Raw genomic sequence first — 70017 nt, 5'->3', positions numbered from 1 at the left:
AATAATTTACTGTAACAATATGTATTTTTTTTCAAGTCGTACCGAAGTGATTGTGGTGGTCTGGAATTTTCTAGAGAGAGAGAGCAAAATCTGTTAAATATAGAATTATAAAAAAAATATAAAAGAAAAATATTTTTTTTATAATTCTATATTTAAAAGATTTTGCTCTCTCTCTCTAGAAAATTCCAGACCACCAGCAGAAGTAAGAAAGTGAATTTTTGAGGTAAAACTTAGATTATACGCTAGTGTGGTCTTTGGCGCGCAAATCTTTTTGTTTTTTGCAGTCGTATTGTTTTTATAGTGTTTTTGTTATTAGTTTGATTGTTAGTAGTAGAGTCATTTTTGATTTTTTACTGCGTTTTATCAACTGGTAACATATTAAAATGTCGATTAATATCTATCGGCAAGAATTGAGGAATATGGTCCGTGCTTTGCATGAGGCTAATTCCTATACATCCGAAATAACGGATGATAATTTGCTTAAGGAAAACCTCAAAGAGGTAGAAGATCTTTCCTTAAGAATTAGGAAGTTAAGAAAAGAGTTGGAGAAGAGTGATGCACCACAGAAGATCGAGTGGTTTAAAAATGCAACAATAACTGAGTTGCGGGACGAAATAAACAGGATGGTTTATTTTAAGGTGATGTCCAAGAGCAGGAGTGCCGAGTGCAGCGAAGAGGGTGAGGCCTTTCTCCCAACCAACGAACCAACCGAAGCAGATGAAAATTTAAGTATCCCAGTTATATTGTATCTAACCTTATATAGTCAAGACTGTCACAGCCAGCAAATTGTATTAGTATAAGTTAGAATATAGGTAGTATTTTAAAAAAAGAACTTGTTTTATTTAATTCCAAAGCATACTTCTAAATTCATAACATCAGAATTTTGTGGGTTATACATTTGGCACCTGAAACGTGGGGCTCTTGGCATTTGTCGAGACTGCACTTTGGAAGTTTGCTTTGGAGTTGAATATTTTGACTGTATTTAGTCTTCTCTCAAATTTTAGTAAGCAAATTTTCTCTTTCAAAGAATTCTATTATCATATTAAATTTTGAAATTTTCTCTTTTGCTATTTTTTTTGGCTATATTAATTTTTTTTATCTGGCTTTGGCAGTTTTTTTAATTTTTAAATATTTCATATTACCACTTCTGATCGTTGATTATCGTAATTTTATCTTAACTTTTATCGTAAATTTTGAACTATGGATCCAAATTGTCTTAAGATGCCGAACTATGCTATGAACTTAGTATTCGTGGTTTAGAAACCACCGGGAACGTTGATGCTAAACGTAAACGTTTACGCGGCGTATTGAATCAACAATCTTCAAATAGAAGTCTTGTTTCCATTAACAACCCTTTTTTCTTTTTTAATGACGATGTTAAACTATTTCTCGATTCTCTTCTTGATTTGTCGAATGTGATAAAGAAATTATGCTGGAGTCAGGAATGACCCTGCTTTTAAACATATAGATACTCGCTTGACTCATTTATCTAACAGCTAAAGCCACTACTAAAGCTGTTACCAATTTATCGAGAATCAAGTATTTCTAATTTTGATGTTCCTCAGATTTTTTGTTGTGATAATGGTTCTCAATTTACTAGTAAAGATTTTAAAAGTTAATGGAAGAATACAAGGTACAGAAAATATTTTTTATAATGCTCGATATCATGCTCAGGTTAATCATACCGAGAGAGTTAATCGAGTTATAGTTACCGCCTTACGTTCGATACATTCATGAAAATCATAAAACTTGGGATACTAATATCTTTGAAATTGCACAAGCTATTCGCTTAGCTAAACACGATGTTACTGAATACTCTCCCGCTTTTTAACTTTTTGGACGAAATATTCCAGTCTCAGGAGATTATTATGGTAATATTTCGGAAAATGACCAGAATATACCAGACATTTCTGAAAAGATTCATTTAGTCAATGATTTGCAGCAGTTACCCAAGGTTTATGAGGAGGTACGAACCAGGTTAAAGTCCCCTCATGTAAAAACACCAAATATTATAATTTAAGGAAAAGAGATTTTCAATTTCATGTTGGTGATTACGTTTGGAAGAAGAATTTCCAACTTTCTAACGCTGTAAATGATTTTCTGCAAAATTAAGTCCTAAATTCGTACCTTGTATTGTCGATAAAGTTTTATCTCCTCTTGTTTATCATTTAAAAGATAAACATGGTAACAGTCTTGGTAATTTTCATATTAAAGATTTAAAACCTAATTTCGTAACTGATGACCATTCTGATTTGGATTCGGACGACCTTTCGGACGATCAGAGTAACAACTAGATTCTCTTTGATTATTTTTTTTTCTCTCTGTTTATTTTTCTTCTCTTTCGTGAACTTTCGTTCTTTCCGCTCTACATGGTGGGCGAGTTGGATATACCTCTGATATGGCGCGATAACGTATCAGTGGTGTATTCAACAGGGAAGACTAATTATGTACGGGTTCCCCGTGACGGTAAAAGTCCGTCAAGAGACAGTTGGAAGTTGCCTTCAGCTCTTCCAACTTTTTGTTTGGCACCGCTTTTGTTCTTAAAGGGCGCCAACCTTAAGTTGACGACCCTCGCGGTGCTTTTTACTGTACGTGTCCCTTAAATGTAATGGCAGTTTTACCGTATCGCTACCTATCGTTGAAAGGATTCACGATCTATGCTACGGGATGTTTATTAAAACTGCCCTGTTTAAATTTTCTATAACTTGCATTTTTCTTAGCTTTTAAATTTTGACTTTTATCTTGGGGGGCGTTGATGGGTACTGTGCTTGTGTTGAGTTCGGGTGGGACGAACTGATCATCAGTACGCTTTATTTCTTTATATATCGTGCCCGTGATTAGTTTGGCGCGAAACGAACTGGTCATGGATACGATAGTCTGATTTTTCCGATTATCCCCTAAGATTTCTTTCTCTCTCTCCGAAATGTTCAATTTTTTATATATTGTGCCCGTGATTAGTTTGGCGCGAAACGAACTGGCCACGGATACAATAGTCGATTTCTCCGATTTTTCCCTAAGCTTTCTTTCTCTTTCTCTCTCTCTCTCTCCGCCAATTTTCAATTATTTATATATCTTCTATCCGTGATTGATTTGGCGCGAAACAGGCCAATCATGGGATTTGTTTAATTTTTTCTCTTTGCAAATTTTTAATTATCTTATATATTTTGTGCCCGTGATTGATTTGGCTTGAACGAGCCAATCATGGATACAATCAGTTCAATTTTACTCTCGTTTACTTTATATATCTACTTCTTGTACTCATTGCGTTTTAGTGCTTGACGATTTCTTGCAGTGCCTTTAAGGTTGAATTTGTTTTATTATCTTTACGTTTATCTTATCATTAACCTGTTAACGTAATTAATAGTTTCCTAGCCTATGCAGATTCGACCTCGCACATTTGTGCTGGCGCCCAATTTTAATATTTTGTCTAATTATCTGATTATCTTCACCTTAGTGACAGTTGCATCTTGGTCTTTCAATTGAGTAGTATTTCTTTGAAAAATATTCAAACTTGAGTTCTCATATTTTTCTCTCCGGGAAGGAGGAGTGTAACGAAAATTTATTTTCGTTGTGCTTGCTATTTTACGTTTAAAGGAGAATTTTACAGTTTGCAATTTTACTCGCATTGACGCTCGGCCTTCCGGTACCATACTTTTTCCCCGTTGGATGTTGTGCGTCGGATACTAGAATTAGATAAACGTTCAATTCGTTAATCAGTTGTTTATAATGATTATCGTGTATATAATTTAATGTTATATTTATTATTATTATATTATATAATTAGTATATATATATATATATATATATATATATATATATATATATATATATATATATATATATATATATATATATATTATTGATTAATTAATTTAAAATATATTTTTTATCGTTCTTTAATAATTCTCAATGGTACTTAGCAAAGTTGAACTTATTATTTGGATTTTAATATGTTTTTGTTCAACGATTATAAATTAAGTTGCTCTTTTCATGGATCGTGCCATCCATCACGAGAATCCATGGAGTATCAAATTACACCAAATTGTACGGTGTACAAAATATTGCAGACTGTAAAACACCGTAGATTGTTTTAGGCAATTCATAATACAATAGTTGCAATTTTTGGTTGCCTACCTACTGTTTGAGATTCATTTGTTTATTTTTAACAGAGGTTAAGTGAATTTTTAAGGTAAAACGTGGTGGTGTAACGAAAATATTTTTGTTACAGCTTTAAACGGCAATAACTTGTTTGATTTAAATGCAACACCCGGTATATTTTATGAGAATCAGATGCACAATTTAATTGTCTATCAAATTATATTATACCGTTTTTTACCAATCTCTTCAAGTTTCCGTAGAAAATGCATTTTCGTATAATTTAGAACTCATTTATCAATATACCCATGGAATACTGACATTTTAGATTATTTTTAAAGATGTACCAAATTTTTAAAGAGTACAGATACTAATATTATCGATATAGTTCTTTTATTTCATTAAAAAAATAAAAAAAAACTGTTTAAATATTTGTTAAAGAGGACCTATTAATATGATTCCAGTATTTAAATTACATTAATTGACTGTTTGCGTTGATTAATAATTGCTCCAAATACTAAAAACTGAATTATGTATGTGTATTAGACAGTGTGGTAAAAAGTAACACCTTAAAAATTATATTTAATTTTTTGACAAATGCTTATCGATAACAACAGAGACATTCATTTTAATAACTTATTATTATATTGATTTCTGATTCAAATCCACATTTATTTAGAATAATTTATTAACGAACACAATTAAGTATGTAGTTAATTAGTATTTGGGCGGAAATACTGGTGGTATATTTAATTGATGATATACTCTTTTATAAAGATTTAAATAGTTTTCTTTTTGCATACAAATGGGCTAGTAATATTATCGTTTTACTAAAAACGATAATATTATAACCTATACATTTTGTATATTTGTTGTTTTAAAAACAATCTAAAATGTCAATATTCCATGGGTATGAGGTCTAAATTATAAGAAAATGCATTTTCTATGAAAACTTGAAAGAATAGGTAAGAAGTGGTATAATACAATTTGATAGACAATTAAATTGTGCATCTGATTCTCATAAAATATACAGGGTGTTCTATTTAAAGTAAATAAGTTATTGCCGTTTTAGAGCTAGTAATTATTTAAAATAAATTTTAGACACTCTGTATAAGGTGAAGTATAATTTTTATTATTGCAACACAATAACTGATCAATAAATAAACTTCAGTAAATATTTAGTATTAAAAACTTTGATATCCTCGGAGAAATGAAGCCTTAAAATTTATACTGCAATTTCGCAAAATTGAAAATATTTCAAAAACGGTAAGGTTTAAGTGTAATAAACCTTAATCAAATTTACCTATATTTTAATCGTAGAAACTAAAAATGCAATAATATACAGGGTGTTCCCTTTAAAAAATACAACTTTGATATTTTTTATTTATTTGGGACACTCTGTATCTTGGTGCTTTGTTTCATGTAATTTGGATTATTTATCATATTTATTTACAGTAAATGTGATAGAAAATAGAGGTTGTCTTTATAGTCAAGGGCCAATTTGTCAAAATACATAGTTCGCTTGCAATTTCGTGAGGCAATGTTGTGCGATACCTTAAAATTTTCAAAGTATCATCTAGAATACGATTTTTTTTGGTACCAGCCCCGCATCCATGTCAGAGCGGAGAAATACCCCCCTCCCCTAGTTAGGCGGGGTCCAATTTTTGAAAAGTTGTTATAGACGTAAAATATTGATATTGGTGTCGTTTTCGTATAACTTCAGGCCGGCAAATTTAAATATGAGATCAATTTTTAAAAAAAACCCTGGATGAAAACATACACTGCGCGTCTTTTGAAGTGGGTATTTCGATTTATTGCACAAAACAAAATACCACTGACATTTTGGTACCAAATAATTATATTCAATATTGCTAGTAATATTTTGTAATTCGTATAACTTCAGGGCGGCAAATTTAAATATGAGATCAATTTAAAAAAAAACTGGATGAGAACATACTGCGCGTCTTTTGAAGTGGGTATTTCGATTTATTGCACAAAACAAAATACCACTGACATTTTGGTACAAAATAATTATATTCAACATTGCTAGTAATATTTTGTAATTCGTATAACTTCAGGGCGGCAAATTTAAATATGAGATCAATTTAAAAAAAACTGGATGAGAACATACACTGCGCGTCTTTTGAAGTGGGTATTTCGATTTATTGCACAAAACAAAATACCACTGACATTTTGGTACAAAATAATTATATTCCAACATTGCTAGTAACATTTTGTAATGTACACATTAAAAATTACATATGACAAATTAAGTTGGAAAATTGTTATTTGGAGTGGTGTTATGTTGTATGCAATAAATCCAAATATCCACTTTAAAAGAGGCGCAGTGTATTTACCTATTTAATTATTTTAGGGTTAAATATGTTTGTTTTTTTTAGACACTTTTAATACTAAAAAGTAAAGTTATTTTTAATTTACTTGTAGGTGTGAGGTTCAAGTTAACGTCTCCGTTCTGCTGCAATGGCTAAACTGGACGGGACCTACTTGTTTACGCGGAATCCGAACCGCGGTCCTCGGCCATATCATGGTCAATGGCCTACCGACTTAGGAAGTGTCTAAATTAACTCTTACTCACGAGATATCCGATCTCATCCGGCCTTGAACCGGCGTGAATGAGCAGTGTGTATCAATAGATTTTACACTTTTTCCTTTTGGACAACAGCACGATGCAAAGTTTCGAACCGGTCACCCGTCCATCCACTAGCATCGCCTTACGTTGCTTAACTTCGGTGTTCTAATGGGAACCGGTGTCTCGACGTAGCTGGGCCGTTGCCCTTTACTTGTAGGTATGATTGTATTGTTGAATATCAACTTGTTTTTGCTTTTTAAGGCTTAGTGTTACGTATATATGTTTTTTTTCAGGATTTTCTTCATATACCAAAAACTAAACAGCAATAATATATCTTTTTTTAAAATCTTGATATGCATGTTTCACGAGTTAACCAAGTTAACACCCGTAGGAAGCGAAACATTTATCAAGATAAAGAATTGTTTGATTTTTGGTAGTAGTAAAACTTTTGATAATCATTATTTTTTATTTCAGATAGTAAAGTTAAATTTATTAGAAGACAAAAAAACCTAGTATAGTGATTGAAAGTGACATTAATAAATTAATAATTTAAATATAGTGCATCCAAGAAAAATGGATCCAGATAGTGAAGGACAGAATGCAGGTGAAACTTCTTATCATCATCGAGTCTGTTGCCTGTGCTCCAATACAGATGTTAGGGATATTGTGAAAAAACCTTCTAAAGCTGCCTATGAGAAAATTGTTAGTGCTTTACTGAAAATTAAAGGCTATAATCCTCAAAAGAATGTGCCAATATTAAAGGACAAACATTTAGTTCTTAGTTCAGAAGGATTAGAAACTAATCATAGAACATGGCATCTTAAATGTTATAAGTCTGTAACAAGAAAAGACTATTCGGAGAGAATAGAAACGAACTTTAAGGACTCATCTGGCGTTTCTACTGAATTAGGACAGGAAAGAGCAAATGAAGACGTTAAAGAAGTTGGACTAGAAGCAGGACCGTCACAATTACATTTCACAAGAAGCAAAAGTAGTTTGTACACAAAAAAAATTCGTGTATTTTTTGTGATAAGGAATCCAATAGACGAAACAAACTTCGTCATGTGTTATATGACGCCACGGGCGCATTGTTACTAAAAACAGCTGAAATTATGAAGAACCAACAACTAATTATAAGACCGGCCGAATGTATCAGCCTCGGTGATGCTCACGCTATTGATGTATATTATCATCAAAAATGTTGGACAAATAATGTTACAAATGTTCTAAGAAAACACAGAGGGGCCAATGCTAACTATGACCAGGAAAATATTACAAAAATCTTAGGTTCTTCCACTGAATTTCTCGTTTCGTTCGTGAATACCTGAGTGAAGGAAATATTTGTTCCATTGGATATTTGCATGAAATATATCTTGACATATGCCAGTCAAATGATATTGATATTGATAATGTAAAAGTGTTTTCGAGAAGAGAACTAAAATTGTTTTTGCTTGAAGAAGTTCCGGAAATTGTTTTCTCGGCCCTAAAAAAGAAAAATGATTTTAAACGTGTTTCACTTGCATCGACAGTAAATTATGCCTTACAGCAAGTCGAAGAGGCTAACGAACTTGAAGCCTTACAGCAAGCTGCTTTGTTTTTGAGAAAAGCTTGTCTTAGGATGTCATTATCAATGGATGGAGTGGTGTCGTGATATATTGGTTCATCCAAACCTTCCATCACCGGATGATTACGGCTGGAAATTCGAAAATGGCAAATATGAACCCATTACATCCGATTTATCATTAGCACCTGATTGTGTTTTAAACAATATAAAGTGTTTCTGTCAAAAATCAAGGTGCAATCTTCGTTGTAAATGTGCATCTAGCGGTTTGTTTTGCACAGAAATCTGCGAATGTTCTGGAAACAGAGCCAGCTGCGATAAAGTCACTGTTAATGACAGTAATAATGACGATGAACTTGAAGATTCTGATTTGGACTTTTAAATATTCCACGCAAACTATTGATAAATTTTTGCAAATTGTAAAATATTCCAATGAAAATTTGAAATTATAAAAGGTTATTTTTTTGAAACCTAAAAACTATGATAGAGGTATGTATATGTTTGTATAAATATAAACAAAAGGGTTAAAGGGCTTTGCAAATAACCTTATAGCGACATAATATATACCATTAATTTAGTCATCCCAAAGATATATGAAATCGACACCCATATTGTATACAAAAAATATATAATAAAAAAGTTAAAAATCAACCCTTTAAAATAAATATGACGTTAAACAACCCCAAAAATCAGGTTTAACATAGTTGAAAACTATTTTGTAAAAATTATGTAAATTATTGTATGTAAAAAAAACAATTCGTTAATGTAAAATGGTGATACTTATTTTCCACTCCTTAATCCCTAATAGGGGTTGTTTCTCCCTTCTGACATGCATGAACGCTTGGTACCAAAAAAAATCAAATCCACTTATTTTTCTAAAAATTTTGATGCATGATTCATACTTGCCTCACTTTTTTGCACAAGCGGATTACACATTGGCCCCTGACTATTAATATGAATGACCACAGAGACTTAAAAATCGGGGCGAAAAAACCTTTACAATGAGGTTTCACTCGACCCCCGTTTTCATTTAAAACTTTGGGGGTAATTATAACCTTCGCTTGGGAATTGACTTTCAGTAGGCGAAACCGCCAAAAGAGTGTTTCCCGTCAATATCAAATTTCGATGGGACACCCTGTATATTTTCTAAATGTATGTTCACAATTTTTACAAAGTTTACTCCTATTAGCAGGGAATTAAACTGTGTTTACAGAATTCCAAATAGTCATTTAGCTTTTGAGATATCGAATTTTGTCCCTAGATCCTATACGACGCCACACTCATAGATAGACGAACCACATGTGCTTCGCGTGTTAAAAATGTCTGAATATCCTGCGAATGTCGTTGAAATAGCTGGAGGACGTAAACGAAAAAGGCAGCGAAAAAAATAACTTCGTTACAAAGAAACAAACGTGGGAGCATTAGATTTTGCATGCTCACATGCTGAGCGGACATCTAAAAAGCGCGATTGTCGGGTAGCCATGCTAACATTTGAAGATATACAAGGTATGTTTGTTTTTATGCAAAATGGTACCTTACTTACTTTAATTTTATTTTATTTCCAGACTTTCGGAAGTTATTGTACTTAAATAAAAGTAAAGTATCACAGGATGCATTTTTGCTAAGTATATAAATATTAGTACACCAAAGCGGCACCGTGCTGATCCAGGAACTCTACGATGTCCCAAAAATGTATGCATCAAGTATCTATGATATTATCTAATCATATTCCTATGATATTAAAACATGTTTTTCAGTAAATATTTTATTTCTAATAAGTGTTCAAAATACTAATAAAATTGTGCACATACAGATTTTTAGTCATCTAAGTGCACTTTACATATATTTTCCTGTTTGATTTAACATGGGTATTATTTTTTTTTTGAGGGAGGGGAGGGGGAAATTTGCGGAGATCGACGCGCAGTTGGTTTAATCATCTAGATAATTAGAGAAAATCTTAGGATGTGTGGAAGACCGCTTTGACTCATGTCTTTCTTAAATATGTCGATTACGCTAGAGTTTTAGAAGAATTAGTGAACCGTAAAAAGAGGTCAAATGAAACAATGACACATTAATACCAAGAGAAGTTATCACTGACTCAACAGTGGAGGTTATATGAAGCCGCTATTTCGTGTATTATTAAAAGTCTACCATAAGAACTTGAGGCAAATGCCAGAGCTTTCAAATGTTCTACGACCTTCCAGCTTTAAGCTGGCTTTATCGCACCATTGGAAAACTACCAAACGTCCAGGGATGAACATTGATTGTCCAAATCACATTTTGAACTAATGTGTTCATAATGAACTGGATTCACTTCGAATAGATATTGAATCGGTGGTTTTAAAAATTTATAACCATTTTGAGAGTTATATGTTGAGAATGGAGACACTCAAATCATCCTGTAAATTTGTAAATAGGAGTATAAAAAATTACCTTTTCATAGTAAAACCCGGTGGCTTTCCTTGTTTACATTTGTAAGCCAGACTTTAGAAATGTATCTACCTCGAATCATTTCCTATATCTGATCTTTCTTCTCAAGTATTTTTAAAACTTTTTTTTAACAAATTAAAAGTGGCCTATTTTTTATGTCATTATATAAGGTTTCTTTTTGGGGACTGTATTATAAAAATATGCAAAAAAAATAATTTATTGTGGGAAATACTAGTGTTTACACATCTCATTAGTTTTAGTTTTAAATGGGTTTGGGAATTTTGCAAATTATGTGCAAAAATAAATAATTCCTTTTTACGAACGAAACGGAAACGAACGGCATCCAATACTGTTTTAACAAGAAAAAAAAATTGCTGGAGAATCCTGGGTCAGCGGCTTTTGTAAGCGACATAATATCAGCCTACGGCGCACAGTGAAGCCATGTCTTAATGTAGGGGGATTTATTTATTTATTTGTTTATGTGAAATTAAAAGAAATAATACCGCACGCTGATAGTCAAATATCTGAAAAATTGTGATTTTACATAAAAAAATTTAAAGATTTTTTTTTTGTCCGAGAAACAGATAAACGAAGTCCGATAAAAATATTTATAGCTTGTTTAGTTGTATACAGACGTACTTTTACTATTTTGCCATTTCATATTAATGCGTCTTTCTGAAAAGTGTGTGGTGCAGTTAAGAAGCATAAATTATTAAGGTAACGTATGCATACTGAAAATTTTTATATAGCGCGTTTTTGTATTCTAAATAGCGCAATTCTTAGAGTAGTAGTAGATGATAAATTTTGTTTTTTCAAATTGAGCTATGTTTATTATATGATCGTATATGGTTGTGAAACAATTCTTAAAAGAATGTTCGCAGTTCTTATTAAAGGACACTAAAAAAACTTCTGCCCGTTTCTGCCGTTTCTTACATTTATATATAGTTTTATTTTCAGAATGCCTAATTACTCAATTACGCGGATGGAAATATTTAACATATGGAATTTTTATAAAAGTAATAAAACTCCAGCCAAACTTTTACAACATTTTGGTAACCCAGATATGCAGAAAAAATTAGAGGCTTCTTTCAATGTGAAAGTTAGATCAGAATGCCAACAAATTAGCTTAAAATGGCAAAAAAGTAATCGGACGCGAGAACATTTTCTGAAAAAGCACGGCAATTGGCTAAGCAAAAATATTAACTTTACGGAATATTTTACAAAATCCTCTCCTTCTTGTTCCAAACCCGGAAGACCCTCAAAATCATTTGTTGATTGTTGCGACAAAACTAAAAAGAGAATGGCAAAACGAGTAATAGATACAATTGGCGCCGATTCTCATGAATTAATAGCAGTTGCTAATGAACTTCAGCAATTTAAGATAGGCAAAAGAGATTCGGCTGCTCTCATAAAAGAACTTTCTTCAAGTTCTGCTGTCAGGGGTACCGAAATCAAAAAAATAATTAATAGAAGCGAACTAAAAACAGTCTCAGCAGACCAAGCACTTGGAATGATGATAGATGCCAATTTGTCTGCATATCAATATAATTTAATACGACAGCAATCTAATCAAATTTTCAAAAATATGTACCCTTCATATAAAAAGGTTCAAAAAGCGAAAGCTAGGTGTTATCCTTCAGAAATTTCCATTTCTGAGGTAACAGCGGAAGTTACTTTACAGAGTTTAGTAAATCATACGGCGAAAAGATTGATTCTTTGCCAAGAAAGTGTTTTCCAGTATGCTGATGTTCCCAACGAAATGTTTTTTGTTCTTAAATGGAGATGTGACGGATCACAGCAAAAAAATACAAGCAAAAATTTTCCAAAGAGGACTCATCAGATGAAAACCTTTTTAGTATTTCCCTGGTGCCTATTCAAATTTATTTTCAAGAACAAGGCATTAAAAAAATATTTTGGCAAAATAGAGTACCGTCTTCAACACGATATTGCCGTCCTATTAAACTTATATTCGCCAAAGAAACTACTGAGTTAATAACTACCGAAGTGGAAAAGGTAAAAATACAAATTGATAATTTTATTCCTATTAATATTCTTTGGGGAATAAAAAATATATTGATTAAACCTTTGTTTCAACTAAGTATGATTGACGGCAAAATCTGTTCAACATTGTCCTCACATTCATCCTCACAATGCTGTTTTTTGTGTGGCGCATCTCCCAAGGATATGAACAATCCTGAAGCACTTTCAAAAAAAAAAGTTAACGAAGAATGTCTTTCTTTTGGTTTGTCACCACTTCACTGTAGAATCAGATTTATGGAATGCATTCTGCATATAGCCTACAAATTAGAAATTAAAACCTGGCAAGCCAAAGGAAAAGCAAATAAAAAAAAGCGGCAGATCGAAAGAAATGCATTCAAGATAGATTCCGAAATGAAATGGGACTCTTGGTGGATGTTCCAACACAGCAGGCTGGCAATACTAATGACGGAAACACCTTCCGACGATTTTTTCGAAACGCTCAAATGTCTTCAGATATTACGGGTGTTAAATTCGAACTCATTGAACGTTTTCATATTATTTTGGAAACACTGAATTTTGGATTTGCCATCAATCCAGAAGCATTTGGTAAATATGCAGAGGATACAAGGAATCTTTATTTCAGCGAATATTCTTGGTATTACATGCCAAGTACCGTGCACAAAGTCCTCTTCCACGGCAAAGATGTCATTGCCTCCTGTCTTGTTCCGATAGGACAACTTTCGGAAGAAGCCCAAGAGGCAAGAAACAAAGATCAAAGGAAATATCGAGAACTTTTTACACGGAAAAATTCAAGACTCAATACCAATACTGATCTGTTTCATAGATTGCTTGTGTCTTCTGACCCATATTTGGCAAGCATTCGCAAAAATCCATCAAAAAAAAGAGGTGAAATTAGTCGAGAAGTGTTGGAATTGCTTGAAACCCCAAACCTTGAAACAGTCAGCAGTAGTAATGAGGACGAGAGTGAGGACGATTCCCTGTCAGACAGCAGTTCCTAGTTTAAATTTAAACATTTGGTATTCATATCAAATTAAGTTTGTTTTCATTGTACATCAAGTTACTGTGTATTCTAAGTGTACACTAGTGCTAACATTTTGATTGTTAAAGCTTTAAGGTTGATTACATTAGCAAAGTATACCCGGGCCAGCCAAGACGTATAGTAATAAAAATGGGCAATATACAGGATGTTACATTAAAGATTTCCTATTTTTTCTTTTCCTAAAACTTGAGCTTAAACTTTTTTTTTTGTTTTTATCATCTTAATCAGCGGTAAAAATACTACTAATTTGCTAGTGGCGCAACTTGTAAATCCAATAATAACAAAGTTAGCAGTGGTAAATGGAAGGAACACCCTGAATAAATAATTCATATTTATGTTAACTTAATAACAAAATACAATAGGTTTAGGAATTAAAATTTATTTTGTATAATTAACAGTTTACGTATGAATATATAGTTTTTGTTCATTTAAATCATAACTTAGCAATTGTGCAAAATTAATATTAATTTAAAAATGTTCTTATTGTGCCATAAAAAATGTAAGGTAAGAATCTTAATTTGTTTTGATTTTGTAATTTAAATTTTTAAAATCATTATCGTTTAAAACACCCTGTATAGCTTGCTGTACTATATTTTTTCTAAAGAGTTCTTGATATAAGTTAAGGAAGCTCTTTCCCACCTACAAACAAAATAAAAATATATTTGTTTAATTGTTTTAATTAAATCCCCCTAGATCATAAAAAGGACACACTGTGCGGCGGTTTTAATAAAACCCAAGTGCAAAAATTCTTTCAAAATCTGAAAAGTTTGTACGAAAAGAAGCATTATATTCCAGATTCCATTTTCAATGTGGATGAAACAGGTCTCTCAAACCAAACCCAACAAATTACCAAAAGTTTTGTCCACCAAAGGTAAAAAACTAGTGGAAAATGTAGCAAGTGCCGAAAATGGACAACTTGTCTGCTGTGTGTTGTATGAGCGCCACCGGAATATATATTCCACCGGCGTTAATATTTCCAAGAAAGCAGATGAAGGAAGAACTTTTTAGGTGTGCGCCACCTGGAACACAAAATGGTGTTAAAATGGTTTCTGAATCTCGATTTATAAATAAATACGGATCTATTTCACCAATGGATAATCAATTTTAAAAATTACTGTAAACCTAGTCCTGAACACCCAGTGCTTTTAGTTATGGACGACCATAGTTCGCACCGAGATTTAGGTGTCATCAAATACTGCAATGCTAATAATATCAACCTATTGGCTTTACCACCTCACGCCAGCCACAAATTGCAACCCTTAGACATCGGTTTCTTCGGTCCGTTGAAAAAGGCATAGAAAAGGAGAAACATCGTATTTGTATTGTCCACCGAAATTGAACAATACGGAACGCCGACTGTCAAAGTTGTTAAATTTTAACGGCTCCGAAAGTTTCCCGTAAATCTTTCTAAGAGGATTTTTATCACTTTTTGATATTTTTGTGGGAGATTTTCTGTTTTTACTTAGTTATTTGTGATTTAATTTGTGTTTAAAATGCCGATGCCGTCCCGTTTTAGTGAAAACGAACAACGGCTTATATTAAAAGTTATCCAGTAATCCAGTATTTCAAACTCGAAAAAGATGCTGGACAACCCCTTTTACCTGTGTCGGCTGTTTACGATGTAATTGGACAACTACCGAGTTAATATTTTTTTAACTAAATCGAAAATATTCACGTGTTTTATAGAGAGCATCGGAGGCTTTAGGAATTTCACGCTCGACTGTGCAAAGAATCAGTTCCAGAGAAATCGTGAAAGATCAAGAACAAAAAGCAGCAACAAGTCACAGAATTGCTTTGTTCCTTGGAATTCCTGCTTATAAAATACATGAACAGACAATTAGAACACGTATTTATTCAATGTATGCTGCAGGTAGGCTACAATAAATTTATTATTGTTTAATATTATATGTATGTATGGTATATATTATATTACATGTTCACTGTATGGGATTATATAGGAGAACATATTACATTACAAACTTTGCAAGCAAACCTTCAAAACATTGATGGTGTGCAGTTGTCCCTGACTATGTTGGGGTAAGGACTTAAATATTTGCAGTTTAGATGGCAAAGTTGCAGGAATCAGGTCATTTACTAAAATTTGGTTATGCCCTAAATTTGAAAGCGTTATATCCATCTAGTTTAGAAAGGCAAAATGTTAAATTGGCATTAAAAATTTTTAATCCGTTTGTTGTCGAGGGTTTGCAAAACTTTGGAAAATATATTCCCCATTCACAAGATCCTGCAGAATTTTTAAAAATCATCATTAAATGGTGGAGTAGTGTAAATGTAAAAACTACTAAAAGGAAAACATTTGCTCGACCCTTTTCAAGAACCTGTAGTAAGAGATAAAGTAAATGACAAAAAAATGGATTTTTTGGGGCAAATGATTGCTTGGTTGGATACTTGGCAGTCGGGAGAATTTTCCAATAAACTAACAAAACAGACTCATACTGCTTTAACTCACGCTGTTTACGGGATGCTCGAGATTATTAAGTATTGCTCCGAAGAATTAAAATTGAATTATATTCTCCTTGGGAAATTGCAAACTAACCCATTAGAAAATCGTTTTGGAAAATACAGACGGTTAGCTGGAGGGCATTACCATATCTCGATTAGACAACTTTATGAGTTCGAAAGAAGACTTAGAATTCAGTCAATATTAACATTAAAATCTCGTCATTTTGAAAATTTAGAAATCGACAAATTTCATGAACCAGACCAGGAATCGCTTGATTCCTAATGAAATCGATTTTAGCCTCATAAATAATTTAAACCGGGCTGGTCCTCACTATCCTCGATCCAGTAGTACAAATAGTTGTTATTTCATATATTATATTTCAAAAGTTATTAAATGACTTTGAAAATATTTTTTAAATGTATTTTCTCAAAAGTCATTTTTAACCATCTTAATTTTTAAATTTCTTGTTGCGCAGGAACATCTAATATATTTTGAAGGTTGCCATACTCACTCTGTAAAAACCATTCTTCATATTTTACTGAGTTGTATTTCCAATACACTAATTAAAAACTACTGTGGTAAAAAAATGACCGCTTAGGGTAAGGGTAATAAGAGAAAACTCAAAACCTACTTAAAATCAATGTAGAGTTAGCTAACTATTATAGATGCAAACTTCGGAAAATCAAAATTTGATTCGAAAAATTCAATGATGAATTGCATGATGCCTTACTTGTAACAGGGGGAAATTTTGAAGGTCGTTTTGATGAAGTAAAAGGCGATAGTTAAGTTCCTCGTGTATTTCTCTCTCTCTCTCTTTTTTTGCTATAATGGCTAGAAAATGATATATAAATGATTTGCTGAACTTAAATATATGGATAAATCTTACCTAGCACCAAGTTAATTTATACAAAATATAATAACTAATAAGATGTATGGTGAAATTTTAAACCACAGGCTGCCGCCGTCATTTACAAAAGTTAAGAATAAATATAGAAATAAATTTACTTGAATCGTAGATATTTTTTATCCGCATACCAGATTTATTTAATAAAATGGGTATAAGCGGCGATATCTACAAGACGTGTGTTTGAACGCATTGAATGTTGATAAGGTTTACTACATTTACACTAAAATATTCCCATATAGTTCAGCAATTTAACAAAAAATAATCAAAAACCGAATAAATTAAAAATATTTTGTTTCATACTAAATATAATTTATTAATGTTATGGTATCTTGCTGTCTGAGAATTCCAAAATTAAGCATCAATTAAGAATTTAGATTCTACATAGTGTATTTCGAACAGTTAAGTGCACATACATATATTTATTACCTACCTGCTTACGTACTTAACTACCATTTAAATTGTTTGTGTTTTTTTATAGATCCTTGCTCTTAATATATGTTTAGATTTATTATTACATTAATCCCCAAAGCTACATTAAATCGTATAAATCGACTTCAAACTCGTAGGCCGTCGGGCGATGACGTCACGCAGCAGCACTTTGTCTTTGATATTACCGGATTGTTGCTAGAAACCCTTCGCTGTCCTTATCGTTTTGGTAAGTAATGCTCTCGACGATGCTCTACCATGATGTTTCTATCATGAAAAACAACCTATGCAAAAAAAATTCCTACTTATTTCTGCACTTGGTACTCACCAATTGCATTTTTTTTGTGAACATGGGTATGCTCACGTAGTCATGACTTACCATTAAACAAAAATAATTTCAATCAAGTTCATAACTAAAATAAACTATTTGTAGAATTTGCAGTCTCGAAACTAGCGGCGCACAAATTCGAACCCTAGGTCAGAAAGGTCGGAGAGTAGAGGTATGTTTAGAGCGCTATACTGACCTTAGACGGAAGAAAAATGGGAAATCCAACAAGTTGTCTTTAGGAACTCGGAAGTTCTACATTACCATTTTAGGATATCGGGACCCGAATTCTCGAATGTCACGAAAAGCAACGTTCCCGGAAACGTCCCCAGGGAAGCTACTTCATTTTAGGAGTGTGCACAGTGTTGCCGCTTATGTAAGTGTCAGTGTGAATGAAAAAATGGGTTTTAAAGTTTTAAACCCAATTAAGAGACGAAGAAGTGACAATCAAACCCTAAATATTGGTACCAAGGGTAGAATATTCCTACCACCAGGGCGGATAGTCTTAGTAGCTTAGGCCGTAAAACTAAAATACCACTACCTGATGTTACCAGTCATTCATCACCAATTTTTTTGTTTTTGTTTGTTCTTCTAAGGGTTTATGCAAATTTTCTCGATACTATATCTTGAATCAGACGTTTTCTCAGTTAGATTCAGTTAGAATCAGTTCCATTAATTCGCAGTATAGTGTGATATATTACCAAAAAAACAGGTCAGTTTTCTGTAAAACAGAAATAATAAACAAAACCAATAGATTTTGTCTCTGCAAGGTCAGAGATGCAAACGAGCAAACTTACTTGCAGTACCGAAACCCTCGTCCGAGAGTACGAGAGGAGAAAAAACGTTCACTTTGCTTTTCTTCGTTCTTTCAACCACCTCGTTTATTATTTATTTTGCTTCACTTAAAGTCATACATTGTTTACATTAATATATTTAATTGATATAGGGAAAGTACAGTTGCGATTATTAGTATTTCCTAGGAAATGTCGAAAATAGAGGTTGCTCTATCCCATATCATTGAATACACAAAAAACCGGAGCAGATCAGAAGATCAGAAGGCGAAGCTGCCTTGAAAACTAATATGTGTGTGGACTATATGTATGTGTGGTCATAATATTATTTGGACTAGAGGGATCAAATAAAAAAATCATAAAAAGCTTGTGTTTTGCTAAAAAATAACAATTAGATTGAATTATAATACAAAACAATGGAATTGTACCTGTTGTTGCAAGACAGGAATGCCAGATATCTGCAAACACATTATAGTCACACTAATTTACGTTCATAGTTGTATAAACTTCAATGTATTACACAACATTGTAATTTATTTGCGATTTTAATGATATGAAACATCGTAAGTGAATTTTATCTTACTTAGGAATCTTTTTGTCTTCAAAAACGAGAATCTAAACTTCATCCCGGGATGTAAAGAAGGAAACTTTTGCTCTTCTTAGCACAGCTATTAGAGTTTATCTTCTTCATATACTAATATAACTAGTACTTAACTATTCTTTTCGTGAAATTGGAAATAAGTATCACAGGAAAGCCAATGCATGATACTATCAGGTATCTGTGAATAAATTCAACAAAAGACTACACAGTAAAATAAAAGTATCTAAAGAATTATTTATTCAATATTAGCAGATGGTTATAAAGCTGCGTTTTACATTCAAAAGCGTTCTGATAGTGTGACTTCACAATTCAAAGTGCTCTGCTAGGACTGAATATATTTTCGACATATCAAAAGTTATTTTCTATTTTACAGTATTGTTTTTGTGATACTTGATTTTAACATGATTTTGTAAAATTTTTATGTGTGCCAGATTTGGCACTCGGCAGGTTTCTAGGTCGGTCAGCAAACCCTTCTACAACTTTGGCTCATCATAGGTACATACACAAAAACTAATAATTCTTAGTTTATATTATAATCTCTCTCAAATTATATTACGTGTCTTGGTAAAAAAGGAAAATGGTTAAAGAGAATGTGTGTAGGCTACAGGGCAATAAATACTAAAACAATATAGAATAAGTATCCACTGAAGCAGAAAATTGATGAAAATGAACAATTTTTAAGAAACATTTTATGTACAGACGAATCATCATTTTCTCTTCATGGTCATCACAATCCTTCAGCCGTTAGATATTGGTCACGGGAAAATAAACATCTGACTGTGCTATTACGTACACAATATTCCCAAAAGATTAATTACGTTGGACGAGTGATTTTACGGCTGTTCTGACTAAATTACCAAGCCGCCAAAGGCAACCAAATGAATCTATGACGACTTATTACTTTGAGAATATAGAGTTATTACTCATTTGTGAGGTTAGAGGAAAAAGAATGTGTTTCGTGCATAATAGATGATGGCATCCTTGATTCTGTTATACAGAATTCTGCTAGTTGGCAGATATGACTCGCCAGAAGCGCTTTATGAGCAATACCTGTTTGCTTCAATGAAATTTCATAAAACCAAGTGAGGAGAGTGCCTCCAGCGTATTTTCTGGCAGAAACAGAGATTACAGTTGAGGGTTGGAACCTTTGGTGTTACACAGCAAAATAAAAACACTAAATCACCACAATACACCAAAACACTTTTACTTTTACACTGTAAAAGTAACAGTGTAAAAGTAAAAGTGTTTTGGTGTATTGTGGTGATTTAGAAACAGAGACCTGAAACATGTTATCAAGAAGAGACTTGTTAGCCAATCTCGCATTCAAAGTAATACATTGAAATGTTTTAACAGTCATGGAAAAGGACATGTGTTTTTGCACAGTGCAAGAAATCAAAGGTGTGCTATACCATGTGCAATAGAGTGGGGCGTGCCGCTAAAAACTGCCGCTCAATAGATGTGCGAGGTAGTAGAAAGCATCTCTCCAACACAGCAGATAAGAAAATTTTACCATCAGTCATTTCTGAAGTAACATCAATCTTAAGCACCACTAAATGATATCTATTTTATTGATTTTATAATAGCCAATGTTAACTCAGAAGTTGAATTCGATTTGACAGTAAATTTAGTTCATGCAAATGCAACTGCTTTAATTATACCATATGAATTCCAGAATGTATCAATAATTATAGGGCAGTCATTAAAAACAATAACGATGCAGATTTTGATGAAGTGTATATAGACTTTTCTTCTCGATTTATACCAGGTAAATGTCATGTAATACCTAAATGCATTACAAAATATAATGCAGGAGCGTTGCGAGTTTTAAATATTTCAGATAATAGTATCAAAGTTCAGTGATTGCAAGAGCTTTTATTCCTGTATGGAGAAAACACCTCCTTCTGTGGAAAGTTGTTTATCTGTTCTACGGAATCAGCTTCAGTGATCTAGACAAGAATATATTGACATGAATAAGTAACAAAAACTGCTAAGCATCAAAAACTGCAAATTTTAGAGTTGTTGAAAAAATATCGATAGTTTTGCCACGAAAACTTGAATTAGGTAGAACTGTTAATTAAGCTAACTAGCGACCAACCAATAGCTTACAGATCATACTACTTGTGATGTAATCTTCTAGCATTATGACAAATGCTAATTGTAAATGTGATGTGTAAATAAAATTAAGCCTGACGAGATTGTATATTTGTTTATGAGCAGAAGCATTCCGTATTTTTTGTAGCATAATATATCTCTCGCTTCATAGCAGTGAGCTATGAACGAGTAGTATTAAGTATTAAGTATTAAGTATTAAACAGGGTTTTGAAAAGTTTAGTTGTTTTATTTCCATAATATTTTACGCAAATTCTCTAAAATTATCAGTGTACCTTATGTGAACCCTATAATCTTGGAAAAAAGAAAAATGGTGAAAAAGAGTGTGTGTAGGCTACAGGGCAATAAATACTAAAACAATAAAGATAAGTATCCACTGAGGCAGGAAATTGATGAAAACGAACAATTTAAAAAAAACATTTTATTTGCAAATGAATCATCATTTTCTCTTCATGGTCATCACAATCCTTCAGCCGTTAGATATTGGTCACGGGAAAATAAACATCTGACTCTGCTATTACGTACACAATATCCCCAAAAGATTAATATGTGGGCCGGTATTTTGGGCGACAATATAATGAGGCCTTTTGTGATCGATGGAATTTAAATGCTGCAAAATACTTGCAGGCGCTGCAGAATCAAATTATATCAGCCGTGCGGACCCTTAATGTCAATTTTGATGAAATTTGGTTTCAGCATGAAGACTGTCCTGCTCATACTGCAAGACCAGTTCAGGAATTCCTGACAAAAACTTTTCCTGAACGGCTTATTTGTGTCAGAAGCAACATACCATGGCCGGCGAGATCACCGGATTTTACCCCTCCGGACTTTTTTTCTAGGGTCACTTAAAGCAACTAATTTATAGGAATCCACATGGTCATCACAATCCTTCAGCCGTTAGAAATTGGTCACGGGAAAATAAACATCTGACCCTGCTATTACGTACACAATATCCCCAAAAGATTAATATGTGGGCCGGTTTTTGGGCGACAATACTGTGTGGCCTTTTGTGATCGATGGAATTTAAATGCTGCAAAATACTTGCAGATGCTGCAGAATCAAATTATACCAGCCGTACGGACCCTTAATGTCAATTTTGATGAAATTTGGTTTCAGCAGGAAGGCTGTCCTGCTCACACTGCAAGACCAGTTCAGGAATTCCTGACAAGAACTTTTCCTGAACGGCTTATTTGTGCCAGAAGCAACATACCATGGCCGGCGAGATCACCGGATTTTAAAACTTCCGGACTTTTTTTCTAGGGTCACTTAAAGCAACTAATTTATAGGAATCCACATGGTCATCACAATCCTTCAGCCGTTAGAGACTGGTCACTGGAAAATAAACATCTGACTCTGCTATTACGTACACAATATCCCCAAAAGATTAATATGTGGACCGGTTTTTGGGCGACAATATTGTGTGGCCTTTTGTGATCGATGGAATTTAAATGCTGCAAAATACTTGCAGATGCTGCAGAATCAAATTATATCAGCCGTGCGGACCCTTAATGTCAATTTTGATGAAATTTGGTTTCAGCAGGAAGGCTGTCCTGCTCACACTGCAAGACCAGTTCAGGAATTCCTAACAAGTTCTAGGGTCACTTAAAGCAACTAATTTATAGGAATTCACATGGTCATCACAATCCTTCAGCCGTTAGAGACTGGTCACTGGAAAATAAACATCTGACTCTGCTATTACGTACACAATATCCCCAAAAGATTAATATGTGAACCGGTTTTTGGGCGACAATATTGTGTGGCCTTTTGTGATCGATGGAATTTAAATGCTGCAAAATACTTGCAGATGCTGCAGAATCAAATTATATCAGCCGTGCGGACCCTTAATGTCAATTTTGATGAAATTTGGTTTCAGCAGGAAGGCTGTCCTGCTCACACTGCAAGACCAGTTCAGGAATTCCTAACAAGAACTTTTCCTGAACGGCTTATTTGTGCCAGAAGCAACATACCATGGCCGGCGAGATCACCGGATTTTACCCCTCCGGCCTTTTTTTCTAGGGTCACTTAAAGCAACTAATCTATAGGAATTCACATGGTCATCACATCCTTCAGCCGTTAGAGATTGGTCACGGGAAAATAAACATCTGACTCTGCTATTACGTACACAATATCCCCAAAAGATTAATATGTGGGCCGTTTTTTGGGCGACAATATTGCGTGGCTTTTTGTGATCGATGGAATTTAAATGCTGCAAAATACTTGCAGATGCTGCAGAATCAAATTATATCAGCCGTGCGGACCCTTAATGTCAATTTTGATGAAATTTGGTTTCAGCAGGAAGGCTGTCCTGCTCACACTGCAAGACCAGTTCAGGAATTCCTAACAAGAACTTTTCCTGAACGGCTTATTTGTGCCAGAAGCAACATACCATGGCCGGCGAGATCACCGGATTTTACCCCTCCGGACTTTTTTTCTAGGGTCACTTAAAGCAACTAATCTATAGGAATCCACATGGTCATCACAATCCTTCAGCCGTTAGAGATTGGTCACGGGAAAATAAACATCTGACTCTGCTATTACGTACACAATATCCCCAAAAGATTAATATGTGGGCCGTTTTTTGGGCGACAATATTGTGTGACCTTTTGTGATCGATGGAATTTAAATGCTGCAAAATACTTGCAGATGCTGCAGAATCAAATTATACCAGCCGTGCTGACCCTTAATGTCAATTTTGATGAAATTTGGTTTTAGCAGCAGGAAGGCTGTCCTGCTCACACTGCAAGACCAGTTCAGGAATTCTTGACAAGAACTTTTCCTGAACGGCTTATTTGTGCCAGAGGCAACATACCATGGTCGGCAAGATCACCGGATTTTACCTCTTCGGACATTTTTTTCTGGGGTCACTTAAAGCAACTAGTTTATAGGTATCCACATGGTCATCACAATCCTTCAGCCGTTAGATATTGGTCACGGGAAAATAAACATCTCACTCTGCTATTACGTACACAATATCCCCAAAGATTAATATGTCGGCCGGTATTTTAGGTGTCAATATTTTTTAGCCTTTTGTGATCGATGGAATTTAAATGCTTTTCACTACTATCTCTCTCACATACAAGCAGAGAATCATATTTTATCTACACATCAATCTTTATAATACGTATGCCTATTATTTCTAGTATTTTCTCTGACTGTCATAGCTAAGCAAATAAGTTGTTCTAGAACAAAGGCTACCTATATTACTAATAACTGCTTTAATTTAGAACAATTTGAAAATATTTCAACAGTTTTAAAAGAACATAAATTTTCCCTACAAATTGATGAAACTACAGATATTAGTACGCAGAAATCTGTAGCGCTAGTGATTTGATATTATGATGAATACCTTAAAAAATCGATTTATATTTTTTGGCCTTATCACATTAGAAACATCCAATATTTGACAAAATTTGATATTCCACTGGGAAATTATAATAATTGAATTTGCAGCAGAAAATGCCTCAGTAATGTAAGGCATGAAGGCAGGAGTACAAGCTAGTTTTAGGGAAATCCGTCATTTATACACTTGGTTGTGTATGTGTCATGAACTTCTCTAAGCGAGTTAGAGAGATACAACCATATCCTTGTCTAGGCAGCATATACTCATAAATGAATCAATTTGCCCGTTTACTGTCTCCTCGAATAACTAAAGAACACAAGGTTTAATAACACACGAGACCAACTTGTTACCATACCTCCAAACAGTGCCCTGCCACATATTTTTCTTAACTTAGCTGCTTGAAGAGATATTTATATTTTTGATAAATGTTTTGATTACTCCTGTGGTGTATGCGGTGGTATCATTATAATCATTAATTACAAAAAAAAATGTATTAAAATGTTAACAAAATGTACAAATAAACTAGTATCCAAGACAACCAACTCTAGCTGGTACTGTTATGACTTTTAGGATTCCGATAAACGCAACTTTTTTAAATGATAATCAGATGAGAACATCAGGCCGTGGTCCATATGATACGCTAATTAGAGGAGATGGAAAGGTTATTCTAACTAAATGGTTCAATTCTAGGCCAGTGTATTTTGCTTTCTCTTGCTCTGAAATTGAACCTTTAGGTAGTTGTACAAGATGTTCAAAGACTACAAATAAGTACATTAGTGTCAAACGACTAGCAATTGTAGCGGATTACAATAATAAAATGGGAGGCATCGATTTATTAGATAGGGCCACTGGAAAATACGCAATGCATGGATGTACCAAGAATTGGACAGGACGTACAATCTATAATTTTTTCGATTTCGCAGTAGCTGTATGTTGGTTGAAATACCGTGAAAAGGCCAGTGCAGAAGGCTTGAGAAGAAAATATATACTAGACTATCTTGATTTTAAGTTATCCATTGCTAAATTTTGGTTTTTACCGAGAAGTCAAAAGAAAAATCTGAACAACGCGAATCTGATAAAGAATCCCCACCCTAAAAACAAAGAAAAGTTTAGCCTATTCCAAATAGGAAAATCAGAATTTTATATAACATATACACCTACCAGTATTCACTAAACAAGATCAAAGATCAAGATCAAAATGTGGAAGACTAACATTTGCCAAATCTGAGTCATGCAATATTTACCTCTGTAATGTTCAAAGAAACTGTTTCGATCTCTTTCACAAATAAATATTTTTTATGGCTACTGATTTTTTTATGCCTCGACCCAAGATATCATGTGTGTTTGCTTTCTGTTTATTTTTGTCATTTAATGAATTTATGGATGTGGTTAAAAAGCATGTTAATATGAATTTTAAAACCCGTTAAACCGAAATATACATAACTACATTTCTTAAGGAAATAAACGTCGATGAGACAGACGCTTTTATACCGATGATACAATTTTGATCGTCAACGGTAATTCCTGCGAAAATCTTAAAGAATTAGCGGAGAACAGCTTCCTCGAGGTTTGCACCTGGCTGATTAATCTCCAACTTACTATTAATGTTGAAAAAACAAAGTTTATAGCGTTTTCATTAACTGAGACAGATCTGAATTTGAACCTATTACTACAAACCAAAACTTAAAGCTAATAAAAGGAGTCAGCGAAATAAAATACCTGGGAGTTATAATTGAGAATAATTTAAAATGGAATAAACACATATATCGTGGGCGTACAGCGAAAATCATTTTTGGCTGAATTGGATTAAACACACCACTATGTCCAGTTTTTCACGGTCTTTAACATGAAAAACCCATTAAGTCCAATTTCGGCATCCTTATATTTTTAAGTCGGGGGTCCTAATTACTTAAGTCCATTTTACGAAAAATTACAACAGGAAAAACACACTAAATACACTTAGTGTATTTTAATGTCAGGACTAAACGGAATGTTAACAACGAAAACCCACTAAATACAAAACAATTGCATAAAAATACTGGTATTATTCTATGCGTTTACTGGGAGCGTTTTCAAAGCAAAAATAAATTACAATTATTGAAATAATTTCAATGCACTCCCTGCATGGGCTTTACCAGATCCCGGTATTCAATAGATACCGCATTAATTTGTGTAAAATATCCGTTACAGGTAAAAAAATAGCTTTGTTAGCAATTTCCAAAGACTTGAGTAATGCGGTTAAACTGATTGTACCGGAAGGTATGTTTTCATGGTATTATTCTGTTTTCAATGTTTATAACCTCAAATATTTAACGATTTTAAAATATTAACGATTTTATTGACAATTTTTAGGTAAAAAGCTATCGAGTACATCAAAATCCGAGACAAGCCCAGATGCCATCGCCAGTAAGTCTGATCAAATAGAATCGGATACTGATGATTTGGTTCAAGATCCTCCCTATTCGCCAGGAAACTAAGAAGGTACTGTAGGAGCATTTTAGTTATTGGACCTTATTACAGTTCATTGGTCCTAGTAATTTGTCAATTGTATAATTTACTAAAATGCTGTTGCAATGATCGTATACCAATAATAGAGGCACTGTTTACATTAGTCATCGTTTACGTATGTATTTTGGTAATCCAATGCTATTGTACATTCAATTGATATTCTTCAATAAACACGGATTAAAAGTAAGAAGTTGTGTTATTTGCTACATGGCGATCCTGCCAGGATTTTAAGTTTTAAATGACGCTGTGGACATCAGATCGTTAAAGTTTCGGTAATTCCATTATAGCTAGTGCAAGCTATACTGCTTATGGCTAGCGGAAGTCATAATGGGCAAAAGCAACTCAAAACAGCAAAGTTTAACCTGGAAAAAGAAAACTGGACGGTTAACTCCAATTGTATCGTCACCAATGAAGAATACAATGTCACTGTGGACGTGAAACTGGTGCTGTACCTTATTTTGGCATCAGTATTGTTGATGTTGGCAGTTAAGTTCCTTAAAATGTACAGGAACAGTGTGAAGAGGCAAACAAGGAGAAATATAGCCGTTTCCATGGCAAGCGTCAATATAAACTTTATTAAATATCGATATAAACTTTACTTCCAGACACGGGAAATAAAAAAAACATTTACTCGCGCGATAAACTCTTCTACGGCCGGCCGTTCGGGATCATTCGTGCGGAAATATTGCGGCAAGGTGTAAATAGTGCAACAAATGGAGTGAAAAAGGGTCTATATTAATAATTATTACTGTAAGTAAGTCATATACAAAATTTTACTTGGTGTTCTGTATGTATTATATATTTTTATGCGAATTAAAAAAAAACGTCATTGTGAGGGATGGTTGATTGTTGGCTTTTATTCCTAGATGTAGATTTATTAGCAATCCATGTCTTTTAAGAAGGATGAATTTAATTTGCAAAATACTTGACCTTAAACAAAATATAAAAAAGCAAGCGAAACGAGCCCTTAAAAGGGATGTTCCTAAAAATTGACCCTCTTAAAGTGGAGGAGGAAGTACTACAAGAAGGCGACGAGGGTAAAGATCTTGAAACCATGGCTATGACAGCAACCGATTTTTTTTAATTTGGCTAGTAAGTTAATTACAAATCAATTTGACGGTACACCCTATAAATTAAAAGTATTTCTAGATTCTCTTGAACTTTTAAAAACCACCTCGGCGAATAACATAGTTAATGCTATTGCTTTGATAAAAACTAGGTTAACGGGACGGGCGCGTGACCTCATACATTAAAAAATCGAATTAAAGGGGATAGTTCGCGAGCCGTGTCAGCTAAACTGCTGAATTGCAAACAAGTTGCTAAAGATGCAACTAGTTATGCGCAAAAAATTGAATCTCTTTCAAACACTTTACAACAAGCTTTTATTCACCAAACCAAAATTACACGCTAGATACGGCGGTTAGCGCCTTATGCCGAAATGCCAACAGTGAAAAAGCTCGCTTAATTATTGAGGCAGGTTCATTCAATTCAGTTCAGGATCTTACAGCAAAATTCGTTAATGTTTCTTCACAGCCAACTTCGTCAAGCATTCTGTACTTCCAACGAAACCGAGGTTCCTCTAATCAGCGCTTCCCGAGGGGTGGAGGCCAGGGAAGAGGGTCTCGTCGAGTTACGAGTCCGAAATGGACTCGGAAAACCAAGCGGCCATACAAGCGGCCCGGTTGGGGGATATGTAAAAATCTATTCACTCAATTTATCACTTTCAAATTGGAAGGTTGGTTGTTCATTTTATTTTAAGAGTAAGATAGTTAACACCGTCTTGGCATTTGTAGATGAAGGAAGAAAATCAAAGTTAAGTAGATGGAAAAGAAGCGCACTGGAAAAATGGAAGAAAAATATAGCAAAGAAAATAAGAAGCGAAGGGTTATCTTATAAGATTAAAAAGAAAAGGCAACCACCTAAAGCGCCTAAAACTGCAAATTGTGAGAAATGCCGTTTTAAATGTAGTAAACACTTTTCTGAGGAGGAGAGACACCAGTGTGTTCATCGTTTTGGAGGATGAACGATTATAAAAGGCAAACAGATTTTTTATTGGCCAATGTTACTAACAGTACTTCGTACTAACTGACCGCGTAAAACCAATAACAAACAAATGATTTTAAAGCTTAAATGGGATTAATAATTGATAAGCCAAAAAGATTTTTTCAAAACCCAAAGTTAAGTTCCTCCATAACCGGCATTAACCAAGAACTTATTTAATATTTTCAAAAATTTTAACAGTTAAAAAAATAAGTTATTGCAATTCCAACAGCTTTTAAAGGATACGAGGAACCTTTACATTGAATTATACCCTTGGTACTACATGCCTTGTAGTGTCCATAAGCTTCTCGTTCATGGATCCGATATTATCCAAAATTTTGATTTGCCCATAGGGCAACTAGCCAAGGATGCTCTTGAAGCAAGACATAAAGAGGTCCGAAAAATACGTCTAAACCACACAAGAAAAACTTCTAGAAAAAGCTCAAATAAAGACATTATGAATAATCTACTATTGACCTCTGATCCATTTATATCATCTTTGAGAAAGGCTACAACTTCCAAATCACGAAACAATAACATAAATGATATCATAGAATATTTGGAAATAGACTCTTTTAGAGTATTCAGTAGTCAACAGTATTCAGATATTTTGACTTCAGATATTAACGAACTTGATTTGCAAAATACAGAGAGTTCTGACCTATCGGAAAGTTAATAATTTTTTAGTTTGCTTTTTTGAATAATACACGTATTTAATATTATATTTTATATTATTATTATTTTAAACTATTATTTTATATTATTACTATTAATATTGTTATCAATATTTTTGGATTTTATGTGTTACAAAGAAGCACTTTTTTAGTTTTGAGTTATACTGAATTACCAAATACAATAAGTTTCATAGCATATACAGTGGCGGACAAAAGTATGGAAAGATTTTTATTTCCTATTTTATCTCGCTCAAACAAATAATACAGCTTAAATATTTTCGTATGTTAACAACCGCATAAATATATCAAATATTCACAAGATAATTTTTTATTCTACCTACATTGTTTATTTTTATCAACATATTTTGTTTACGCGTCGGACAAAAGTATGGAAAGCTTTTTTCTTGTTCATATTTTTGCTGTTGTAATCGATTTGTTTAGTTCGATTTTATTGCAAAGGCAAGCAACATATTGTTAAAAATGGGTAAAAATAGGTATTTGTCTGAGGACTTACGCAACAGAATTATAGAGTTAAAAAATAGGGTGTTAAACAGTGTACAAATAAATTTAGTGCAGTTTCGTTAGAGCAGTTTCGAGAATTTTAAAAAAGTACCGAACATTGGGAGCTACAACTAACCGGCTAAAATCGAAGCGCCCCCGTAGAACCACCCCTTTTATAGAAAAATCCTGCTGTAAACAGAATTTTACATTCTTGGGATGTCCTATCTTTGTATTTTACTCATACTTTTTTAAGTGAGGATTTACGAAGTACTCGAGGAATGTTAGAAAATTTAAAAAATCCTATATACAAGTTATATTTTTTTTTCTTGTCATATATTCTGGGTATCATCAATAAGATTAACTTGGAATTTCAGAGTGAGAATTTTAAAATAGACGTGTTACTGCCAAGATTGAGGGGATTGTTTAATACCATATTAAAAAATTTTATGTCAAAGGAATATGTTGATAAAACGCCTTTACATCAAATAAATCCAGTGAATCCAAGACAGTATTTGCCCATAGAAGACATATACTGTGGTGCTCAGGTGGATCTTTTTCTAGCAAAGGAAAAGGATGGATTTGTTCGTCGAGAAGGTCAAGAGTTGGAAAAATTTACGAAAAATGTGTTATCCTATTATGTTGAGCTGATATTGCAGATTAAACAAAGAATTGATTTCAATAATGCCCTGTTAATGTATATGGAAAATTTATCTGCAAAAATGGCTGTATCTGGATCAATAGTAGAAATTTTGACTTTTTTTCCTAATTTGAATGTTGATGTTGAAGAACTTGTGGAAGTTACTAGGTGAACTTGAGGAATTAAAGAGTCACGCTGAAGACACATTTGAAGCCTTTTGGAGTTACATTATTTCAAGAAAAAATAACAGCGATGTTATGTTCCCTAATTTGACAAAAGTAATAAAAGTGGTATTGTGTTTGCCACATTCGTCCGCCTCAGTAGAACGCAAATTTTCTGAGTATAATTTAACGCGAACAGAGTTAAGAAATTGCCTAGAAATTAGTACTTGCGATAGTATAATGCAAGTCAGGGACATGTTGGATTCTCAACCATGCTACAAATGGGAACCAAATTTGTAAAAAAAAAGTAACAGTTCTAAATAACACAATGAAGGTCACAGAATATACTACCGAAGGTTCCGTTATTATATTATATTTTGTCACATTTTTTTTTAAATAAAAAGTTGTTTTCAATCAGCATTCTTTATTTTGTTGTTCACTGTTCATATCATCGCAGGCAGCACTCGGCAGGAGATTGTTTCATTTTATTCAAAGATATTTAAACTCAAGTTTAAACCGAGAAATATCTTTGATTTTATTAGTCCGTTGTCAGTTATTAATATCAGTAGTGCCATAATTCTCCGACACGAATTTTGACAGATGTCAAGGATTTAAAAAAAACGAATACCCTATGTTAATACTGAGGTTAATACCTTATGGGCCTTTAATATCGTCTATTTACTATTAATTTTTTCGACATTGAGAAAAAATAGCAACCTACTAAAGAAGGTTAATCGCATTCGCAACCACACTGCTACTTCTCTTCCGCCTTGATCTACTACTCTTTTTTTTGAGGATTTAGTACTATTTCAATTAGTTTAGTGGCAGCACTGATAATAATCAGTTGTAGCCAAATCATCGGGGTGTGAGTGTCGCTGCGTCCTCAAAACGGTAAGTATCTTAAAATTTTGTTAAGAAACTAAAGAGTTTCGTCGCGTTGTTTTCAAATTCATGATTAGAAATATTGCTTAGTAATATTACCTAGACTTTTAGTATGTTGTAAAATTGTTTAATATTTACTGGAAATTGATTTTTTTCAATATTTCTTTTATATTTATAGCAGTGCCAATATTACGGATACAATTTACGTGTATTTTCCTAACATTGGCATAAACTGCCAATATTTGGTTATGGCGGGAAAAATATCATTCCATTTATTGGCACCTAACTTTTGTATATTTTACTTCTTATTACCAATTTATTTGGTAAAAAATTACCAATAGGTTAAAAAAAGGTTGTACTAACTAGGTCTTTACCTGACAAGAACTTTATTTCAAAAAAACCGTTTTTTACAGATGCCGAAAGCAAAGAAGAATAAAAAGTATTCCAAAAAATACCAGGAAGATGACATTCAAAGGGCTTTGGCTGCTATTAAATCTGGAATGCCAAAAAAAAAGGCAACTCAAATATTCGGAGTTCCCAGAGCCACATTACAGTTTCGATTGGCTCCAAAGTTTACAAAAATCGAGCCTGGACGGAGTACTGACTTATCTATTGAAGAAGAGAATGATTTGATTAAATGGCTGCTAGAAAGTCACCGGAAAGGCTTTCCTAGACGTAAAATTGATGTGCAACTATCAGTAAAGGCGTTCCTAGACGCTGAAGGTCGAAAAACTCCATTTAAGGATAACATGCCGGGGATCATTGGTACCGCCTGTTCCTTAAACGTCATCCGCAATTATCAGAGCGCACACCCGAAGGAGTAACGTCTGCATCAGCTAATGTATCTGAAAAGGATATAAAAAATTGGTTCCATGGAATAGAGACTTATTTGGTAGAGAAAGGGTATTTCGCAATTCTTCAAGACCCCTCGAGAGTATACAACGGGGATGAAATATGCTTCCAATTTTGTCCTCAGCTGGGAAAAGTTATTGCTCCTTTAGGTACTAAAAGTGCCTACGAAGTCAACCTAGGAGATGCTAGGCAAAATTTAACTGTAATGTTCACTTTTTCGGCAGTTGGAGATACTATTCCTCCTTTAATCATTTTTCCGAATAAGAGATTGCCTAAAGCGGTCTCTTCAAGTGTACCCGGAGAATGGGGTATAGTATCAAGTGATAATGGATGGATGACTGCCGACGTTTTTATTGGCTACATAGATAAAGTCTTGTATCCATATTTAAAAAACAAAATATACAATTTCCTATTATTCTTTTCCTAGACGGACACAGCACGCATCTTACCTACCAATTATCTCAACTTTTTTCAAAATTATAAATTATTTTAATTTGTTTATACCCAAAATTCGACAAGAATTTTGCAGCCAGCAGATGTATCCAATTTTCGACCACTAAAGAGAAGTAGAGGTAGAAGGGGGTTTCACCATCAGTGGAGCAGGTGGGGCAGAGCGCACGGCGCATGCGCGAGGAGTGGGGGTACAGCGCATGCGCGAGGAGTGGGGGTACAGCGCAGGCGCGAGGAGGAGGGGAGCTGTCAAACGTCAAATGTCAAACGTCAAACGTCAAACCTGTCATCTGTCAAACGTCAAACGTCAAACCTGTCATCTGTCAAATGTCAAATGTCAAACGTCAAACCTGTCTTACGTCATCTGTCAAATGTCAAACGTCAAACGTCAAACGTCAAATCGCGAGGAGGAGGGGTACAGCGCAGGCGCGAGGAGGAGGGGGTACAGCGCAAGCGCGAGGAGGAGGGGCACCTGTCAAACGTCATCTGTCAAACGTCAAACGTCAAATGTCAAACGTCAAATGTCAAGCCTGTCTTACGTCATCTGTCAAATGTCAAACGTCAAACCTGTCTTACGTCATCTGTCAAATGTCAAACGTCAAATGTCAAACCTGTCTTACGTCATCTGTCAAATGTCAAACGTCAAACCTGTCTTACGTCATACCTATTATATATAAGGTGTTAATGAAAAACAAACGCTTTACATCATAGATTGTTTTTTCACACCCGGTATATATTCCAAAAAAAAATCTTTCCATGTTTTAACACAGATGATAATTTTAACGTTTGACGATTGAGTTTTAATTAATAATGCCTTTTGGGTATTCATAAATAATAATAATATTTATTTAAACGGTAAAAATAAATCAAACTTGATTTATCCATAACGATATGATGAGAGCGATGTGAACAAGACAATGGTTTACAGTAAAATGATCTAATACTTCAATCTTTACGGCTTCCTCTCATGATGTCATGCTTTTGTTTTTCTAGAAGATGAATCATTGTGATGAATATTTAAGTAAAATAAAATAAATCAAACTTGGTGAAAAATACATTGTGCAACATTTATTCCTTATCGGAGTTTGCGGTCGGTATTATTTTTAATCGGACTTTGCAGCTTCCGGTATGACGACTATGATATCACGCGTTTGTTTTTCTAGATTGCGGTTTCCGTTTCCGTTTCCGGCCTAGCATTGTACCAGCAAACAACTCGCAATTCACGTCAGTCTCTACTTGCCTCTCGTCGAAATTAGTCGTTTCACTGTGAAAAATAAAAAAAAAATGTTTCTGTGCAGCACTTGTGGGGAATTGTTTTCCTATAAAAGGAATTTGACAAGACATGCGAAGACTTGTAATGGTGAGTTTTTTATTTTATTTTTTATATTGTGCAATATTAAATGTTTTTTCTATTTTTTTAGCCAATGAAATCCAAACTGCCACGCCCCAAACCAGCGTGGACGAGGGTGCTAGCCTTAGTAAACGTAAGTAAATATTTTTATTTTATGTTCTGGCTTTAAAAAATGCTTTTTTATTTTAGATATGTGCCAAAAATGTTTGAAATCCTTTAGCAGAAGTGATAGTTTAGGCAGGCATATGAAGATTTGTAAAGGAGCCCCTAATGGTGAGTTTTTATTTTATTTTTTATTTTATATTAAATGGTTTTTCTATTTTAGTCAATCAGCCTGAACCAAAAAATTTAGAGAAGACCTCCCTGAAAAGAACAAGCTCTGCCACTAACAGTAAGTAATTATTTGTTTTTCATTACTTTTAAATTAATTAACTATTTAATTATTTTTTTTAACATATTTTTCTATTATTTTTTAACTTTTTCCATTATTTTTAAATTAATTAACTATTTAATTATTTTTTAACATATTTTTCTATTATTTTTTTAACTTTTTCCATTATTTTTAAATTAATTAACTATTTAATTATTTTTAATATATTCAACTATTATTTTTAACGAAAGCATCTATTTTATATTAAATATTTTTTTTTCTTTTAGTCAATCAGGTAGAGCCAGAGTCTTCGGTGCCAAAGAGAGCTAGACTTGGTTTCAATAACGGTAAGTTATTATTATTTTTTATACACCTTTAAATTAAAACGTATATTTTTTTTAGAACACTTGGTAATGCAGGAGGAAGGTGTTTACTTAGTTAATACCTCTTACAAAAACCGAATTGCTACATACCGACTTTTATCGAAAAAAGATCCTATCAGCGTTAATGATTTTTTAGCTAATCTCCGCGAAAAAATTATTGCGTTGGTAAGGTGCCAAATCGAAAGATTTGGCAATGTGAAAGTCGGTATGGAGCTTTTCGGTCGTTTCCTCCTGCAGACAAAGGAGGTAGAGGAGACCAAGTCCTTTGGCTCTAGGTTCAGGGGAGCAAGTCAGGGCACCGATTTGGAGGAGTTGTTTGATCAGTTCACCACTATCATTAAGCGGAGATTCCAGGAGTTCAATGAAAAAGATAGTGGTAAGTATATAATTTTTTCTGATTTCACCATACTAATTATTTTTTCGTGTACATTAGGTTGGACTCTTCAGCAACTCCTTCACGTAGATGTAAGGGTAAATAAAATCAACCCACTAAAAGCCTCATCTTATATACCATTACCGAAGGAAATAGAAGCGAAAAGGGCTGTGTTGAACATACAAAACACTGACCAGAAATGTTTTGTATGGTCGGTTTTAGCCGCCTTTCACCCAGTTCATTGGACTCAGAACGCTAACAGAGTCCTGAATTACCACCCATTTGAGCAGGAATTGGATGTGACAGGTATAGATTTTCCGATATCCTTAAAACAAATTTCTTGTAATTGAACAACTCAATAATATTTCTATTAATGTTTATGGACTCGAGAAGGGTTATAAACATGATAGGAATATTATTGAAGTTGTTGGTCCTTGTATTTTACTAGATCTCATAAGGCAGATAGACATGTGAATTTGTTATTAATCAGTGATGATTCTGGCAATAATCATTATTGTTTAATAAGAAATATGTCTCGCCTAATCTCACAGCAGCTTTCTGCTAAAAAAGTTGCTAAATACTTGTGTGATGGTTGCTTGGTTTATTTTTCTTCAGATATTAAATTAGAAAATCATCAAAAATACGATTGTGGTCATGTTGTAGTTGAAACTCCTTCGGTTAATTTAAAGAAAAATAAATATGGTGAAAACATTCCCGAGAATATCCTTAAATTTACGAATTTCGAACGAAAATTAAAAGTACCTTTTGTTGTATACGCTGATTTTGAAACTATTTTGGAACCTATACAAACAGAGCAAAACGAGCTGGATCCTGAAATTTCCTATACGGTGAAAACACACCAACACGTTCCTTATTCTTTTGCCTATTACATTAAATGCGATTTTGATAATTCTCAGTCGATTTTCAAGACTTTTAGAGGACCTGATGCACATAAAGTTTTCATAGATTGGTTAGAGACTGATTGTAAATCAATCTACAATCGATTTATGAAAAATATTGTATCCATGTCTCCTCTCAGTAGCGTACAAGAAGCCGAGTTTTATCAGATGACACACTGTCATATTTGCGAAAGACCATTTAATGTAGAAGATGAAAGAGTAAGGGACCACTGTCATCTAACAGGAAAATATCGAGGTGCGGCTCACTCTGTTTGTAACCTAAATTTTAAAGTACCTAATTTTATTCCTGTGTTCTTCCATAACATGTCAAATTTTGACAGCCATCTTTTTATAAAAGAATTGGCTGTGGAGGAAGAACGATTGGACGTCATCCCCCAAAACAAAGAAAGATATATTTCTTTTACAAAATATATTATGGTGGGGGATGACAACGATCAGGAAAAGCGACAACAAAAGATATTTTTAAAATTAAGATTTTTGGACAGTTTTCGATTCATGGCATCAAGTCTAGATAAACTAAGTCAAAATTTAACGTCTCAACAGTGTCGCGAAGTTAGGAAGTATTTCCCTAACGAAGAAGAATTTAAGGTTATTCGTATGAAGGGTGTTTTCCCATATTCATACGTAGATTCCTTTTCCAAATTAGACGATACCAAGCTTCCACCCATTGATGGCTTCTATAACGAACTTAGAAAAGAAGCCATCAAACAAGGAGATTACGAGCGTGCATTGAACGTATGGAATTTATTTAAATGTCAAACTTTAGCGAATATTCAGATATATATTTAAAATCCGACGTACTATTATTAACTGATGTTTTTGAGAATTTTAGAGAGGTGTGTCTACAAACATACGGTCTAGATCCTTGTCAATACTTCACCGCACCATCTCTGTCCTTTGACGCGGCTTTAAAAACTACATCTATCGAGCTGAAATTATTGACAGATCTAGACATGATACATTTCTTTAAACACGGGATTCGCGGCGGTGTCAGTCAATGTAGTGTTAGAAAAGCTATCGCGAATAACAAATTTATGTCTATATACGACGCTTCCAAACCTACTTCCTACATTATGTACTTGGATGCTACCAATTTATATGGTGCAGCCATGTCGCAATATCTACCAACAGGTAACTTTACGTGGCTAACAGAAGAAGAAATTTCAAACTTAAATTTTATGAATATCGATAAAAATTCTAATATAGGTTATGTTTTTGAAGTCGATTTAGAGTATCCGGAGCATTTACATGATTTACACAACGAATTACCCTTTTGCCCAGAGTCCGTTCAACCAGAGGGATCTAAAGTTTCAAAATTAATCCCCAATTTTAATTCTAAAGTTAGATATGTAATTCATTATCAAAATTTACAACAAGCGTTGAACCATGGTCTGAAACTTGCCAAAATTCATCGCATTTTATCATTTAATCAATCTCCCTGGTTGAAAACCTACATTGATCTAAATACAGCAAAGCGTAATAACGCTGAAAATAAGTTTGAAAAAGATTTTTTCAAACTTATGAATAACGCTGTATTTGGAAAGACAATGGAGAACGTGGAGAAACGGGTAAATATTAAGTTAGTTACCCACTGGGAAAATATTGGTAGAAAGCTAGGGGCAGAAGCGTACATTTCCAAACCGCATTTTAAAGACTTGACGATTTTTAGCGAGAATTTAGTCGCAATACATATGGCTAAACAGAAAATCGTATATAATAAACCTATTTACGTAGGTTTTTCAATTTTGGAAATTTCCAAAACTATTATGTATGATTTTTTGTATAGTTATATTAAACCAAAGTACGGTAATAAAGCCTCACTGCTCTACACTGACACCGATTCTCTAATTTTACAAATTCAAACCGACAATTTTTATGATGACATGCGCGAAAATTTGGATAGATTCGATACGTCAAATTACTCGCAAAACAATCCACACGATATTCCTGTAAATTCGTCTGTGTTGGGCCGTATGAAGGATGAATATGCAGGAAAAATTTTGTGGGAGTTTTATGGAACTGGGCTAAAGCATATTGTGTAAATGTGGATGGTGAGTTAACGAAAAGGCCAAAGGCGTGCCTGACTACATCACCAAACAAGATATTAGTTTGGATGATTATAAAAACACGGTCGATGTAGCAGGTACGAAAATCTATCGCTCGATGAACACTTTCCGTTCACATTTACACAATATGTATGTAGAGCTAAAAAATAAGATAGTCTTATCCTACGCGGACGATTAAGAGATTTCTTATTCCCAATTCCGAGTACACGCTCGCATGGGGCCACAAAGATTTAGGAAAATATAGGGATGAATAAATAATCGGAAAATCTATAGGCTGAAACCAATGGCAGCTATTTTTCACTTCTATTTCCTTCGATATTTTATTTATTTATTTATTTATTTATTTATTAATATTTAGTTACTTTCATGTTTAAGAGGATGGGTTAATTTTATTTTTGTATTTTTAGTGTATTCTATTTAGAGTATTATATTCAATATATTTTATCTTACTATATTTAACATATTTATATTGTATACAAAAATTAGACGTTTTATACTATGTCTACTGTTTGATTTAAGCTTTTCAATTATATATTTATTTTACACATGTATTTAACAGTACTGAAAAACATTTTTCAAACTTTTTTATATTGTACAAGACTGATTTTATAAAAAAAAAAAATATTTAGAGTATTCTAAATAAAACAATTTTTTTCATTTCACTGTGTATTTATTTTCCACATTTCTCTCATCTAGTAAATTATAAAAAATAGGTAAACAGTATTTAAATAACAATATACAATCATCCTCCCAATCAATATAAGTTTTCCATTTCCTATCTTGAATTATCAGCACTTTCACTTCTTCTTCAAAAGCATAAGTTATGTTTAAATGCCCATCAATTTCTATAGATTTATCACACCAATCACTATTAACGTTTTTATCAACAAAGTCCAGAAACGTTGAAAAACCTTCATATGACATTTGAATCTTCTTCTTCTTTTTGTTTGTACTTTGGAAAATAATTTGCTTTTCTGCCAGGTTCTCGGAAATGTTTAATGCTACATTAATTATTGGTTCTAATACACTTGATTTATCCATAACGATATGATGAGAGCGATGTGAACAAGACAATGGTTTACAGTAAAATGAGCTAATATTAATCTATGAGCTAATAAGTAAAAATACTGGATATTAATAGATTTAAATTTATTGAGTTAAAAGGTTTATAATATAATCATATAATATATGAACATTATTTACAGTACAAGAACATATTTCTAGTCTATGATAATTACAATTACTGTATGATTGTTCTAATTTCGGCACAGGTCCAGAAGTAAATTCCAAGTTCACTATACAGGGTGGATCAAGATTCATTTCGTTTTACGTGCACAGCAGAAATTCCTTTTTAATAGATCCTTTAACGAAAACCATATCGACACCTTCCAATTCCTCCTGTATTATGTTATACATCGCCTTATAGGGTAAATACCCTGAATTATAAGGGATTCCATGAACATTGTGAAATATATAATTTATCGTCTTCTTATGGTGTATCGGCAGATGGTGGTAACAAATCTTTGGTTTAAACGTATAGGTTTTCATTTCTTTCCATCGTATATGGATAATTCCTTAACCTCAAATTCGGGGATGGGAAATCCTTGTACGTCTATAACAACGAACTTCATCGTATCAATGTCTTGCAGCAACTGATTAAATTAGCGTTCTAACATGTCCTGATAAAGGTAAATATTCCATGACTCGATCGTATATGATGATACAAAATGCTCGGGTGTTTTCGGGGAAATTTTCCGAACTCTCAAATTCTAGCTTTACATCTATCACATTACTTTTCAGAGCCTCGTTTTGTTTTGAACAATCAATTACAAATAGGGCTCGACTGGCAAAAGCGGTAAAATCTAGCAAAGGTTCGCTATTGATCTTTCCCAAATACGATTTTTGAAAATCCGTATACATGGAATAGGCTTTAGTAAACTGTCTGGTTTTGAAATTTAAATCTAGGGATTCATATGGGTAGGCCTCGGAATTTAGATAAAGCTTGACATCTGTAATTTTCAAATTATCGAAATATGTGCCATCAGCTTTATAGTTATCTTTTCGATCTTCTTGGAAGAATACAACAACATATCTCGCTCGTTCAGATGCTGCCTTCACTGTCCATACATCTTTTCTCGCTTGTCGTAGAGCAGGTAGTTCATGAATTTCCCATTTCCTAAATCCAATAAATATCGGTTTGTCCTTGGAAATTGCTTCAAACAATTTTAATTTCACAGAATCGTTCGGATAGATATGTTTTACTCTTAACTCGATATTCAAAATGGTGATGTCTGCTTTCTTGTTTCCCTCTGAATTAACATAACAATTATCATCCTTTTTGGCACGTACAAGAAGAGAAGAAGACGTTCAATAGGAAATTCAATGGTATTAGGAGACTGAAATTATCTGTTTCTGGCTCATATGATTTCACAGCACCGCTAGGCCAATTCCATCCCGCCACATCAAGGGCAGTACTTTCATTTTGATTGAGACACAAAAGACTTTTAACGGTACTTATAAGCCCTGGATCTCGTACTTTATCGATTACTTTTCCATTCAATTCATACGTTATCGATTCAAATAGAAATGCTCCAACGTTATTTGTCAGGGAACATTTTCCTGTTTTCACAACTGTCGATACTTCTTCCAAAAATTTGGCCTCAATGTATAATTCAGCCTGGCTAATATCCATAAACACATCCTGTTGATTAATAACAATTTCTATCTCATCGCTGTTCTTAAATGATTTGGTGAACGGGTGATACGTATGCCATTCTTCTCGAGCAATGGATTCATCTACGTTGACCGGTTGGAATATTTGTAGTTTTTCTGATACGGAGTCCATATTTGCTGATAATATGGTGAAGCTGAAGTATGCTCTTGGACGTGAGCGTCTGCTTTGGTGTACAAGTACTAACTGATTGATTGCTCTGTGATCTGGTATTTAAATAGTAAGGTTTAAAAGTTAAACCCATTCTTTTTAAGCTCCAAACGTATAACAATGTCTTCACCTCTAAAGTTGACCGGTCTTGATTCCTGATCTAATATATCCAATGTAATGTTATCAATAAAATTTCTATTTACTGGAAGGTAGATTAGATTCCTGGGTTCGATAATTATACTATAGCCAGGATCTACGCTAGGACTAAACTCGTACAGTGTATGAGATGGATTATTAATGTATACGATCCAGATATGATATTGCATTCGATACGTATTGTTACCACAGGAATAAATTTCCACAAGTATACCTCGATTTGTGCAAGTAATTTGTTGGCAGCTAAAACTTGCGGTGAAAATCCTAATATTTTTCCAATACTATCTTCAGGTTGAAAATCTATATCGTAGATACACTTTAGGTTTGTTCTCACAGCGTGTTCCCAACATGTTTGTGACTTCTTCCAAACCGGTGTTAATGCGCAGGTCTCAAATAATGCACTTTCTGATCGATTTCAAACTGTCTGTGCGAACAGCGGATCCCCTACTCTTCTTTTTTGATCTAATACCACTAACTGCCACTAATTTTAACTCCTACGTAATACCGAATAAAGAAGAAACGAACAGGGAATTAACATCGCTTTTCAACAGAAGAACAATCCTTAACCTCGCTTTACTTTTGTTTTTTAGTAATTAGTACTTGAGTCAAAAAATATTGTTTGATATTGTTCCTAGAAAATTAATAAAACCACCGTCACCGCTGTGCTGTATAATTATGGATACTAGAAGCTGTGAATCAGGTAGGTTTAAAATTTCGTATTTTAATGTGTAGTTCCATCGGCAGTTCGTGTGGTAAAAGTTCACTTTAGTGATACCCCATATTTTAAGAGATTTTCGTAAAATTCATTTTCAGGGGGTTAATATAGGACAAATGCAGCAAGAATCTGATTGCTCCGGTAGTTTTATTTTTAAATGCGTTTTTTGTGAAATATAAAGTAGAGGCATTTCTAAATAACATAACTGGCATGTAGAAATGCCCCCTTCTTTATATTTCAAAAAAGAAAACAGGGTTTTTTGAACAAATTTCAACAAAAATTGAGAGGCAATTACCGGCGTACGCGGATTCTTGCTGCATTTGGCTAATATAAAACCCCTAAAAAGGAATTCTTTGAAAATACAAGGTGTCACTTAAGTAAACTTTTACTATTTGTGTTTAATCTTGAATACTAAAAACCCTTCTATTGTTGACTGAGTATGTAGTTTTATATTAGCACCACATTTCGTATTGGGAATAATATGGATAGATAATTATTGTTTTTTATTTCTTTCAGGACTCTCAGAGTTTCTTGTATTTGTACCACCGGCAAAGGCAACTGAGGCATCAACAAACCAGGAACTAAGTGATACATCTCCAGCTCCAATTACTTGGTCCACAAATCAAACCAAAGTACTTTTAGATTTGTACCAAAAATATAGAGTGAGGGTTGGTACTGCACAAATAAAAAATTTCAAAAAATTGTGGGAAATTCTAGCAAAAGAATTAAATGGATTGCTTAGAACCAACGTTACAGCTGGTCATGTAGAAAATAGATGGAGAGTTTTAGAAAGAGCATACAAACGATACGTGGACAATCAAAATAAAACAGGCCAGGGAAAGAAATATTTTGAATATTTAGAAGAAATGGATGCAATCTTTAAAGGAAAGAAAAATGTAAATCCGGTTGTTCTACTCTCAAGCGAATCTGTGCAGAAAATGCCTGACAATCAATCAGAGGAGTCCCTAAAATTCCCAGAAACTCCAAGAAAAGCCACTACATTACAAGTACAAGAAGATAGATCAAAAGAGAAAAGGACCCCATTGCTTAATAGAAATGTAACATTAGTTCACATGAGACGGGACAAAAAGGAATATTATGAGGCTCGATTGTTGATAGAGAGGGAAAAAGTTGATATTCTAAAGGCTAAGGTTAAGCTTATGGAAGAAAAGAATACACTACTGGGGGAAAGAAATGAAATTTTAAAAAAGAAAAAATGTGTTTTGTGTTCCCAGGAATCTATATAGTTTGTTTTCCAAGTTATTTTTAATTTTCTTATTCTTATTTTTTTTATTTTCCAAGTTATTTAGGAGTATTTACCAAAGAATGTAGTTTTTGTTTATAATTGTTTTCATTTGTGTAGGCTAAGGAAACTATAAGACTGTTGCTGCAGGGTATAATGTATATTTTGTTGTTAAAATAAAATATAAAAAATGTATTCACATATTATTGATTTTTTATAAAAATTGTTAATGCACATTTCAAAACTATACAGTGTCACAGAAAAAGCAAGGCTATTTTTAGCTTAAAAAATACCAGAATCAGAGCAAATGTGTGGTGTTTAAAATATATGTAAAAGAAGCTATATTTTCTATGCTAAATTTGTTAGAACATCACAGTAAGGGGACATTTTTATATGAATTTCACTTCCCCTGAAAGCAATGAATGTTTTTGGATGAAGGAATGCTTACACACAACTTTCATGTGCAATAAAAGCAGATTTAATGTTTAAGGAAGCAAGAAATTCATTTATAAATGTGATTCTTGTGATTTTGTAACTGAAGATAGCATCTTGATAGCACAATTATTTTGTTAAAAATTATTTCAAAAACCACATTTGCACATTTCAATAGTTATAAACGGCTCTTGAAAAGCCTGTCATTTTATATAACTTCTAAAACAAAAAAAAATGCGAAATTTTAGTTTTATTTAAGTAAACACTAAAAAAATCTAATATGTAGCGTACAATTTGTATGGCTTACACAAGAAGTGACAGATAATTTGGCAGACTTTAAACAATGTCCCTTGGTATTGGGCAAGTCCCAAAAAATTATTATGCATTTATTGTCCAAGGATGTTTACAATGTGATTTCGTTTTGCTACAGCATTTAAATCTTCCTGAATGCCCTGTTCTATATTATCGGGGTCTAGACGTGGAGCAGGTTCAACTGGTTCTACATTTTCTTCTAAATCTAGTGCAACACCATCTTGCAACCCTAAATTGTGAAGAACACAACATGCTCTAATGAAGTTAACGATGAGCCTAATATCCCTTAATTTCAAATGATACAGCTGACGCCATTTTTGCTTTAATACCCCATTACAGTGCTCAATCTTTACTCTGTTGCTGGAATGTTGTATATTGTAATTAATTTGTTGTCTATTTAACAGGCCTCTATCTGGAAAGGGTGTTAACACATTTTTTAATAATGGATAAGCACTGTCTCCTAGCAAGTGAAATTCTCCACATTTTTCTTCCAATGTCTCACTTAATGGAGATGTTCTGAACACTCGGGCATCATGTACGGATCCTGGATACCCTGTGAATATGTCAGTAATGCGAAGATTATGGTCACATACCAGTTGCACCTGTGAAAAAAAAAACACTTAAAATTTTGATATTCACATACCGGGTGATGCATCAGGTAAGGACAAATAGGAAATCCCGTGTTAATTTCAGGGGTGTCGATTTATTGGTTCCCCTATTGATTTTAGAACAAACTTTTAAAGGAACTTTTTGAAGTATTGGATTAGGTCGCTACCTACCAACTTTGAAACTCATTTGCTAAGCCGTTTTTAAAATATTTGCAAAATTAGATTCCTCAAATACGTCAAAATTATATGCTTTTTATGCCAATGTCATAAAATTTAATAAATTGCTGGTAGTTGGAGTGTTTTACGGTTATACAGGGATGTACAAATTATGTTTTTTAAGGATCTAATTTTACAAATAACTTAAAAATGCCTTAAAGAATAAGAATCAAAGTTGGTAGGTAGCCTGACCTAATCTAGTACTTCAAAAAGTTCCATTAAAAGTTTGTTCTAAAATAAATAGGGGAGCCAATAATCGACACCCCTGAAATTAACATGGGATTTCCTGTCATGAGCTGATGCATCATCCGGTATATTTTATGCAATACAGTACAGTAATAATTGTTCTGTATAACAATTTAGTGGGTATTAGGGTCCAGGCAAAAGCAGTAACAAAATAAAAAGTGTCAATGTCAAGTTAAACCTACCTGAACAGAGTAAAAGCCCTTTCGATTAATATAGGAGTCAGGATCATCCTGGGGTTTATCTATTTTAATGTGGGTTCCGTCAATTAGCCCAATAATTCCGGGAAACGTATTTTTATGGCGAAAATACTGTTCTATTTCCTGCTTCTCCACATCATTTGGCCATTTTATAACCTCAGGTGAAAGGTTACTTAAGAAATATATCATTCTTTTGATAATTTTATGTAGAACACTGATAGTCACATTAAATCTGTCAGCTACATCACGGAAGCTAGCGGTTTGATGCCCTGCATACCATAAAAATATATAAGTGTACTGTAATGAGGTTAATTTTCCATATGGTCCTGACTGTTCCTTATAGTATTCACTATTTGCAAATCTTTGAGAAATATCGTTTGCTACTTCACGGCTAACTCTAAAATGTTCCAGGAATTCAGTTCTGTTGAACTGGGGCACCGTTTCATCCAAGTAATTTTGATTCTTGGGCCTGACCCGTTCCTCCATCAGGTCTGTTCCAAGAAGAATCCCTGACTAGTCAGCGCGGTTCTTATTGGTTGAAATGCGTAGAAACCTGACTAACAATCAGCAGTGGGATTCTGTAAGCTCCGTAGCAAGAAATTTCTTGTCTAGCCTATGCTATTTGTATACGAATGATGAGTTACTAGACAAGAGAAATGTTTACAGAATCGGGCCTCAGGTTTCTACGCATTTTAACCAATGAGAAACGTGCTGACTAGTCAGGGATACTTCTTGGAACAGACCTATCAGCTCTTCTAGGTCTGTGTCTGTATCCGAAAATTCGGACGCCTCAGATTCTTCGGAAGATTCAAAATCGCTCATTTCTGTTCTTTATTTTTTGAAGAAAAAAAACACTAAACAAAAACAACACACGTTTTGTAGGTTAAGTTTACCAAGCAATGAAGCAATGACGTCGAGTTGCAATACGCATGCGCCGGACACTTTACTTGCAAAAGATCCGCGAACTGGTCTGACTGTCAGCCAACAATCAGAATTTTCTGTGTGAACAGCTTACTGTTGGTTGGAAACCAATCAAAAATTTCTGTGCGAACGCGTCTTACCCTATTGCGCATGATTATCGTTGGAAATATGTTTCTACAGCTGTGAGAATAAACCTTTTATTTCACACTTTAGTGTATTATTATTAGGGTGTAACTTTATAACGGTTTTACTCTTCGAACTTAGCTCTTTTTTGCAAATACTCTTCAATGTCGGTAATCTCGTAAGATCCTGTTGGAATTTCAATTATTTGCTTTATACCGTCTACAGAATAATGAAACTTATTTCGACCTGGTTCGATATTCGGTATTGAATTCCAGGTACTGAGAGATATCAGAGCTAGAGAATAACTGTATCTAGAATCGAGTTCTATTGGAGGATTAATGTCCACGCTTAAACAGCTAGAACGACCTTTCAGCGTGAATGTCTGAGACATGACTGAGCGTGAAATTAAAACACATGTTCTTTTATAACTATTTATTATTATAGAGAAAGGACAATGCAAGATGACCACAATTGTATGTATTATATGTTTGATACTGGTCGTAATTATAATATATTTTACATTTCTTGAAATATCGAACAATTTCTTTTGGTGGGTTTAAATTTCCAAAACTATCAAAATACACAACTTTATCCTTCGTTTTTCTATATGCTACCCAATGAGTTCCATCTCCTTCAATCTCGTCCAAATTTACAACACCGCACTCGTTCGTTCTAGGTGTTTGTGGTAGAGCATTTCGCATAAATACTCCTCTGAAGTTGACAATTTTTAATTTCTTTACATATTTCTGTATATCTAGGTTAGACAAAGGTCGATTGGGTAGCTTTATTGGTAGTTTTTTGGCAATTGCTTCTGAAGAAATAATCCATATCCTGTCTTGTGTTTGGCAAGGTATAATCCGCTTCCTCTTTTACCCAACGCAATGGCTTCCATGGTTTCGTTATGTCGTTGAGATTCCTTTAATTTATCTCTTGCCGCTCGGCTATCTTGAACAGCTTTAGCGACAGAAGCAGCGCCTCCGGTAAGAGCTCCCAAAGCACTTAGGCCTGCGAAGAGCGGAATAAGAGGTAAAATTCCTCCGACTTTAGGTACTGGGATAACTCTAGGTACTTTAACTTTTCTTCTACCACCAGCTTGTTTAACACTCATGCGAGCTGCTCTCAGTGCTAGTTTAATATTATCCTTGAGGGTGCCATTACCATAATGTTTAATATGTCTCTTCACTTTATTAACAATAAAAGATTTGAAGGGTTTTCGTTTAACACCCATACCAAGCTTTCGTTTTGTTTTCATTGCGTTTGTAACAAGCCACGCAGCACTTTTTTCTCCGATATTAGAATCCAAAGCTTTAACTCTTTCCCACGCTTTTTCCTCCAACACTTTATCGGCTTGATGTCGTCGATTCAAATCCTTTTCTTTCGAGTATGCGATATCGTGCTCCTTACACGCTCGATCTAATTCGTTTATGCCTGGATCTCCTCTAGCTAATCGTTTAGCAAGCTTTGTTCCCGGACCACAATACTGGTAACCAGGTAAATGAAGTTCAAATGGTAATTTATTGATAGCCCTATTTAAGAGACCTTTACCCTTTGACGTTCTCATTACAACTGAAGACGTGATCGAATAAACATCGTATATATGTGAAAAAAAAAATGAGAAAAGTTAAACAGAAAATCGATATTGATGTTTGTAATTTCGATATCGCACAGGGTGATGCTAGAAATCGACATAGCGATCTATTACCAAATACTATAAGGGCTATAATCTGTGGCCCCAGTAATTCAGGAAAAACGAATGTGATGTTAAGTCTTTTAACAGATCCAAACGGACTTCGGTTTGAGAACGTGTATGTTTACTCAAAGTCTCTCTTTCAAGACAAATACACATTTTTGCAACAGGTTTTGGATCGTATTAAAGGTGTTAATTACTACGGATACAGCGATAACGATAGTGTATTGGATCCCGTAAACGCCAAACCCGACTCTGTCTTCATATTCGATGATGTAGCTTGTGAGAAACAAGATAAAATTAGAAATTATTTTTGCATGGGTCGTCACAATGCAATCGACTCGTTTTACCTCTGTCAGACCTATTCAAAGATCCCTAAACAATTGGTTCGAGATAATGCTAATATGTTGATACTTTTCAAGCAAGATGATACTAATCTTAGGCATGTGTATGATGATCACGTAAATACAGACATGTCGATAAACATGTTTAAGGATATATGTTCTGAATGTTGGAAAGACAAATATGGATTTCTTGTTATTGTTAAAGACTGTGATATTCACAAAGCCGTTACCGAAGCAGATTTAATACCTATATAATACCATAAACATAGTTTAATGGTTAGTATGTAGAGTCCTTGATCGAGGATACACCTAGTATCAGACGATCCGATTGCAACAGACCTGATTGAAACAGACCTGATTGAAACAGACCCGATTGGAACAGACCTGATTGAAACAGACCTGATTGAAACAGGTCCGATTGTAACAGACCTGATTGAACGGACCTGATTGAACGGACCTGATTGAAACAGATCGGGTTCCGAAATGCCTAAAATATTAACAAAAGATGAGCGAGAAGTTCAGAGAAAGATTATAAATGCTGCTAGACATATACGAAAAAAACATCTAGCCTTGAAATTAGAACGTGATGAGGGAGATGAAACTCTAAATAGAATATTGGGACCTATAACTATACCCTTAAATAAACTCGCAGACAGAACAATAAAGAACAAGGAAGAGGAAATTGTAAAGATGGAAAAGATAACACCACCATCATCGATAAAGAAACAGCCGAAACCTGAACGCAGTTCTCAAAAGTATGTTGAATTCCAGCCGACTGAAATGATTGCGGAGAAGTCTGGAAACAGTGATAATGATGATGATGATAATGTTTTTATGGAAGTACAATCACTACAAGCATTTAAAGATGCTAACGAAGATCTTCAAAAATCAATTCTAGAACAAACTGAAGTGTACAAGAGCTACTTGGATCAGTATCCAAAAATAGCACATGAATTTATCGATAAGTACTTTATAGATTCCGATGAAATAGATCATACGTATGGTTTACAACATAATGCACCAACTGAAACTTGGAAAATGGGGACGGAAAAAGTGGATTTTCTTCAAAATGGTGATATACGAGTAGGCGATTCTATTTACAAAGGAAATCGTGGTTTATATGAATTGTTATTTCTAAAGAAACCTATGCACTTTACTGAAAACGATAGAGTTCAATTTCAGAAAATATTGAAGCAAACCAACGTTCACAAAAGAGATTTTAGTCCATTGGGACAATTGAGAGGTAGTAAATCTGTGAAATATAGGGATTTCGTTAAACCATTGATTACAGCTGCATCTTCGGCTTCGCTTGAAGGTTCAAGACTTAGGCATTCATCAGCCAGCAATATAGCACAGAAAATCCCTAAAACCAGATCGCAAACTAAATCTGGATCCGCACTACTTGAGTATAATGAAAAACCTAAAGAATATATTTATTATGATGACGTCAACGAGTTGGTGGATAGATTAAGTAAACTGGATGCCTCTCAAACAGCAGGAAACGGAAACCATACGAATGAAATAATGAGTATTCTTGAAGAATTGTTAGAACTAGGTGTAGTTGAACCTATAAATAAAGTGTTATACTAGATATTTGAGCATTATTATTTCAACCATGAACAAGTTCGGATGGTCTTTATCTTCCAAGCGAAGGTTAGTACACCCTCAACCTGAATTTTCCCACACACCTGAAGGAGATTATGATTTTGAAAATCGAAAAATAACTAATGTTGAAGACCCTACAGAAGAGAGCGATGTATCGACTAAACGATATACTGATGAGCTAGCAGGGAAAGTCCGCGAAGAGATAAAATTTCAAGCTCGTTCTATGGAAACAATAAACGCATTTAACAGTGTTCTTGCCGAAAGATTAGAAGCGTTAGAGATAGACTTACAGGAGACGTTTTCAAAAATTTCAACACGTCTAACGGATATGGATAAGAAATTTGGAACTTTAGAGGATGAGATAGTCAAGAAACTGCATATAGATCTTGTATGCTGGAAGAGTGCGATAAAGAATTATACAGATACGGTGATTGAAAAAATCCAATAAGGCTAAACGTCTAGAACTGGATAGTATCAATTCTAAACTATCAAACATTGAGCATGATATACAGAACATTGATACGGATATAGCAGCACAATATCAGAGAGTGCTTGATTCGTTTAAGACAATAACAAACCAGAAAATAGACGATTTATCAAACGATTTGGGTGATGTAAAAGGTGTCCTTGAAGATTTATTATTAAGTAAAAAAAATTCTAACCCAAAATAAAATATAAATACACATATACCAGCACTATTTCGTTAGACAAAGCGATGGGTTCTAGAGAACAAGTCGTTAGGGAACTTCATAAACCCGCTCGTATTAAATTCAAAAGACGAAGATTTATTCAGTATGGTTTAGACGATACTTTTGCCACCGATCTTGCTCAATTAGATCAATATTCTCGAGAGAATAAGGGCTATAAATATATCTTGGTTGTGATTGATTGTTTTTCCAAATATCTATGGACAAAACCTGTAAAATCAAAATCTGCACCAGACATTACTAAGGCCATGGAAATCATATTGAAATCTTCAAACAGAATTCCTAAAAAGTTGGTGTCGGATAATGGCAAAGAGTATTACAACAGTCAGTTTCAAAATTTGATGAAAAAATACAAGATCCAACACTACAGTACTTTTAGTCCTTTGAAAGCCTCTATAGCTGAACGTGTAATTCGCACTATTAAGGAAAAATTGTTTAGATCGTTTACGTTGAATGGGAACCATAGATGGCTGGAATTACTAAATAAAGTTACAGAAGACTATAACGATACGAAACACAGAACCATTGGAATGAAACCGAAGAATGTGGATAGTAATAGTGAAGAGAAACTACTAGGTGGCGTTTATAGTCATATTAAGGTAGCGGGAAAATCAAAATTTAAAGTTGGCGATACCGTTAGAATCTCAAAACAGAAACATCTTTTTGAAAAAGGATATACGCCAAATTGGACCACTGAGCTTTTCAAAGTATCTAAAGTAAAAATCACAAACCCTGTAACGTACCTCTTAGAAGGTTATCAAGGTAATCCCATCAGCGGTGGATTTTACGAAGAAGAATTACAGAAAACTAAACAACCTGAAATCTATCTTGTAGAGCAAGTGTTGAAAAAGAAAGGAAATAAAATTCTAGTCAAGTGTTAGGATTCGACAAATCACATAATAGTTGGATTGATAAAAGTAAAGACATTGTCTAAACCTCTTCAGTATTCAAAATGCATTCATTGTGTAAGGAGTGTAATTTCCACTGTTTAAGTCATCAACATAAAAATCAGTGTTGTGTAGAATTAGAACCTGGAATTCAGCTTGTTAGGTGTGCTTTTAAAAATCGAATTAAATCTTATAGGATAACCTCTGAATCACATTCGAATAATATATCCTATTATTTAGATGCTCTTAAAGATACTATTGTACGTTTACTTCAGGAACATATATCGATTCATACCTCCATCAAATTCAATATGGAATTATTTTGTTCATACATATTAGGATCTGAAACGAAAGAAGATATTAAATCGTTTAATTCCCGATATGATGTTGTTTACGAAAATACAAATCTGGATGAAGTATTCAACGAGTTTAAACAAGTCTTAGTGACGAAATCTGGTGCTTTCCAGGAAAGAGATAGCGGTTGGTCGTTACGTAAGATTCTATTTTTAGAATTGAATATAAACAAGTTTAAACAAATAAATTAGTTTGGTGGTGGTAGGGGAAGGAAATAAAACATATACGATCAATTAATAATCGTCAAGACATCTGTTTGTGCGTATGTCGATATGAGAGCGCTAGACATAACCTCAAATTCATCATGTTCCTCACCAGATTATTTCGAGTATCTAAACAGTATGGTTTTACGAAGTAATACGGAAATCAAGAAAGAACGCAGATTATTGGCTGAAACGTGTTATCCCACGAAGAACTTTGATATTGTTGCTGGAATAAGTATCGCGAAAGGATTGGTACCATCAGTTAAAATTGTGAACAAATTATTCAACCTACCCAATGAACTAATAATAATATCATTTGACGATACGGATTGGTTCGAGTTTTTGAACATTGCATCATCATTTATTTTGGTACCTGACAATGAGAAAATGGAGAAAACTGTTCAAGCCCTATCTGAAAATTTCACCGTTAAAGCAAGCAAATTCTTAGAAGAGTGGATAATTACAGTGATGTGCTTGGATGTGCCGTTTTGTTTCACTATGGAAGACATTCGATTAATTTTAAATCAAAAGTGTATTGTTAATTATAGGTTAGAGTTACTGTAAAATTAGACTTAAGACCTTTTTACGATAATCTTTTACATTATATTAGAGCTTGTAATGTCTCTGAAGAAAATTGTTTGGAAGAAATTAAAAAATATTGTTATTTAAATGTTTGTGAATTATCATATTATATGTTGGAATTTCTAGAAATTAATCCAAATAAACTCAAAAATGATTTTCAACTCATATGTGTATTTACCTCTTGTGAATAAATGTATAGAAATAATAATTTTTCGTCATACTGTATTGTTATATTATTATAACATAAGCAAAATCAGAATGGAAAAGATGCATATAACGTCCGCCGGACGTTATCATAACGGCCGGCGGCCGTTAAGTTTCTAAGGTAATCGTAACGTGTGTCACCTGCAACAATGACTATTTATTGTCAGTTGGACTTTTCAAAAATTGGGAAAATAGACCATAGCGAGATGTCGCGAGAAATTCCGTTGGAAATACAGGAGGAAGCGGCTGCGGCTACTCAAAATTATACTTCCGACTATAACCAGAGAGAGATATCAGCAGGAATATGACAATTTTTTGAAGTGGCGGCAGGATAGAAGTATAAACAGCGTAAATGAAGCGGTATTGCTGGCTTATGCTAAAAGAATGTCTGAAATGTATTCTCCTACATCACTGTGGACAAAGATTCCATGCTGAAGCTTGCGTTGAGAGTATATGAAAACATCGACATATCAAGGTAAAAAGCCATTATATTCTTCGATATTTAATCATACTCATCTAAATTATATTTGTTCATAGATTTGGTAAACTGTTCATGTTTCTGAGGCGCAAAACGAAGGTTATTCACCAAAAAGCCAAAGTTCTGTCGGAGAATGACATAAATAATTTTCTACTGGATGCCGATGATTACACCTGGTTACTCGAAAAAATTGTATTGGTGCTTGATATTCTTGGAGCTTGTAGGCGCAGCGAGCTTTGGTCACTCACAGTTGATGATTTCGAAGATTCGGAGAAAAATATTCTTGTCTCATTAAGAAATACTAAAAATAAGAAAGATAGGAAATTTCTTATTCCAAAAACAGGCCTTCCGTTTGATGCCTATGGTTTATACAAAAATACATCAACCTGCGTCCTCGTAACTTTGACAATCCAAAATTTTTTCATTGGTTGCAAGAAAGGCAAGTGTGTTAAGCAAATCGTCGGTATACATACCATCGGGAGCGTACGCAGAAAATTGCAAAATTTTTGAACTTGGAGAATCAGAACGTTATACAGGGCATTCATTTCGTAGATCATCAGCAACCATGCTCGCCGAAAATGGTGGTGATTTACTATCGCTAAAAGGAGCTAGGAGGATGGGAGTCTTCAACAGTGGCAGAAAACTTACATAGAAAATCAGTTTCAAAAGAATGAAAATAACAAATCAACTTTTTCATGATAGCTCCAAAAATAATGTGTCTTTAGTGGATACAAATATTTGCCATTCTTCAGTAGCATCATCTTCTTCTATAAAATCTGTAAATCCCTGGGAAGGATTACAGATTTCTAAGAACAACAAGTGCACTTTTAATTTCCATGTTCATTATCATGAAAAATGAATTTTTAGTATAAGACATTATGTATTTTTATCCTTACTTGTGTTATTGTTCAATAAAATTTGTTATTAAATAGTAGTGTTTATTGCTCTAAAAATCTGCAGTATGACGAAAAATCTAGAACGCAACACGGCCGATAACAAATAACGGCCTTGGCTGCTATGATCTCGGCTATCGCCTCGGATCACAAACTTCAGCCCGGCCGTTATTTGTTGTTTATCGGCCTTATTACGTTAATAACTATAACGCTTTATTCTTTAGTATTATTTAACACACTTGAAGAGTAAATATGTGTAAAAGGAGAAAGATGTCTACCGAAGATATAAAATTTTTTACTAGAGAAACATTTGGCTAATTTACAACAATTAAAAGAACTTATAAAATTTTACGAAGAGAAACAGTATATGTTTTCGAAACTTCTAGAATTGAAGATCTCCCATAAACATACTAAATGATTTGTTTGGATGACTCACCCTACGATATACGCATAATTTTTTAAATCAAAAGTTTATTGCTAATTATAGGTTAGAGTTACTTGTAAAAATAACACCTTGTAACTGTTGTGAATAAATGTATAAAAATAATAATTTAGCGTTTTATTCTTTAGTATTATTTAACCACTTGAAAAGTAAACATGTATTTGGATTTGGCAAAATATACTACAGAGGAGTTAAAAGCACTGTCTGTAGAATTTCTAGCAGAGCATATTAGCCCCTATACGCTTTTAAATATATGGTCTCGACTTCCTATCGAATACAAAAATAATTTCTATTTGCAAACGCAATTGCCATGTTTTATTCACTACAACAGACCTGATCAAGTGACTCATATTGACGGTCCTCCCCCTTCTCAAGCAAGATGCCGAGATTGTTTATATTCTCTCCGTCAACATAGCTAAACAGTCATTCAGTATCCAGACATGGCGGCGTTAAGTTCAGCTTTTATTATATTTGCCGTTATAGTGCAAAATACATTCTATATAAATAAACCGAAAGATGTTATTGAAGCTTTCGTATGTTTAAAAAATAATGATTCTACAACGAAGTGTAAATGGCCAGAAGCTTGGCAGAGATTGGAATATAGCAATAACGGATCGGTGGAAGTTTTCAAACGTCCATTATCGGAAGAAGAGACTAGGAATAAGACGAACATAAAATATAAAATAAGGGTAATCTTTTCAAATAGAAGTGTTGGAGATCAATCTGATTGGCAGATGTTACCCATCAATTTTAACGATAGTTCAACTATGAAAAATCAGACGTGTAAAAAGGATAAGGAAGAACCTACAGTGATTTCAATATAGTTCTATTTTGTATATAATTATGACGTTTATATCATCTGCTATAATAGTATTTAGTACCTGCGCCAAAATATCAAAAAGTAAATGTATTGCATACTTTAAATAAATATTAAAAATTTGTATTTTGTTTTTCATTAACACCCTGTATATAATAGGTATGACGTAAGACAGGTTTGACGTTTGATAGATGACGTAAAACAGGTTTGACATATGACATTTGACGTTTGACATATGACGTAAGACAGGTTTGACGTTTGACATTTGACAGATGACGTAAGACAGGCTTGACGTTTGACATTTGACGTTTGACAGGTGCCCCTCCTCCTCGCGCTTGCGCCGTACCCCCTCCTCCTCGCGCCTGCGCTGTACCCCTCCTCCTCGCGATTTGACGTTTGACGTTTGACGTTTGACATTTGACAGATGACGTAAGACAGGTTTGACGTTTGACGTTTGACAGATGACAGGTTTGACGTTTGACGTTTGACATTTGACGTTTGCCAGCTCCCCTCCTCCTCGCGCCTGCGCTGTACCCCCACTCCTCGCGCATGCGCTGTACCCCCACTCCTAGCGCATGCGCCGTGCGCTCTGCTCCACCTGCTCCACTGCTCCACTGATGGTGAAACCCCCTTCTACCTCTACTAAGAGAGTGTGGAAAAATGGTGTTATCGAATGGCGAAGAAAAAAACCGTACACTCAACTTGGAAGGGAACACTTTGCACCAATTCTGCAAAAGTGCATTCAGGAACTAAAACCCGAAACAACCATTAGCGGATTTAAGGCATCTGGCTTACATCCTGGGAATCCAAATGCAATTGACTTTTCAAAATGTCTAGGAAAAATCAATTCTACTATTAATCATGACTCTTTAGAAAAAAATTCTGCAAGTGAAAATATTAAGAAAATCGACTACCAAAGATTTTGCACTATAGTTGGAGAAGATCTACTGCAACAACTGAAAGTAAACCATAATTCAAGTTGCAATGATACCAACTGCCAGAGTTTTCAATATTTAAAAGATATTTATCAAGTTCTTAAGCCATGTGGTGAAGATAAAAGCATTTCAGAAGCAATAAAAATTGATGAACGCATAGGGGAAATAGGTGTAGCAACTGTTGATATAGATGAGCATATTTTAGAAGTGCCATCGCCCGCTAATTATAAAAATTTCCCACTTCCACTATCTGTCGAAGCAATGGAGGTACTACCTGTATGTGGTAATTATCAGGAGGAAGAAATTTTAAATATGCCCGTTATTTTCGACATAAGTGAGAATAATTCAGGCGCTGTAGAACAAAAAATTATTGTCCATGAAAATCTAATATTGCGAACTTCTTGCAATGAGCAATCTTGTAACAACTGTTTATTACAGAAAAATGTATTACCAGTTCAGGAAAAAATACTTAACGAAAATAAGGAAAATGAAGGATTTGTCACAACTAATGGATATAGCGAAGAAAAGGAAATTTCAGTACAAGAAGTAACATTGGTGGACTCATTTGCAGAATCCGTGGGTATAAATAATATTTGCCCAAAGTTGACTGACTACCTAATATCTGCAAAAACACCAGAGAGGAAAGGTAAAAAACAATCAAAAAGATCCTCATTTGTTATAACATCTACTCAATACAAAAAGGATATGGAAGAAAAGGAAAAACTCAAATCAGAAAAAGAAAGAAAAAAAGAAGAAGACAAGCAGAAAAGACTTGCAAAGACATTAGCGACGAGGAAAAATGCTAAAAGTACATTGAGAAAACAAAAAAAATAAAAATTCTTAAATCTCCGACCCATACTACATCTAGAAACTTCAGTAATTTACACAATGAACAGACCAATTTTTCTGGAAAAACGGAACAAAACATGCAGGAAAACAAGAATGACAACACAAAAAATTCTACAAACATTATCAAAAAAACAGTTTTGTGGGGTAGTCCGGTATCGCCAATTTTCAAATTTTCGAAAACCGCGTCTAAGGCAACTAGCCAATTAATACCCAATGAAACCTATTCACATGTTAGAAATTTATTTCATGCGGACACACCAAATCGACGAATCGATGCATAATGAGTATCGGGCTTTACTCAGTGCCAAATATTTTTGTTACATAAAAATTGTTTAATTTACCAAAGATTTTGTTTGTATTCCTAATATACAAATTTGTTCTAAATATTTTTTTTTGTTACAAAATATGTTATTTGTTATTTAGGAAAGCTTTAGTTTGTGTTGGTGAAGCGATATTTAAGTTTCCCTAAAAATGAATGTTTAATACATATTCAAGTTTTGTCAGTATTTAAACACATTTTATACATTAAGCGTTTATAACGAAGTTGTCTGTTTTTTTTTTAAATTTTTGGAGGAGTAGTTCTTTATATATTTTAATTTTTAAACTGAAATTTACCTCTTATATTAGAATAAAGATTCTAACTTATTTGATTACAAATAGTCCGATTTTGTTTTAATTAGAGAAACTTATAAAAGTTAAGTTTTTTAAACAAAATCTATTATATCGCACAAAATTCATTTTATTTTATATTTTTTAATAAACTTGTATCAGTAAGATTAGTGCCAATATTTAGATATTCCCAGTGCCAATCAATAGCGGTCTAAATGCCAATAATAGGGAATCGGAGATTGTTTTGGATTTTGATAAATATCGACTTATTTGTTTATATCAAACTAAAAATAGATCTATTTTTAAGAGGGCCAAATGTCAATACAACAGAAAATCCTAACAGAATAATTTTATTGAGTCTGTATTCTCAAAAATATGAAAATAAATGTATAACTTTCCTTAAAGTGCCAATCATTGGGTACTTTACCCTATGTCAATTTAATTTTTGCACACACCCACATTTTGGCTTAGCCTCAAAACTACACTAATCTGTTAGTGATATATAATTTTAAATATCTTAACTCCAAATGATAATGCCAAGACATTTATCAGAGTTTACAAAGGCACAAATTATAACTCGAGTTATTGAAGATCGTTTAGCCGCAATCCATTTTGGGGTTAACAAAAATAAGATAAATCGCTGGAAGAAACGTTGGATTGATCATAACACTACAAAGAGGAAACAAGGAACAGGACCAAGAAAAGTAGCACAAGCACAAGCTTCTAGCACAAGCGGGTTTCCAGGGTCTCGTCAAACCGCCCAGAGAAGGATAAAAAAATAAAATTTGAAATGTAGTGTTGCAGTGAAAAAACCCTCTATTAACTGATGAGCAAAAACAAGCCAGCGTAATTTTTGCAGTAAATCATCTTTTAAATTAAGATTTGGTATACCGTCCACCCAATTCAAGATTTAACCCTGAATACACCCATAACAAAAAGCAGGACATTTTGCAGTAAATATCTGGGGTTAGTTTGGTGCCAGGGGCTTAGGTGTTTGTTGGAGGATCGAGGGTTTCAACAACGAAAGATACATAGAAATTTTGGAAAATGTTATGCTCCGTTCTGTTAGGACTCTCTATGAAGACAACAATTTTGTCTTTCAACAAGACAACTGTCCGGTCCATACTGCTATTGCCGTTAACGCCTAGTTTAGAAACAACAACATTGAAACATTGCCTTGGCCTTCCAACGGCCCCGACCTAAATCCGATGGAAAATGTTTGGGGGCGTATAACTAAAATTATATACAAACGAAACTGGAGACCGAGAAATCCTGAGGAACTAGATGAAGCAATTCATAGAGCTCTGGATGAATTGTCGCAAGATCAACAATATTTTCGAGATTTAAGTTTTTCAATGCCAAGACGACTCCAGCTTGTTTTGGAAAGCAATGGGGAACCCATTAAATATTAGGATAAATCTATTTTTTATTATAGTTTACGGTATTATTTTTTTGGCCCTGTGCCTTGTTTTTTTTTCTCTTTGTATGAATCCAACATTTCTTCCAGCGATTTATCGTATTTTTGTTAACCCCAAAATGAGTTGCGGCTCTTCTTATAGATCAACGTTGTATATGATTACATAACATTTTAGTGGCTTTAATACAATTAGTTTTAAAATATCATTTTATCTTTTGAAAAAATAAATAAATAAGTAATTAGGGAAATTACATTATGAAAACTACGAAGACACAATTTTTATGTTGCAGCGACCCTATAGTTATTAATGATACAAGTTCGATACGAACATCATAATGAAACGCGTGTAACGTTAAGCCACGAGGCGTTAGTCGAGTGGCTTAGTTACACGTTTCATTAAAAAGTTCGTATCGAACATGTATCATTCAAAATTTAATCTACGACGCGACACGAGGGACAATCCAAAGAGATTTGATTTAATTTAAAATATCAGAGATATCCTCATAAAAATTAAAATTCAAAATGATCAGGTGCCCATATTAATTGACGCCGTGGTAACCGTGCTTGTTGATTGTTTCGATTTTGACTTTGACACCTCAATTATTGATGTTCAATTTTGTGTTAAACGTTCAGTTTTAGCAAAAAGCAAAAAATAATATTAATATGGGTGATTCTGATTCTGAAAGTGTCCCTTCGGATATTGAAGGCATTGCGCAAAACGTTGTCGATTCCCTATTTCCCGAAAAATCAAGACAAACGTACAAGCAAGCCTATGTAAAACTTGAAGATTGGTGTAAAGGGAAAGGAATCAAGAATAGTAGTAACGAAAAGGTTCTGGCATATTTTGAACATCTTGCAAAACATAGGACGGCTTCATCACTTTGGGTATATTATTCCATGCTACGTTCAGTTATATTTACAGTTTTTTTTCAATTTCAAGCACTCAGGAAATAAATTTACTTTCTAAAAATTCAACTCACCTGTCATCGTCTGGAATTAATTTAACCAATCGTACTGATATTATAATTAATGTTTACAATAAATAAACATTTTTAGGTACCTTTTTCTGCTTGTTTCTTATTTTAAAATTTGCGTGTTATTATGAATTCATAATAGCAGTAGTGCTATTATGAAAGCCATAATGACATCCAAATGACAATGTTAAATGTGTCATAATGACATTGTCGTAGATTAATATAATAACAAACGGCTGAGTGACATCCATAATATCAAGGTAACAAACTTGTAATTAATACGGGGTGTTCTAATTACTTAACCCTTTACTTCACTCTGTATCTCTTGAGATACATTAAATAAAAAAAATTCGTAACAACTACTATAGATGTTCTGTAATTTAACTAGTGCACTCTATGCACAGTTTATGTATTTAAGAGATAGTTCCTTGCGCATAGCTAGCCTAAATTTGTGCTAGGTGGCAGTCGGGTGCATAATGGCGTCGAGTGCAGGCGGGTGTTTCGACATGCAGATAAGTTTTTGACATAAATATGTGGTATTTTTTCAAAAATCCATTAACACTTAGTCAAGACATCAAAGAGAGGCATCAACGTATTGTCTAATTATTTTTTGATTAGTTTTAATCGAGAAAATGATTAACGTATCTCACAGGATACACCGCCATGATCAGTATAAATAAAGATTTTTAAATTCCGTATCTTACAAGATACATCGTCATGTTTATGTAGATATTTTTCTTCCAGAATTTTTCTTTTACTCAAGGTTACAGAACAAGAAAAATATTATCCTTGGTTCCAACTGGTTCCAAAGAAAAATATAAAGTCTCATACCCAGAGAAGCTCATCATCTGAAGATGAAATACAACATACTTGCCGCCGTCGAATTAAAGAGAATGATACATCCTCTGCGCCATCGATTTCTTCCTCGCTAGAAAATTTAAGTATATTTTCCGAAAGCGAATCGCAAAATATAATAGGCGATCATATTGCTCTTTCTCTATGATATTGCTATGAAAAAGCTGTATACTTTTTCAGAGCATTTCAAAACAGCTGTTACTAAACCTGCATTAGTAGTAACCTAGGACAATAGATTATTTTCTTTTATCTATGCCTAGGACCTATAGGGAATCTGATTCACCAAACTCATCTCCAAGGACGGCCACACCGAATAGTTTAAGAACACTGACGCCTTCCAATCGTCCTAAAAGACCGAGGCTTTTGAAAAAATTAATTGGTATTAGACGAAGTAAGCCTTCCCTAAATGGGAACGTAAACCGTTTGAATACTGCGCTACTATAAGTAACAAAATTTGTCAAAGTGAAAATTGATATCACCTTACGAATATTTTTCTTTGTTTTTTAATCAAATTTGGAGGAGTAGAGAAATATTTAGAGTTTGATAAACAGCTTCAAAAAATGGTTGAGGTTCTTTTTCTCAGATAGTATGCAATGAAAACAAAGTTTGTATCGTAAAATGGTACTTTAAATGGATTTTTTTTCGAGAATTTTAACCTACCTGTGTAACTATTAAAATAATATCCAAAAACAATACGTTCTCTTTTGTTTATTTAGTCTAAGTTTTAGTATTTTAATGTTAGTAATAATTGGCAATGTATATTTTAAGATCCATTTATTATTTATCGTTAGTTTCGTCAAAATAGATAATGTATCCTCTGGGATACATATAAAATCTCCACCAAGAGCAAAAAAAAAAATTTTTTTGCATTTTTTCCTAACTACATTGATGTTACTTTATTTCATTAATTATTATTTATTTCATTAATCATAAAAATATTTATTTCATTAATCATAAAATTTTAGGCAAAATCAGAAATATTTTCTTTTGCCAAGTAAAGGGTTAAAATACATATTACACGTCCTACTTTTCTACGAGCAGAACTGTACATATTATGTCAAAAAAATTTATAATTATTGTCAAATAACAGTCCTATCAAATTGTCTTAAAAATATTCTATAATGCTCCTAACATCATCACAAATATATAATCGTAAAAGGCTTGCCTAAGGATGTCATGAAGATTTTTTTGTGTAATCTGGATAATTCCATAAATATCCTCCCTTGGTTTTTGGATATCCCTAAGATAATTGCTATATCCTTGTAGGTACGCCAACCAACACACATTACTTTATGGATTAGTTAGAAAAACAAAGTCCAGGGATAACGTCAAACTTAGTCCCAATTAGATATTGTGTGTAATCAAAGCAGTGGAGTAAAACCACTGGGTTGAAGCAAAGCGGCAAATACATTTCATGTCCTAAAAAATACGCTTAGAAGACTAGCAGAAAATAAAAATAAAATATTACAAGGCAGTAACCTTGTTTTCTTTTTAGGAGCGCTATATATTCTATATTGCCCCAACATCATTCCTATATTATCATATAAATATCCTATATACTTGGTGGATATCTTCAAGATATTTACAGAATAATGTTGTTATATGGGTAAGTGCGCCAACCAACACACATTATTATATGTTTTATTTTCCTATTCAAAAGCTTGAAGCCATAGATCAGGCCTGGATTAAGGGGGGGGGGGCTATGGGGGCTATAGCCCCAGGCCCCGTCATTGAGAGGGGCCCCCAAATTAGGAGAATTTAAAATCGAGATTCATAGAGTTAAATCGAGATTAGTTAAATGAAAATGTACATATATTACGAAAAATACAGATTTGTAACAAAAACCGATTTTTCGTCACATATTGTTATAAATCTTCAATTTATTACTAAAACTATATTTTAATAAGTAAAATAATAACTAAAACTGTGTTTTAAAAACAATAAAAAAAATAAAATCCAGCCTGGAACACCTGCAACAGTGCAACAGAAATATATTTAGTCTTATTAAATATATTGCAACAGCCAACTTGTTATTCTCATAATGTCAAAAACAGACTCTTTTCTTTTCTTTTGGGCGGCAAAACATTTTCCCAAAAAATATCAAGATTGCTGCATAGACAATGGCTTGTTCTTTTAAATGTTTCTGGATGGATGGATTACCGAAAGCCGAAAGCGCTAGGGGAATTACTCAGATTAGATTCCTCTTTTTTATGCTATTTGATTAGGTATTTTTGCATAGCGCATCTATGAAGTAAGTGATTGCCAATAATAGATTTAAGAAAACAAGAACAATGATACGTTTTTGAATTGTGTAGTGTATACCAGTATTTTAAAAAATGTCATGTAGAAAATATCTTAGTGGATCTGCTAAACGTAAGGTAGGAATCAGTTTTAGCCTTATTACGCATTTACTGGATATGATCATTTATATAATAACTTTGGTATTAACAATTTAATTTACAATAACTTTCTTAAGTTTCTTCTTTTTAAAAATAAGCGCATTAACATATAATAGGTACATACTTTCTCTGGGCCGCTTACAAAAGATAAAAAAGACAAACGAATTGAAAAACTAAAAGTCTCTCGTCATAAAGGCCATAAAATACTATTCCTTTTTAAAAATAAACTTTATGAAAAATGAAAAAAGAATTCCCGTATGCTCATAAAATATAAAAATTGAGAACTACTCCAATTTTGAAAATTGCTAAACAATACTCATATTAATGAGAGATATTGATGTTTTAAGAGTTTTAAGCCTTATTTTAAGCAACATTTTTCAACAATATACAGTGTGTTCCGAAACTATTATGCCAAAATGTAAGGATTGGTAGTAGATCGCAAAAAATATTTTGAAATGGGTTACTAATGGTCGGAAGAGCGTCGTTTTCAAAATAGAAGGTGTTAAACTTTTAAGAAAAAAAATCTATACAGGGTGGCCCACCGAAAACTTTCCACCCTGGTTTCTTGCTTGTAAATAAATAATTCGAAAAATGCTCGGACACGTCGATTTTGTTTTCAGGGAGACTTATTTTTTGGTATTTGCATCCTCTTTGCTTGCACCCCTTTGACGGAGTAACTATCACCCTTTGAAATTTTAAATGGAATAGGGGTCGAGTGATACCTTGTTAAAAAGTCTTTTGAGTCTTTTTATATCTGTAGAGTTTGAAGTCTCTATTGCAATTCGCGTTGAATGGTACGCCACTAGTTTTTAAATAAAATTAATATTATTTTTCAAATCCCCATTCAATTTACAACATATTTTATTTCTTGACTTTTTGTGTCCGACGCACCGTTTTCGCGTAAAAAATAAAAACCATTTTCATGCATGACCAAATCGCTAAAATGTTATCATAAATTTTAATGGCAAAATTTGTAAAACGGCAAATTTAAGTTTAAAAGATTTTTATTTTCCAAAAACTTCTTTCTATGAACATAGTACGAACTAAAATGCCCAAAAAACCTAAATTGTCGTTTTTCAAGTTTTACCATTAAAATTTACATTACCATTTTTAGCGATTTGGCCATGTATAAAAATGCCGAAAATGGTTTTATTTTTTTAGAGCGAAAACGGTGCAATATATTCAATTCAATAATATTTTGTTTAAGTACCGTAGGGTGGTATACAGTGGTGTAATAGATATTAAAAAAGATCGATTTTTTTTCACCTGTACACCCTGTATTTTCAAAACGACGCATTTCCGACCATCAGTTTTGGCGAGATCTACCTACCTTTAGATTTTGATACAATAGTTTCGGAACACCCTGTATTTTTAAATCTACGAAAACTTGGATATTTTAAATTAATTTCAGATTCAAGAAGAAAAACTAAAGAAAACTTTAAAATTGACTAAAGTAACAGACTTTTTTAATATTTGCGAAACCCCTTTAACGTCAAATTCTGAGTTGAATAAAAATCAAGATCATGAACAACTGCCTTCCTGTTCAACTTCAAGCAATATTAGCTAAGTGAAAATAACAGCAATGAGGAAAAAATAATCCGACCTGGGGGCCCCAAGGGTAGCCTATAGCCCCGGGCCCCCTAGGACCTTAATCCGGCACTGCCATAGATTCGTTAGAAAGACAAAGTCGAGGACAGGGATAACGTCAAACTTAGTCCCAATTAGATATTCAGCGTGTAATCAAAGCAGTGGAGTAAAACCACTGGGTTGACGCAAAGCTGCAAAAACATTTCATGTCCTAAAAAATACGCTTAGAAGACTAGCAGAAAATAAAAATAAAATATTACAAGGCAGTAACCTTGTTTTCTTTTTAGAGCGCTATATATTCTATATTGCCCCAACATCATTCCTATATTATCATATAAATATCCTATATACTTGGTGGATATCTTCAAGATATTTACAGAATAATGTTGTTATATGGGTAAGTGCGCCAACCAACACACATTATTATTATATGTTTTACTTTCCTATTCAAAAGCTTGAAGCCATAGATTCGTTAGAAAGACTAAGTCGAGGACAGGGATAACGTCAAACTTAGTCCCAATTAGATATTCAGCGTGTAATCAAAGCAGTGGAGTAAAACCACTGGGTTGACGCAAAGCTGCAAAAACATTTCATGTCCTAAAAAATACGCTTAGAAGACTAGCAGAAAATAAAAATAAAATATTACAAGGTTAACCTTGTTTTCTTTTTAGGAGCGCTATATATTCTATATTGCCCCAACATCATTCCTATATTATCATATAAATATCCTATATACTTGGTGGATATCTTCAAGATATTTACAGAATAATGTTGTTATATGGGTAAGTGCGCCAACCAACACACATTATTATATGTTTTACTTTCCTATTCAAAGCTTGAAGCCATAGATTCGTTAGAAAGACTAAGTCGAGAACAGGGATAACGTCAAACTTAGTCCCAATTAGATATTCAGCGTGTAATCAAAGCAGTGGAGTAAAACCACTGGGTTGACGCAAAGCTGCAAAAACATTCATGTCCTAAAAAATACGCTAGAAGACTAGCAGAAAATAAAAATAAAATATTACAAGGCAGTAACCTTGTTTTCTTTTTAGGAGCGCTATATATTCTATATTGCCCCAACATCATTCCTATATTATCATATAAATATCCTATATACTTGGTGGATATCTTCAAGATATTTACAGAATAATGTTGTTATATGGGTAAGTGCGCCAACCAACACACATTATTATATGTTTTACTTTCCTATTCAAAAGCTTGAAGCCATAGATTCGTTAGAAAGACTAAGTCGAGGACAGGGATAACGTCAAACTTAGTCCCAATTAGATATTCAGCGTGTAATCAAAGCAGTGGAGTAAAACCACTGGGTTGACGCAAAGCTGCAAAAACATTTCATGTCCTAAAAAATACGCTTAGAAGACTAGCAGAAAATAAAAATAAAATATTACAAGGCAGTAACCTTGTTTTCTTTTTAGGAGCGCTATATATTCTATATTGCCCCAACATCATTCCTATATTATCATATAAATATCCTATATACTTGGTGGATATCTTCAAGATATTTACAGAATAATGTTGTTATATGGGTAAGTGCGCCAACCAACACACATTATTATATGTTTTACTTTCCTATTCAAAAGCTTGAAGCCATAGATTCGTTAGAAAGACTAAGTCGAGGACAGGGATAACGTCAAACTTAGTCCCAATTAGATATTCAGCGTGTAATCAAAGCAGTGGAGTAAAACCACTGGGTTGACGCAAAGCTGCAAAAACATTTCATGTCCTAAAAATACGCTTAGAAGACTAGCAGAAAATAAAAATAAAATATTACAAGGCAGTAACCTTGTTTTCTTTTTTAGGAGCGCTATATATTCTATATTGTCCCAACATCATTCCTATATTATCATATAAATATCCTATATACTTGGTGGATATCTTCAAGATATTTACAGAATAATGTTGTTATATGGGTAAGTGCGCCAACCAACACACATTATTATATGTTTTACTTTCCCTATTCAAAAGCTTGAAGCCATAGATTCGTTAGAAAGACTAAGTCGAGGACAGGGATAACGTCAAACTTAGTCCCAATTAGATATTCAGCGTGTAATCAAAGCAGTGGAGTAAAACCACTGGGTTGACGCAAAGCTGCAAAAACATTTCATGTCCTAAAAAATACGCTTAGAAGACGAGCAGAAAATAAAAATAAAATATTACAAAGAGTAACCTTGTTTTCTTTTTAGGAGCGCTAAATAGTCTATATTGCCCCCAACATCATTCCTGTATTATCATATAAATATCCCAAATAATCGTAAAAGGCTTGCCTAGGGATGTCATGAAGATGACTCTTTTTTGTGCAATCTGAATATCCCATAAATATATACCCATATCATATATACTTGGTGGATATTTTCAAGATATTTACAGAATTATGTTGTTATATGGGTAAGTACGCCAACCAACACACATTACTATATGTTTTATTTTCCTATTCAAAAGCTTCAAGCCATGGATTCGTTAGAAAAACAACGTCGAGGACAGGGATAACGTCAAACTTAGTCCCAATTAGATATTCAGTGTGTAATCAAAGCAGTGGAGTAAAACCACTGGGTTGACGCAAAGCTGCAAAAACATTTCATGTCCTAAAAATACGCTTAGAAGACGAGCAGAAAATAAAAATAAAATATTACAAGGTAGTAACGTTGTTTTCTTTTTAGGAGCGTTAAATATTCTATATTGCCCCCAACATCATTCCTATATTATCATATAAATATCCCAAATAATCGTAAAAGGCTTGCCTAGGGATGTCATGAAGATGACTCTTTTTTGTGCAATCTGAATATCCCATAAATATATACCCATATCCTATATATTTGGTGGATATCTTCAAGATATTTACAGAATTATGTTGTTATATGGGTAAGTACGCCAACCAACACACAATACTATGTTTTATTTTCCTATTCAAAAGCTTCAAGCCATGGATTCGTTAGAAAAACAACGTCGAGGACAGGGATAACGTCAAACTTAATCCCAATTAGATATTCAGTGTGTAATCAAAGCAGTGGAGTAAAACCACTGGGTTGACGCAAAGCTGCAAAAACATTTCATGTCCTAAAAAATACGCTTAGAAGACGAGCAGAAAATAAAAATAAAATATTACAAGGTACATAGTAACCTTGTTTTCTTTTTGGAGCGCTATATATTCTATATTGCCCCCAACATCATTCCTATATTATCATATAAATATCCCAAATAATCGCAAAAGGCTTGCCTAGGGATGTCATGAAGATGACTCTTTTTTGTGTAATCTGAATATCCCATAAATATATACCCATATCCTATATACTTGGTGGATATCTTCAAGATATCTACAGAATTATGTTGTTATATGGGTAAGTACGCCAACCAACACACAATACTATATGTTTTATTTTCCTATTCAAAAGCTTCAAGCCATGGATTCGTTAGAAAAACAACGTCGAGGACAGGGATAACGTCAAACTTAGTCCCAATTAGATATTCAGTGTGTAATCAAAGCAGTGGAGTAAAACCACTGGGTTGACGCAAAGCTGCAAAAACATTTCATGTCCTAAAAAATACGCTTAGAAGACGAGCAGAAAATAAAAATAAAATATTACAAGGAGTAACCTTGTTTTCTTTTTAGGAGCGCTAAATATTCTATATTGCCCCCAACATCATTCCTATATTATCATATAAATATCCCAAATAATCGTAAAAGGCTTGCCTAGGGATGTCATGAAGATGACTCTTTTTTGTGCAATCTGAATATCCCATAAATATATACCCATATCCTATATACTTGGTGGATATCTTCCAGATATTTACAGAATTATGTTGTTATATGGGTAAGTACGCCAACCAACACACAATACTATATGTTTTATTTTCCTATTCAAAAGCTTCAAGCCATGGATTCGTTAGAAAAACAACGTCGAGGACAGGGATAACGTCAAACTTAGTCCCAATTAGATATTCAGTGTGTAATCAAAGCAGTGGAGTAAAACCACTGGGTTGACGCAAAGCTGCAAAAACATTTCATGTCCTAAAAAATACGCTTAGAAGACGAGCAGAAAATAAAAATAAAATATTACAAGGTAGTAACCTTGTTTTCTCTTTAGGAGCGCTAAATATTCTATTTTGCCCCCAACATCATTCCTATATTATCATATAAATATCCCAATTAATCGTAAAAGGGTTGCCTAGGGATGTCATGAAGATGACTTCTATTTTTTAACACCAAAGCACCAACCAAAACAAAAACCACAACAAAAACAGTTAGGTTAACTTTGAAATTTGAACATCTTTCTTCC

The 70017-nt window shown here is 33.7% G+C and overlaps 4 protein-coding genes across 4 annotated transcripts; 2 read left to right on the top strand and 2 right to left on the bottom strand.

The window, feature by feature from the left end:
- Positions 1–34587: 34587 nt before the first annotated feature.
- LOC115887042 lies at positions 34588–36208 on the top strand. Its single transcript, XM_030906365.1, has 7 exons — positions 34588–34741; positions 34803–34865; positions 34922–35005; positions 35058–35123; positions 35390–35449; positions 35505–35861; positions 35919–36208. Exons 1-7 carry the CDS (start codon positions 34666–34668, stop codon positions 36206–36208), a joined length of 996 nt encoding a protein of 331 aa, XP_030762225.1. The 5' UTR covers positions 34588–34665.
- Positions 36209–40500: 4292 nt separating this feature from the next.
- Positions 40501–41689, bottom strand: LOC115887041. The gene is made up of 2 exons (XM_030906364.1): positions 41242–41689; positions 40501–41153 (listed from the first exon to the last, which is right to left on the bottom strand). Exons 1-2 carry the CDS (start codon positions 41687–41689, stop codon positions 40501–40503), a joined length of 1101 nt encoding a protein of 366 aa, XP_030762224.1.
- Positions 41690–42334: 645 nt separating this feature from the next.
- On the bottom strand, positions 42335–46924 carry LOC115887057 (putative nuclease HARBI1). Its single transcript, XM_030906377.1, has 3 exons — positions 46594–46924; positions 45836–46341; positions 42335–45185 (listed from the first exon to the last, which is right to left on the bottom strand). The coding sequence occupies exons 1-3, from the start codon at positions 46670–46672 to the stop codon at positions 44658–44660; spliced, it is 1113 nt and encodes a 370-aa protein (XP_030762237.1). The 5' UTR covers positions 46673–46924; the 3' UTR covers positions 42335–44657.
- Positions 42422–44529, top strand: LOC115887058. The gene is made up of 2 exons (XM_030906378.1): positions 42422–42581; positions 43113–44529. The coding sequence occupies exons 1-2, from the start codon at positions 42557–42559 to the stop codon at positions 43841–43843; spliced, it is 756 nt and encodes a 251-aa protein (XP_030762238.1). The 5' UTR covers positions 42422–42556; the 3' UTR covers positions 43844–44529.
- Positions 46925–70017: the final 23093 nt, after the last annotated feature.

This window comes from Sitophilus oryzae, unplaced genomic scaffold, assembly GCF_002938485.1.
Source record: "Sitophilus oryzae breed Bouriz unplaced genomic scaffold, Soryzae_2.0 scaffold_551_pilon_pilon, whole genome shotgun sequence".
Lineage (NCBI taxonomy): Eukaryota > Metazoa > Arthropoda > Insecta > Coleoptera > Curculionidae > Sitophilus > Sitophilus oryzae.
This window is presented reverse-complemented; position numbering and strand designations above follow the sequence as displayed.

Excerpts from the sequence above, each read along its gene's own strand:
- LOC115887042 (XM_030906365.1), top strand. The coding sequence starts at position 34,666 with ATGTTTCTGTGCAGCACTTGTGGGGAATTGTTTTCCTATAAAAGGAAT. Across the intron at positions 34,742-34,802 it reads ACATGCGAAGACTTGTAATG|CCAATGAAATCCAAACTGCC; the intron begins GTGAGTTTTTTA and ends CTATTTTTTTAG. Across the intron at positions 35,124-35,389 it reads AACAAGCTCTGCCACTAACA|TCAATCAGGTAGAGCCAGAG; the intron begins GTAAGTAATTAT and ends TTTTTCTTTTAG.
- LOC115887041 (XM_030906364.1), bottom strand. The coding sequence starts at position 41,689 with ATGGACTCCGTATCAGAAAAACTACAAATATTCCAACCGGTCAACGTA. Across the intron at positions 41,154-41,241 it reads GCCAGAAACAGATAATTTCA|AGGGAAACAAGAAAGCAGAC; the intron begins GTCTCCTAATAC and ends ATGTTAATTCAG.
- LOC115887058 (XM_030906378.1), top strand. The coding sequence starts at position 42,557 with ATGGATACTAGAAGCTGTGAATCAG. Across the intron at positions 42,582-43,112 it reads TACTAGAAGCTGTGAATCAG|GACTCTCAGAGTTTCTTGTA; the intron begins GTAGGTTTAAAA and ends TATTTCTTTCAG.
- LOC115887057 (XM_030906377.1), bottom strand. The coding sequence starts at position 46,672 with ATGAGCGATTTTGAATCTTCCGAAGAATCTGAGGCGTCCGAATTTTCG. Across the intron at positions 46,342-46,593 it reads AGACCTAGAAGAGCTGATAG|ACCTGATGGAGGAACGGGTC; the intron begins GTCTGTTCCAAG and ends TTCTTGGAACAG. Across the intron at positions 45,186-45,835 it reads AGGGCTTTTACTCTGTTCAG|GTGCAACTGGTATGTGACCA; the intron begins GTAGGTTTAACT and ends TTTTTTTCACAG.